The sequence below is a fragment of the Solanum verrucosum genome, unplaced genomic scaffold (genome assembly GCF_900185275.1).
Source record: "Solanum verrucosum unplaced genomic scaffold, falcon-dt-bn FXZP01000118.1, whole genome shotgun sequence".
Taxonomy (NCBI): Eukaryota; Viridiplantae; Streptophyta; class Magnoliopsida; order Solanales; family Solanaceae; genus Solanum; species Solanum verrucosum.
This window is the reverse complement of record NW_026020568.1, coordinates 388,048-460,136: the sequence shown is the minus strand read 5'-3', so window position 1 is coordinate 460,136 and position 72,089 is coordinate 388,048. Positions and strand designations below refer to the sequence as shown.

Genomic DNA, 72,089 nt, shown 5'->3' with positions numbered 1-72,089 from the left:
TTTTTTCACGTTTTGAATAAATTATTTCTTTTAATTTTATGTATATGGTTAATAATCGAATAACCGAATCAAACCGAACCGAAACCGATAACAACCAAACCGATAAATATATATTATATTAGGTTTGGTTTGGTTTTGATAATTTAAAAACCGATTAAGTTGGTTTGGTTTTGATTTTGACCAATAACCGACCCAAACCAACTCGTGAACACCCCTAAATTAATGTCACATAAAATAGAATATACTCAAATATACTTATTGAATATAATGCTGTAATAAAAGATTATTTAATTAATATATGAAGCTCAAAGGATCACGGAATTTATTATTTGTTGATAAACTCATTAAATTAGTTGAGTGTATAAGTGGTAATCTTTTTCTATGAGTTTTGAGTAATTTTTACTTCATGATAATATGCTCTTTTTGATTGACTTAGGTATAAGGTTTAGGACTAGAGCCGAACCTATATTCCGAATTCCGATCCTTGTTGAAAGTATGAGTACAGTAATTGTAGAGAATAGCAGAAGAAAAGTATAATCGGAAAATCTTTTACTAGTCCAAGATCATTAATTAAGATTGAAAGATTCAACTTTCGGAAGATTCAACTAAGGAAGATGAAGCTAAAAAGGATAACTTGTTTATGGAAGAAGACTCTTCAATTGTCTTTAGTTTTGGTTATTCTTGGGTTGTCTACAGATGACTAAGGTCATCATATTTATACTTGTGTAGGGATGATTCTAGATACTAAGGATCTAGACTATTCTAATCTTTTCTACAAATATCTTCCTTAAATATCTAATATTCTAGACTATTTAGATTTTTCTTTAAGTACAAATATCAAAGATATTACTCTACAAAATTCTAGAAAGTTCTACTAAATACCTAAAATATTCTAAATTTTATTTAACATTCTTTTGATGTTTTACTCCCATTACTTTTCACAAGTTGTTTTAAGGTAAAGTCTTTAATACTTCTTTGTTTATGACTGTATCGATCAATTCGATTTAGTTTTGAAGTTCATTAGTTTAATATATGATTTTCAATTTGTAGATATGCTAAACCATTATAGAATCATTAAGGTATTGACTTATCGATTATCAATTTATTGGTTAATGATCGTTATCAATTTAACCTTTAAAGATTTTGACACACAATTTTTTTTATTGAAAATAACTTTAAAATAAAATGACAAACCAAATGAACCACACACATGAGATTGAGGAAATAATAAACTTCTCTTCTTTCACTTTATCCAAAAGTTGGAAAATTCTTTTACATTTCTCTGTTTTATATATATACCCTTGCAAGCACCATGATATAAACCTTTACCTGACACAATTTTAAAGAATGGCATTGGGTCAATTGTCATGACAATTTTATTGGCTTTATTTGTTCTATACGTCCTCTGCACCCAATTAATGGATTTGGTTCCACAATTGAAGGTGACACCAGACTGTAATTTGGTGAAATTTCCAATCAATGTGTCATGGATGGGTCATGCAATTTTACAAATACAAAATTCTTGGATGGGACAGGCAATTTTTACCTTTTATATATTAAATGGAGAAACGAACTCAGAATTTAAAGATAGTGAAGACATCACTAGCAGATGCATGTTAGTTAAAGCGATGTCATGTGACATTGATATTACTTCATGGGAAAATATTGTTACACACACCTAGAATCGTATGTACATGAATAACTATAAATTAAAGGAGAAAAATTAACACAATTCACTAGGTGGTTTTGATCGTCGTGAACCTCTATCTACACGTTGAGATTACTAGTTCGAATCTTATCAAAATCACAAGAAGAATGAAGTGACGAATAATCAATGCCAGGTCACCTCGCTCGCCTTAGAAGGCCTAAGGCAAGCGTTTGGACTAGTGCTCTATATAAATGTTGCTAAAGACTCGGCTTTGGATGCAATCTTATTAACTCAATTGTTGCTACATATTTGATCAAAGAGATTTATTTTTCAAATTCAAAAAATTAAGAAAGTAAAAGTGAAATTTACTCTTTAATTTGAATGTGTTTCGTTGCTTCATATCGAATTTGGAAGCATGCACTTGACTCTGCTCATCTGTTTTTTTTATATTTCCTTTTTCTAATATTGACATACTATCTATCTTCAAATAATATATCAATCTCATGATAAGTGTATAATACCACACAATTAGTTGAGCTGTCCACTCAAACACCTGCAAATAATGTTGGTAGATATAAGTTGTTTTTACAAAGAAAGGAATAAACATGTATTGTTCAAAGAAGTTTGACATTTTAAAATCGGAAACTGCAGGGTTATATATATTTGTCTAATTAAATAATTCATGTGAGTAAGCTTAGAAGGGGTTCAAGAAGCCTAATTGATTACTTAATTTATTACTAGGATTTTATAAGTATTTGCTAGTACATAAAAATAAGAAGAAGTACTATTTGCTAGTACATAATTTGTATTTGACATGTGAACGTATCAAAAGTTAACACGTGACAGTCAAAGTCTAATCAGGTGCAACTCAGTAGCAATAACACCAGACATAGCCTTGAGTCACACCCGATAAGGTTGTTCATATCCATTGAAGTTCTGAAACAATGTTTGCAGGCATCTAGCTTCGGAATGATAAGACCAGAAATAAAGTTTTTTAGTAACCGTTTCTGATTCAGGATTCACTCATGTAGTTATACAAAGCGGATTCAACGTGCATTATGAGGAGCTATAAAGAAGAAAGAACGCTATCTACGTTTTATACTATAAATATACCTCTTTTTTCCTCACTTATAAAAGCATTTTACTTTCATCACAATCGATACACTATTCTCACAATTGTAACTTAAGCCCTGAATTTCATCACAATGGATACATTACCTTTCAATGATTTAAAGGCAAGTAAATGGTACCCAAAGATTTTAAATGAAATTACGTGCACTATCAACCGGTCATGCTGTGGGCCTTTGGAATATGAAAACACCACAATAAGCTAAGCAAACTAATTAAGTTATTAATTAGTTGTCCCTTCTGAAACATACATGCCTTAGATTTGACTATAATCCAAACACACTAGGAACATGTGATGGTTCATTTTATGTGGTTCAAGTTGTATATATTAAAGATATTTTCTACATGACAAGTGACAATAAACAATCCATGGCCATTCATGTGGGCTTTTCTTTTGGACTTTGATCTAGAACACTCCTCAGATCGAGCTTTAATTAATTTGAATTTTTTTGCAAAATAACAATATTTTAGCATTTAATAGTACTTTATAGCCACACTTTCAATATTTTAGTTTGTTATATTGTTGATTGATGTATATTTTTCATTTGTTTAACTTGAAAAAATTAAATTAGTTAATAATAGAATGGAGAAATTCAGGGGAGAATATTTCAAATATGGTAAAAATCACTGAAATTTCTCACCAGTTACATTTCAAATAAAAATCGACATGGCTTATCTCTCCCTTATTCCTCAAATTTCAAATATCTATTTTTAACACTCCATTGATAATACTCAATCTATGTCGAATTAAAGTCGATTGATTTAAGATTTTTGCTGGCAGTGAAGAAGAAGTTAGAATGAATACAAAATAAAAAAGAACTACAAAACTTGTTGGCATACAAAGTGAGATTGAAATACAAAAATCATATATTTGTTGGCATACATTTAGAATGAAAATAAAATAAAAAAAGAAATACAAAACTTCTTGGCATATAAAGTGAGATTGAAATACAAAGTTATATTAAAATACAAAGTGAACATAAAAATTATTAAACTTATTGACATATAATTAGAATGAATACAAAATAAAAAAGAAATACAAAAAATTGTTGGCATATAGAACTGGCTGCTATCAAAATTTATAGCAATATTTGGGGCTAACTTAGCAGCCATGCCATATGGTGCCATTGGTTTTGCATGAGAATTCACAGACCTTTTTTGCTTCACCACCCCACATGGTGCCATAGGCTTTGCAAGACTCTTCACTGTTTTGCCGGTCTCTCATATTAACAGCAATAGGTGGTTCCTTCGAAGGGTTTGGATTTCAATTAGTGTAAATTTTTTGAGTGATTGATAAAATTTATGGGAAAAACAAAAAGATGAATGTTGAAGAGAGATAATAGGGAGTCCGGTTAAAAAAGGAAAGGTGGAGGTGAATTTGTAGCGACAGAATTTGAGTAAAAAATGTGAGAGAGAATTGTGGGTAATGAAGTCAAACTTAGCCAAAAGTAGGCCTCAGTTGAGAAATAAAAGAAAAGAAAAGAAATTATACTAGGTTATACTTTATTTGCTATATAATTAACACATAGATATTTTTAATAATTATTTTAAATTATAGTTATTTTTAATAAATATGTTAGAAATTTTGACTAGTTAGCTAATTTTTCATAATTGAAATATGATAGTACGATCTATAATGATATTTCATTAATAAAGTAGTGGCTATAGGGTTCTTTTGTAATTGTATGGACAATGGAGTGTTCAAGAAACAGTGTAGTGGGAGATGTCTTGATAGACTCATGGCCACACACTTTAATCGATCGTCAAATCATTCCATTCAAATTTATTTTTTTAAAAGTTATTTAATTTGATTGAATATAGAAGAAATATGATTGATTGATACTGAATTCATTTGAACCTAATTCTTTTGATAAAGAACATGAATTTATGTATAAAAATATACTAAATATTAGGTCTAAAAAACCTGTCAAATAAAACGCATACCACGCCGAAATATCACAAGTACCACCTCGTCTTGGGCCATCGCACGAAAAACTATAACCGAAATCTTGTTTATTTGGCATTAACTTGGAACGACGTGCATCTAAAGCACTTTTTACTAAGATCAATGTAGTTGTATGTAAACCAAGGGCAATAGCATGATGAACCAAAAAGTCTCCAGGACCTATTGTTAAGAATAATGAATTATTATTTTCATTAACAACATTTAACCAACCCGGCAACCAGATGCTTCGACCCGCATTGAATGTTGGGCCAGCCGTTGAAGATAAAAGTACATCGAACCCATATGAAGTTTTACCAAGAGCGGATTGTATCCATTGAGCAAATATAGGTTCAATCAAGATTTGCTTCTCCGGAGTGCCAAAGACAAGCATGACATTCTTAATTAAGATGAATCCGATATCATAACATTCAACTCGTCCTAGATAGATAAAAAAAAATACACATAAATTTTATAAAATTATTTTCTTTTAAAAAATAACATAAAACAAAAAAATTGAAAAATATTCACTTTTTTCAGGAACTATATGTGGATCATTATATTACTTTTATGTTGGTTAATGTGGTATTGACGGATTATTGAACTTAATATTCAGCTAATTATCACGTTCTTAGTCTTTTCCTAAGTGTACGTGCGGTACTTGAAAATTTGGTCACGTTCTTGCACCACTTGCTTACGATTTTGTTATGCAATTCAGCCTAAAACTCTAACAATCGCTAAGAGAATGGAAGAAAGAGCATAAGAGAATTGTTAGGAAGAATTGTGTAGAGAACTTGTCTTGATTTTTGCTTTGATAATTTTACAAATGATTGCCTTTCTATTTATACTATCAACTTAGGGGCTAATATTTAAATCAAGTTTATATATATTTACAAATAAATCTCTTCTATAGAATACTCTACAATCCTAGATTCCAGAACCTCTATGTATGTAATTCTATAATCTTCCAAGGAAAATATCTATATTTCTCTAGAATCATCCACAAAGACAAGTCTTTTTCTTATGTAAACATGAATTCACATTGACAACTTTATACTATGTGACACTTATACAACACTTATGAAGCGTGATGATGTGACAGATCCTCACATACTATTTAGTGGATAAGGCTAAATACGGAGAAAATCATACTAACCTGAGTCACATGGAATTTATATAAAACTGAAATCCCTAAAGATTTATGCTAATCACTACGATAGTAACTAAGGGAGAAATCGACTTTTGTATATTTTGTTAGAAAAATATCGCTGGTATTGATAAATAGAAAAATACTGCTATTCTAGATCAAAATATGGTCTTATATACCTATATATAGAGGAAATTTCCCCTTTTAACTTATATAAGTGAAATTCCATAATAATACCATAATTTTTTTTTAAATTTAAGCAAAATTTTAAAAAATCAATATTTTTCAATTACAAGAATTGTAAAGGGCCTATTTGTGAATTTTTCTCTAGTATATTTTGCCTTTTGGTTTCACTTGGAGAAGATATCGATTATATATATAAAAAGACAAATTACAAGCATACATGACCGTTAGTAATTTTTACCATATAAGGATTTTTATCTTATTATATAAGAAATAAATAAACACACAGGTTACGATCAATATGTGTGCTTCTCGGAATTAAATTTAAGTGTGAGGATACTTTTGTTATTTAGCTTTATTTTATAATTTTTGGTATCTATTTTCTATATGTTTATATTAATTCATTTTTTAAAAGTTTGATTTAAAGTTTAACTTGTGTTTGGTCATACATTTCACAAAAAAAGTGTTTTGAATTTGAATGTACTTTTACTAGATATAATTTATATCACTAATTTCTAAAAATTAGCAAAATAATTGAATATGACTCCTTTTTAAATTTAAAATATACATATTCAAAATTTGCTTTAAAAGTACAATAAATCGTAATAATTGACAATTCAAAATACTTTAAAGATATATGAAAAAATTATGATGAAAGACATATTGTAAAAAGTATAACTAAACAAACTCTAACTTCATATAAAATGAAAAATATATGAGATAAAATAGGGCGTTGAATAGGAAAAATTGTATTTACAATTAGTTACTTTGCCTTTAATTCTATTATTATTGATGAAGTATTATTACAGTTTATAACTAAGCGTAAGTTATATATATGACTTAATGTTATTGGGTTTGTGCTTTCCATGGGCTATCGGTAACTAATCTCTCTAAGAAATGTGAATAACCAAGCTTCTCCTGGAGGGGTATTTTGGTAAGTTCATTGATCATAATAGTGTCAATATCTATAGTAATAACATCCCGGAAAAAAGAGAGTCAATTACCCTGTGAAATTGAGATATTATCTCGAACCAACAAGGTGTGAGTTCAAGTAATTAATCAAGAAGTTTAAGTCCGAGCACTTTGTGTAGAAGAAAATTCAGTTGACATTTTGGAGAGAATTGAGACAATATTGACTGTTGTTGAATATGTGGTATGGGGTCAGTAGTCCTAATTCCACCAAGTTGCTTGTAGGTCCTCCTCTTCTCCACTATCAACATTTTTTTTTATTATTATAACAACATATGGAGTAGTACTTAATTAATTGATGTGTGGGGTCTATTAATACAAAACAAAGTTTAATGATTTATTAATATAAAATAAAGTTTAATGATTTTGTTAGATAAATTGTTAAAGTTGAGTGAATTTTCGAGATATTAACTCGGACAAACAAACAAGTTTAATAATTTTGAGTTAAAATTCAAAGTTGAGTGACTTTCTAAGAAAAGAGAGCATAGTTGAGTGACTTTTGAGTTAATATTCAAAGTTGAGTGACTTTCTGAGAGAAGAGTGTATAGTTGAGTGACCATATGAGATATTAATTCATGATTTATTAATACAAAACAAAGTTTAATGATTTTATTAGATAAATTATTAAAGTTGAGTGAACTTTCGAGATATTAACTCAGACAAACAAACAAGTTCAATTGGAATACAGCTAATTATCCCTCAGCTCGTGCCCACTTATATCTCCAAATTTTTTGCACTAATTGAAACATGGGTTTGCACCACAGCTGCGACCCAACACCTTTCACAGGGTAGGGACCCCTAAACTGCTTATAATGCTTTCCACACTAGCTCAATCCATTTCCCTTCTTTCTTTCCCAACTTATTGTTGGGTTCTAAAGGGTGATTAGGGCGTCATACGGAAGTTTACAATTGCAATTAAGACGGTGATAAATTAGATGACAAATAAAAACATACTAAAGATATATTATTAATATGGTTTGGTCAAACGACCTACATATTATAAAACTAATATAATATTAAAAAAAACATAAATATGTTTAGGAGAAAATCTCCCCATAAACAAGACTCTTAACTGACTACATTGTGGATTCTCTTGTGTTTTTTATATGAGAAGAGGGGTGTTCAATTTATAGAGTTCCAAACTTTTCTTCCAAGGAAAGAATAACTCAACTATGGAAGAATATTATATTTTCCTTTCAGGAAAAGTAAAAACATTTATGGTAATGTTTTGTCTTTTCTTTTAGGAAAAATAAATCTTAAATTATGGTAAGAAAATCAGGGCAAAACCCTAACATTTATTACAAAATCCTGTAATACTCTAGATCCGTTTCAAAAAGAATAGTCTAGTTTAACTTGTTACGAAGTTTAAGAAAATAAAAAAAAATCTTTAATTTGTGATCCTAAATTAAAGTTATATCAAATATACCAAAATATCATTTAATCTTATGGCCTTAAATATGTCATATGAAATGTTGAAATTAAATTATTACTCTTTTCGAAACAAATTAAAAAGGAAAGGAGGGGAGAATATTAATTTACCACGACAGATAACTTTGCATATATATCAAACCTAATATGAATTTATATATGATTTCAGCCTTAAGCTTTTTACTATTAATATTATTACATATTTATACTTATGAATTTAAGTATAAGTATTATTTATTGTATTTTGAATTTGGTGGATTTCTACCTTCAAATTTATGTTTTGCGTCTAAAGTTTTGTTCTAGATGAATTCAGTGTCACAACGTTGCATTCGCATATGAATATAGTAATTAGTTGGTTGATATAGAGAGAACCTGTAATTATAAACAATTAAATCAGATCAAGTGTGTAATGTTTTTTTCTACATTGTGGGCTTTAAAATTTAAATTAAGTCAAAGGTTAAATTTGCACCTTAATTATGTGAAATGAAATATATTTATCCTCTATTAACTGTTGGGGTCAAATATACGAATCCGTAGTTAAAACAGTCAACTTTTTCTTCCAAAGTACATAAAAATGTTACTCAATTTTTAGTTTAACCAAAACGAAACTTCACTATACTGTTAGTGAAATGTAATTTTCCTTTTTTTTCCTGCAAAAATGCTGCTCTGTCAGCGAATATGTTAAAAAAATTACTATATTTTTTTTCTTCTGAAAATCGCTTCTCTCTCAACGAATTGTTAAAGTTTTATTTTCTTTCGATTACAGCTTCAATTTTTATTTTTAAATGATTGAAGCTTAGCACTCAGTGATGTCATGCATACCATGAAAGATTAGTTACTGATGTCATGCATACCATGAAAGATTAGTTTTCTTAAGGAAAAAGAGGCAATTATATCACTTCAACTTTCCGATTTAGAATGGATATACTCTCATTAAAAAAATATGGTGCATATATATATCGACGTTATCTAACAAATGATGTTCTTTTATTAATAAATCTATATTAACTAATTTAATTTGACCCCCTTATTTACGATATATTCCTCAACTTTGTCATTTAGAACTGATATACCCTCTTGTTATGAAAGTGACTCATATAAATCCTTACCGTTAAAGGAAAAGAGTATATATGATCCATTTGTGTAACAGTAGGGGTATATATGAGTCATTTTCATAACGACGAATATATCAATTCTAAATAGCAAAGTTGAGGTACATATCAGACCCTTTTCCCAATATACCATAGTGATGGCCAGTTTTGTAAATACAGGTCAAGATAGGACCAAACCTAACCACAATACCTTTTTCTTTTATCAATATATATATATATATATATATATGCATGTGAATTGTGATCATGCAAACACAAAGATATATAGTGCTTAATATTGGATAATTATAGTTATTTATTCTTCCACCTTACCCATTGTAACTCAATGGCATCAGCTTCCACACTTATTGTATTATTGTTCTTCCTTTCCATGCTACTCATAATGCCATTGACTTCACAAGAAAAAGACAATGAGAATTTTGATGAATGGATATCTTTGAATGTGAAACACTACAATAGTAGAAAGAGAGAAACAAGTTTGAAATGGATGCAAGAATCAATTAAACACAAAAAACAACATGTTCCTCCAGCTCCTGTTAGCAGCAGCTTAGATCCAAAACTTATATACGCAGAGATGAACAAAATGATAATCAGTGTGAGTCAAGATGGAAGTGGCAATTTCAACACTATCAAGGAAGCTCTTGCTAGCATTCCACTCTATAACAAGCGCAGGGTCATACTTGACATCAAACCCGGAGTTTATAGGTATGTACCTCATTATTATTACATATGACAGTATAAAAAATATTTACGCAATCAGATTAATTACTTACTCAACATATTAGGATAGTAGAGACACCTTATGCTAAGGCATGTCAATTCACATTCCTTCACTAAAAATCAATTACACTATAATGAGGTACATATGCTAAATAATTAAACCCGGATTAGTAATCTAAAAAGACTTTAACTTTTATATAATTTTACAATATATATATAATTAAAGTCGATTCCAAATAAGTGACTTTATGGCCACTAAAAGTATATTGATTGCGAAATAAAATCTCTTCCACGTGTATAAGATAAGGTATTTAACTACATTTAGTGGATAAAATCTTCACTATATATAAAAACTATATTTACTATCTTGAGTGCTTTATTTCTTTTTTGGGGGGAGGGGGTACTATAACGAGTACAACAAATGATGACTTGGATAAAAGTTTAGTATTACAAGTAGTAATATTATTGTGACGATAATAAGTGAAATTGTAGGGAAAAGATTAACATTCCAAGAAGTTTGCCGTTTGTGACATTTCGGGGCGATAGTACCAATCCTCCACGGATTACAGGAAATGACACAGCTTCAGCTACTGGAACCGGTGGTACGCCTTTAAAGACATTCCAAAGTGCTACTGTTTCCGTCGATGCCGATTATTTTATCGCCATAAATGTCATTTTTGAGGTAAATTTCTATATTAATCTTGTGATCTTGTCAAGTTGTTCATTAGATTAGACCAATATCCATACGATTAAAATACGAATGTAAGGAACATGCATGCACCAACAAATTCCCTGCGTATGACATAAGTCCGTGACAGTATTCTACTTAAGGTTCGTTTGTCACATGGAATTTTTTTACAAGTTCGTAGTTGAAGCCTTGAAGGCTAAATTCTACTGCCATACAAAATATTCCAACAGATAAAACAAAAAAGTGAAGTAACATAAGCATTAGCACATACTGTCACTAGCGTTTAAAAATAAATTACTCCTCCTATCTCAATTTAACCGTCTTAGTTTGTCTAAACATACATTTACCAGACTTTTCAATCTTATCATCTTAAATTAAAAATATGTATAATCCTTTAAATCTTGCAGTATTAAACCTATCAGGTGGAGGTAGATAACAAGTTAGTAACTGTTCAATTAAAATCAATACTTTTTATATGGATGTTAGGAATCTATATAATTTTAATTAAAATTACATTGAATTCAACGATAAGAACCTAAAAATTAAATATATCCTAATAGATAGCACTTTGGTTTTGCAGAATACAGCACCCCATGTGGTTGGAACGGCAGGAGAACAAGCAGTGGCATTAAGAATATCAGGGAACAAAGCAGCATTTTACAACTGCAGTTTCTACGGAAGCCAAGACACACTTTATGATCACAAGGGACTTCACTATTTCAACAATTGCTTCATTCAAGGCTCTGTTGATTTCATTTTTGGCTATGGTAGATCCCTATATGAGGTCAGTTGCATTTTAATTAACTTATGTAGACATCGTCCTTGTCTATTGTCTAAAACATGTCATGAAAAGTTACGTTTCTTTCATGTACCTTATGTGAACGTGAGATGCTTTGTGCACTGAGTTATCAGTTGTCCCAAATCTAATTACATTTTTATATATTATGTGGATAGAACTGCCAGTTGAACTCAGTGGCAAAGAAAGTAGCGTCCCTGACAGCCCAAAAACGTACAAATTCGTCGATATTAAGTGGATTCTCGTTCAAGAACAGCACTATAACAGGGACAGGATCAGTTTATTTAGGCAGAGCGTGGGGTGATTATTCTAGAGTGATTTTCTCTTACACTTACATGGATAACATTGTTCTTCCACTAGGATGGAATGATTGGGGAAAAACAATTAGAGACTCGTAAGTCTTTTGGTTTTTACTGATCTTTTATAGTTTCAAAATTGTTTTGGCAATGAAGTTGAAAAAATGGATGTAGGAGAGTGTATTATGGGGAGTACAGGTGCAGTGGACCAGGAGCCAACATGACAGGAAGAGTTCCGTGGGCACGAATACTCAACGATGAAGAGGCCATGCCTTTTATTGAGACCTATTATGTTGATGGCAATTCTTGGCTTATACATCCCTATTAGTTCCAACTCAAGAATCAACTTTATTGCTTATATGCACCCTTTCACGTCTTTCTTCTTGTTGTTGTTGTGAAGAATAACAAATTTATTAGGAGCATATGTACCACGTTTCATTGTAAAAGATGCACCCTATATATGTATCTAGGTTGCCTTAATCCTTTGTTGATGTTGCAAGCCAAAAGCAGAACAAGTTGTTACTTTCTTTGATTAATATGAATGAAGAATACTTTATAGTTCGATTATTTTCACCAAAATGTTAGCCCCAGGCTCAAAATTCAAATCCACTGCTATTTGCATAATATTTTTTCTTCAAAGATGAGACATATACAGTTGACATAATGTTTCGCGCTTCCAATTTAAATTGATCATATCATAAATATGGCCCTGCTTACATGTTTGCTGCAGGGGTTTATGGACTGAGTTGGATACTAGCATCCAACTTCATTTCTTGACAATGAAATTATATTCGACACTAAGATCAGACCAGGGATAAAGAAACAACTTACATAAACGCGTACTAGTACTATATACACTTGGAAATGCCCATGTTTCTAGGATTTCTTTATATGGGTCAAATACAACACTAAGATATAATGTTCCAGCTAGGAACATCCTCAGCTTCAACTATCCAGCCACAGTAATAGTAAGAGTAATAATCCTTGTTTGGAGTAACCAAATTCGTGTTACTATTATGATCGCCTGTTCGCAGCCCGTCGTCTTGTCCTTGAAGATAGATGTCCTCGCGAGATCTGATAAGCGCTTCCATCAGCAACACTAGTGATGCCATCCTATAAAATGCTAACCAAATATTGCTGCTGAGTGAAAAACAGAGAGAAAGAGGGGCAGAGTACCAAGAAAATGAATGTGCCACTATAAAATGTAAAATATGGCCTGCCATGTACCATATTCATGAGTTGGATCATCTGAACCTCAACTACTTATTTTGCAACACGAAAAGAATTTGGACAATCATGAAATTTTCTTTACCTACTTCCAATTAGATAAAACTTGTGACCAGTAGCGTAGCCACATATAGTAAAAGTTGATTAGTTAAACACTCTTGCTTTGAAATTTCATACTATAAATATATAATAAAATATACTTGTTCAAAAATCATACAAAGCTGTTGGAATTATTCAGGTATATAACGTGAGATATATGAGTCAATTGGAGTTGAACAACCCATCGCTAAACTTGACCAATTTCATTAACCATTTAAGGCGGCCTAAAGGTATAAAACAAGTTTCCATGAATAGCACAGTAAGCTACAAGGACGCGACGCCCAATTCCATTGGTAACGGTAGAGTCAAGTGTGTGCATTATTATTAGAGGATAGTTATTAAAAATGAGAGGAATTACGATCGTCTGGCCACTTATAAAATGAACAGAAGAAGATGATCTTTTAAGATATTTGTAAAAAAAAAGAAGCATATGCCCATCACTCCAACAATGACAATAAATGGTCCAACAAATTGTGTTAGTGATGTATTTATTTTAAGTCAGTTTGTGGACATTGTGCCTTGAGCACTGGTTGCAGAAACAGCACTGTGCCTTGTGGGCCAACAATTATATGTACAAGTCAAAATGTTTATGATGATAAAAGAAACATCTTCTGCAGCTTGTGGACAACAACAGGTTCCTACAAATACAATAAATTCAAAACTGTCTTCCAATCGGCTCGCGCGACTGAGTAGAGGTACCTGACAACCAAGAGGCTGAAACATTAGGCGATATGCTCTGCAAGACTAAGAATTTTAACATGCTTCTTTTTCCTCAACTCATGGGGCACTGGACCAAAAACTCTGGTTCCAATGGGTTCACCATGCTTGTTGATGAGTACCACAGCATTGTCATCAAACTTTACTTCGCTCCCATCACAGCGGCCTCTTGGCATAGCAGCACGAACAACAACACCATAATGCACTTCTCCTTTCTTCACCTTACCGCCTGGCTGAGCTTCCTTCACTGAGCAAACTATTGTGTCTCCTAATCTTGCTCCTTTCTTTCCCTTTAGTGCTTGGATGCATGCAACTCTCTTTGCACCTGAATTGTCTACCACTTTCAGACTCGTCCTCATTTGTATGAAAGTTCTTTGTTGCTGAAAGGACCAAAAACAAGTGAAAAAACTTTACAATCATGGTAACAAGAGACAATTCAAATACTACTCAATTAGCAGAGTCGACTCATAAGTTTCAAGACCTTTTTCATAGCAACTCAGCCATGTGATGTTGTTAAGTTGCTTCCTTTAATAAAAATTAAGCATTTGAAATTTTTGATCAGTAAGAAGGGCTTATCATAATGTGAGGTATGATTTATGAATGATGTAGCTTGCGATATCATATTATATAATATCATGCGTTGACAAAATGCACGCAACATCCAAATTTCATGCTCAATGACTGATTAAGATTGCAAACCGGAAAAAGATTAGGGTATTGAGGGTGAGACAATTAAACAGCATAGCAGACGAACCTGGAATAACAAATGATTGCACAACATCTCGTGTGTTGATCTCATTAAACCATCAGCATTGTTGCAAAGACCACTGAACAATGAACGACCCACTGCTGCAGTTTCATCATAAACAATTTTAAGCACAGGCCATGCATACAGACAAGGAAATAAGGAAGAGCTGATGATTAGGAAATGTGGATAGCATAGGAGGCAGTGGATTCAATGAGCTGGTACAGGGAGCATAGTATCCGGTTGCAGTTGCTAACGGGCTTCGTAATGCACATAAAACCATCAATATTGGATAACCAATTAACCATTTCTGCAAACTTGTCTAAGTGCAAAATTTGTTGGTGACTCTATGGCTGATAAAAATCACACTACGTCCTTTTTCCAAGTTGAATTATCATGTTCAACTTAAAAATGATTAAATAAGCTTATAGGTGTAGTAGTTTCACACTGCAACTTTGAGACCAAGTATTAGTAAATTTATTTTTCCTTTAAGAACATTAAAAAGAAACAAACAAGAAAAGCTGTATCAAGTAGAAAAAACGAGTCCATAAACATCATTTAGGACAATGAGGGTATACAACTTGGAATGGAGCAAATTGATTCAGCAGAAGTCTTATTCACACAAGAGAATAAATCTCCAATGATCCAGACTTAACATTATATGGGTAAAACCCTCCCTTTACAACTATAAATCTAAGTTCTACTTGCTATGCTGTAAAGAATGAAGATGACATTCACTGCTCAAAGATTTTGATACCAAACCCCACTGAATGAGTAGATTACTCGGTAATAGTGACGAATTCACTACTTAATCGTTTCTCCTTTTCCGATGGAAAAATTCCAGAGAAAGAAAAAGGGAAAACTCCCTCTTACCCAATTTATATGGTGGCCCTTTTTGCTTTTCGACATCCAAACTACGTAAACTTTGACCAACACTTTAAAATGTATTTTTTTTTGTAATGTTGACATGAGAAAAATTGCAATTTGTGGTACTTTTCGTATAGTTTGTGAATCTAAATTATAAACTATTGAGTTGATCTAATCCAATTAAAGATTAGTCTACTCTCAGGATACAGAAAGTGCCATAAAAATGGGGGGGGGAGAGGGGTAATACATTATATCACTAGAGACGAAACATGTAATTCCTGTTTATGAGCTGCTCTGTGCAAGAAATATAAAATGAGTTTGTTGTGTGGAGAATAACTAGAACATGTACATGGAAATCCTAATCTGAGCTCATTAGACTATCCACCAATGAGCAAAGATGTGTAAACTACCTCTCTGCGGATCAAAAAAAGGAGTATCTCGGCCTGTAACCCCTAAAACTTACTCTTATTTGTTTACACACTTCTTTTTTCATTAGTTTATCTGCATGAAACATCACCTTTTCCCATGAGGCAGGGGGAGGAGAGAATATCATTGGCATTTTAATATATTATCATTGAAAAGGAATGAGAGTCACAAGTTCCATCTCACACAAATGAATATCATGCCGCTCCATATTAGCAATCAAAGCAAGTAAAGCCCCTTACCACGAACCAACCGAGAAGAAGTAGAAGATGCAGCCATATTTGGAAAAGATTCTGTGATAGGAATGAGAAAGTCAGATACAATATAATCCACGAATAGACATAATACAAGCATTACCAAATTAGAACACCAGTTATACCAATAGGTGTAAACAATGTTCAAATAGATTTAGTGTAAGTAATAATCAAATTATGTGGAGTACAGTAGTAAGCCAGCAACATGTGGTGCAGTGATCGGTGAAAGAAAAACTCAAGCATCAAAAGCCTTGATAACTTGAAGATTTCCTCCTTTTTCTGTTGAATATGGTAACCCATCATCCCCCGCCCTCCCTAGGACCCCCTTACAGAGGAGATTAACAGTGGGCCTTTTTCACTTTGCTCCATTAGTGACTCAAACCCTCAATCTTGTGAAGGGCCCTTGCCAACAGGGTATTCCTCCTTTGTCTAATTTCCTTCAGAACTCTCATCACAGAATACATATTAAATTTGTTACAAATAAAACTTGTCAAATACACACAAAGACAAGCATCACAATCTATTGTCGATCCTTTTTTTTTGGATGTTGCAAAAGTTTTTTTTGAGAATTAATCAAAAGTATTGTCACCCATAATTCTGTGCATAAAGACTTGGTAATCTGGAAGCTGTGAATTGCATAATTCACTACTATGAACACATCATGACAGACTTACCTTCCAATAAGACTATTTTTAATCAGCGCTTACTCTACCCCTTACTTTCATCATTCCAGAGAAAGATCATTGAAAATTGAATCGTGAGCACCTCATGTCAGGAAACTAATGCTATCGGTGATCTCGCTGCAACAGTTACTAAATGGAAAACTAAGGATCGCTCTCAAAATTTCATCGAGAATCAATTCGAACTGCAACTAAATGAAGTGTTGTGCCCATTGTTTATTCAGAAAAGAAATTGCAGGCTTCCGGGATTCAGAATCCTAAATACACTATCAAGGAAGGATGCAACCTTCAGAAATTAGCTACATTCAAAAAATCTCCTATGTCATTACAGCAATCAGAGTTGACAGCCATTTCAACAGGCACAGAAGCCTCAAGGAAACACCTCTTTGTTCACTATGACATCCCAAATTCAAGGAATAACTAGAAGAACAAGTCATTCATGATTAAAGAATCAACTTGACGAACTTTTTTTCAAAAAAAAACGAAAAACACCAAAAAGACCAAAATATAAAAGAAAAAATTGATGTAAAAGAAATTGAATTGCAAGTTTGCAACCTTGGTTATAACTTTATACTCCCTCCTCGCTTCTCGAAAGTCAAACTACATGGATTTTGACCAACATTTAAAGATGTATTTTTCATCACCATATGAATATAAGAAGGATTACAACTTGTAGTATTTCTCGTATAGTTTTCGAACATCTAAATTTTAACATTTCAAATATTGAATTAATCTAATTGAATTCAACTCCAAAAATTAGTCAAATTGATTCACACGAAGTGAAATATGACAAGTACAAGTGAACAAAAGGAGTATATAGGAGGATACGGTTTCCTATGACTAGTTAGGAAAATAATTTTTAGAAGTAACTTGTATTTTTTACATTCTCTTAAGAAAAAAATTAGACAGAGAAGAAGCTAAAAGAAAAAACTATGAGGGGGAAAAGAGAGAAAAGAAAAACAATAAACACTAGTAAACCAGAGAGCATTGTATCCTCAAAAAAAGCAGAGAACAACCATCGACAATATCAGTTATCAATTCATCTTTCTACTATTTCCTATGCTAGTAAGTATGAATCTTCACATCAGCCTCTCAGCTTTCAAGAAAAGATCCAAATTTTATAACCATTGAGCTAAAAAGATTACATCATTATATACATTTTGGATTAAGTTTGGGGATTTTTTTTCTGGGTTTTAATTGTATTAATGGTACTACAAATTGGTGAGATGTTAGTACTTTTTGAGGCATTACTTCGTCCTAAACTAGTTTCAATCATTCTCTAAAGAAAGGCGAAACTTTTACTGTTTTAATCCCAAATCCAGCAACATCAGTTATCTGATTTTTATGCAATAATTTTACACAAAACCCTATTTTTATGCAACAATTCACTGAAAAAAAAACAGAAATAAAAGAATTGATTCATTCACTCGTCTATTTGGAGCAGAAATAGTAGTAAATAAACAAGAATAATGTATATTCCGAAATGGAGAGATTGAATTGATGGAGAAGAACTTACCAGAAGCTTGATATGAGAATGAAATCTCTGAGCAAACTCCAAGAATCGCAAAGATGGAGAAAAGAAGAGAGACAGTGAAGAATGAAGAAAAACGGAAAAGATTAGGGCTTAGATAGTGAGGGTATTGTTGGAATTAGGAAAATATAATAAGGGATAGGAAAGTAATCATCCCTCAAACTTAAATGATTTTTAAGCTGTGAAAAAATATCAAAACTGTCTTTATTATTATTATTATTATTATTAGAGAAAATGGTCAAAAGCCCTTGCAATCTATAGCCGAATTTTCAACTACACACTCATACTTTACGGAGGTTCTATTACCCCGTGAATTTTATAAAATTGAAATTATTACCTCTCTAAATGCTTACATGGCAAAGTGAGTGTATTTTACTCTCTTTGAGAGAGTGGGTAGCCAAAACAATATTAAAATTTTGTTTTAAATATGTTATTTCATAAATATTTGTATTTTTAATTATTATTTTAAAAAAAATTAATTTCTTTCTTCCCCATGGTAGCATATGTCAAATATCTCCACCCTTATCATCCCAAAATCGCTGCGCCATTACCGCCATCTTCAACGGTTTCATTATAAAAATTTTGAAAAAAACAATCAAATCCACCATCTCCAATCACCAAAAAATAATTTGAATCAAATTTGAAAAATCAATCTTGGTCAAATGCAATTGTACCCTAAAAAGGAAAAAAATATTTTTTACATGTAGATCTAAATCCCTCATGTGTTTTTTAGTTTGTTTTCTAGATTCTTGACAAGCAATTACCTTCTCTTGATTATAAAAACTCCATCATATAGACTTATAAAATTATGAAAATACCCACAAACATTAATTAGACTCATAGTGGTCTTGGTGGTGGTGTGAATGTTCTCTTTTTTCGAGCTTTATTCTTTGAAAGAAATGACAGGACCTCTTTAAGTAGGTGGAGGAGCTAATGGTGAAGGCGGATAAATAACAAAGACATAGATGGAGATGGTGGTGGCAGCGAAATTTTCAGACTATGCCGACGGCGGCGACATATCCCTCTGGAGAAGACAAAAGAGACCCCCCAATTTAACCCCCAATATTTTCTCCCAATCAAAGTTCTCAAAAAATAATTAGGGCTAAAAAATGAATGAAGAAGAAAGGTTGAAGAAAAAAGAGAAAAAAATGTCTTTTAAAAAACGATCTACAGGTGAAAACACGTGTCAAGCGCGTGTATTTCACCACAAGACACATATCTGGGTATGACGTTCTAAGGGGCTACTTACTTCATTTTAAAATAATTCAGGGGGGTAATAAGACCCCGTGAAGTATGAATGTGTAGTTAGAAATCCAGCTATAGGTTGGGGAGCATTTTGGCCATTTTCTCTTATTATTATTATTATTAATAATAACAATAATAATCTTAATCTTAATCTTAATCTTAATCATAATCTTAATCTTAATCTTAATCTAAATCTATCTATATATAATAGGAGAAAAAAGGATACATGTCAGTACTACAAATTTTCAAAATTTTAAATTATAAATAATTAAATATTATATAACTAATTAAATATTCTAAATTCAAAATTTGAAATAAAAATACACATGTCAAATAAAGATCAATTGGTTATTTAACTCCTCTTCAATAACGTTAAATAGATTATTATTTTTTGAAATATAATCTAGGACATATTTACTATTTTAAAAAAATTAATTTATACACTTTTTAAAAATAAAAAATAAAACGGCAGTTATATAAATAGTGACAAAAGTCCTCAATTTACATAAACACTAACTCTGACAAAAGTCATCAATTTACATACAAAATTACTATTGTAAAACAAATTAATTTATACACTTTAAAAAAACGACAGTTATATAAACATTGACAAAAGTCATCAAAGGTCTAGATTTTATTTTTTAAAAGTTCAATTTAAAAATTTGTAAAGACTGTTTTTTTAAAACCATTTAATCTAGGAATTTTTAATAGTAGGAGTCTTCATATTTGATGAATATACACATCAATATATATATATATATAGGCTGTTGTATAAATATATCAGTATTACAGAAGTAAAAAATTAGAGCAGTTTCATAACTACTCAACAACCGTCCACTTTACAAGGAAACTTCAACTACATGATAAACTGCATCTTTAAATGCGTGTATTATATATAGAACTTCATTCACATCAATATATATATTTTTATGTTTTAAGTACGTCTCACTTTTTTTTCCAGATACAAGGAACCCAAAAACAAACAAAGAGCATTATTATAGTTAAAACTTATAACACCAAACAAGCTAAGCTAAGTTCCAACACATTACTAATTACACTCTAAGAGTAATACCTACCAGCAGCAGCAAATGCAACAGTACAACACACTAACAGACTGCATCCAAAGGATGAGGATGTATATATATCTATCAACTGAATATGAATCTTCATAGGCCATAGCAATAGCAAATAATGAATCCTTATGTTTGGTATTACATCAATAGAATTCACAAGTTATACATATACCAACACTGCAACACATCCTAATTTACCAAATGATTTGTATGTGGAACAAATTACAACAGCTAGGCCGGCCTCAATGTTGTAACATGAGATGACAATTCGGATTTGAAGACCGAAGGGAATCTGAAAACAGTCCTAGGATAGACAAGTTTTACACTTTTAATAGTACCATGATCTGTATATTCTCTGGAAGACATTGTTTTTATATGATAGGGCTACTTAGGTTCTTTCATGTTTTGCTTTCTCATACTTTTAAAGTAACTACATAAATGTGCATTTGAAAATATCACAGCAAAATGAAACAAATTGGAGACTTTTTCCAATCTTCAATATTATATATTATACTTGGGCATAAACTCCCTTTTAAAAGTCTCAATCTTGAATATTATATATTATACGTGGGCATAAACTCCCTTTTAAAAGTCTCAATCTTGAATATTATATATTATACTTGGGCATAAACTCCCTTTTAAAATAATATATATATACCCAATCTTGAATATTATATATTATACTTGGGTATAAACTCCCTTTTATTATATATACTAGATAATGTTGCCCATGCTATGCACGGACCCAATAATATAAATGGTATGTTTTGGGGCTAATAACGGAGTTTTTGAAGCGATTATTTGCGTGGATAAAGGAATAATTTTTTTTATCACAAACATGTACTTTCTTTGACGCTATTCAAGGCACAATAAGACTACCCACATACAACATTTTTGAAATATTTTATGTTGTCAATTATCATGATTTATAGTATTTTTACGATAGATTCACTTAAAGAATGAGTGGAATTTTTTGTATTTTTTTCAAAACATATATTTTATGTTGTCAATTATCATGATTTATAGTATTTTTACGCATTTTTTAAATATAAAAAACCCAAAAAAAATAAGACAAATAAATTAAAATGGACCCAATAAATGTTATTTTTGTTGTCTCAATTTATGTCACACAAAAAAAATTTGGAGAGTCATCCAAATTTTGATTTTTTAAAAAAAAATGTGTTTTAAGTTATTAATTATTGTGATTTATAATATTTTTATGTAACTTTCAAATAACCAACATTACTAGTCACTTTGTCCTAATTTATGTGATATGAATAAAAATACAAAATTAACCCTTTTAAAATGTCTTTCAGATATTTTAAGTTGTTAATTATTATTATTTATAATATTTTTTTGGTAATTTTAAAATGATATGTGTTATTTTTTCTGTCCCAATATATGTGAACCTGATAGAATTTTGAGAGTGAACCTATTTAATTATATAGCTTTTAAATATATTAAATTGGTGAGTATTGTAAATTTTAATGCTTTTTTAAGTCATTTGTAAATGATATATGTTGCTTCCTTTGTCCCATTTTATATAGTATAAATAAAATTACCGAAACCAACTGAATTTTTAATATATTTTTAAAATATTTTAAATTATTAATTATTGCGATTTATAATATTAAAAAAAATTAGAAAATGTACAAAACTTTGTATCAGCCTAAAAAATGAGAACGATAATTCGAAGCCTACAGAAAGTAATATGGTTGTACGTAATTTTTAAATACTTAATATATATTACTCCGCTTGTCTCAATGTATGTAGCATAGATAAAATTTCAAGAGTCAATCAAATGTTGTTAATTGTTAAGATTTATAATATATTTTACGTAGTTTTCAATAATTTCACATTAAACAATACATATTACTACTTTTGTCTCATTTTATGTGACATTGATAGATTAATTTTAAGAATCAGTTAATTTATTTTTTTTCTGTTTTTTAATAAATATTTTAAGTTGTCAATTATCACGATTTATTGTATTTTATACATAATTTTTAACGATAGATTAATTTCAAGAATCAATCGAATTTATTTATATGTGTTTATTTTTGAAATATTTTATGTTGTCAATTATCATGATTTATTGTATTTTTACAATAGATAAACTTCAAGAATCAGTGGAATTTTTTGTATCTTTTTCAAAACATATTTTATGTTGTCAATTATCATGATTTATAGTATTTTTACGCAATTTTTAAATATAAAAAAAACTAAAAAAATAAGACAAATAAATTAAAATGGACCCAATATATGTTATTTTTGTTGTCTCAATTTATGTGACACAAATGAAATTTGGAGAAACATTGAATATTATATATTATACTTGGGCATAAACTCCCTAACGCACGGGCCCAATAACTATTTTTTTTTGTCCTAATGTATGTGACACAGATAAAATATAGTGAGTTATTTAAATTTAATATTATTTTAAAATATTTTAAGTTGTTAATAATGTAATTTATAATATTTTTACATAATTTGTAAATACTTAATATATATTACTCCGCTTGTCTCAATGTATGTAACATAGATAAAATTTCAAGAGTTAATCAAATGTTGTTAATTGTTAAGATTTACAATACATTTTACGTAGTTTTCAATAATTTCACATTAAATAATACATATTACTACTTTTGTCTCATTTTATGTGACATTGATAGATTAATTTTAAGAATCAGTCAATTTCTTTTTTTGTGTTTTTTTAATAAATACTTTAAGTTGTCAATTATCACGATTTATTGTATTTTATACATAAATTTTAACGATAGATTAATTTCAAGAATCAATCAAAAAAATTTATATGTATTTTTTAAAAAAAATATTTTATGTTGTCAATTATCATGATTTATAGTATTTTTACAATTGATTAACTTCAAGAATCGGTGCAATTAAACTTAAACAAAGAATCCTTTGACTTTTAATGCCGAAACCTTGAAAGCAAGGAAGGGCCTCTTTCCATCCATAGAATCTCTTCCTTATGCTAGCACTTTCAGCTATCTTTCTTAACCTGCTTCTATCAAAGCAGCTTGTAAACTCCGACCATCGTCTCAGTGAAGTAGCCCATAGGTATGGGATACGAACGATTAAGAGTTCTAGCTTAAAAAAAAAGGTACGTACTAACTGAGAGTGGAATCTATCCTGACTTTCAAGTAGCGCTTGATAATTTTTTGTATCTTTTTCAAAACATATTTTATGTTATCAATTATCATGATTTATAGTATTTTTACGCAATTTTTAAATATAAAAAAAATTAAGACAAATAAATTAAAATGGACGCAATATATGTTATTTTTGTTGTCTCAATTTATGTGACACAAATGAAATTTGCATTTTTTTTTAAAAATGTTTTAAGTTATTAATTATTGTGATTTATAATATTTTTATGTAACTTTCAAATAACCTACACTGCTGGTCACTGTGTCCTAATTTATGTGATATGAATAAAATTACAAAATTAACCCTTTTAAAATGTCTTTCAGATATTTTAAGTTGTTAATTATTATTATTTATAATACTTCTTTGATAATTTTAAAATGATATATGTTATTTTTTTTGTCCCAATATATGTGATCCGGATAGAATTTTGAGAGTCAACCTATTTTATTATATATCTTTTAAATATTAAATATTTTAAGTCATTTGAGTTTATGTATATATTATATTATATTATATAAACTCTCTTTTATTATATAGTAAAAAAATAAATATATACTATATATATTATATAGTAGAAAAAATGATTTATTATAGTATATTATTATATATATATTATTAGTATGTGTCCCATCATAAACTCCCTCTTATATACTAGTAGAATATATATATAGTTCCTAGATTCTTTCTGGTTAATCCTTTTAATCCTACTACTATTAAGCCCATGTGCATTAATGTTAGTCTGTTATGTATAATTCCTTGTAAGGATTCTGGGTTTATTAAATTTATAGTAGTTATTTCTTTTCCTATGGCTGAAATTTGTTCTTCTCTATAATGTCTATATAGCTGATTATTTCTTTCAAAATATCCTGTATCATATAATATCTTTGGGTTTAGTAGATTCAACTGATTCTGTTGGAATATTCTTAGGTCTTTATCTATATCTATAGATTTTCTAATAGAAATAATATCTAGATTAGAATATAAATTTATTACACAGTTAAGATCAAGACAGGAATAATATATGAAAAAACATCCTTTTGCTAATCAACTACGACTAGGATATTGGTATTTATACAGAAAAATACAAATAAAATCAGAATTGTTAAAATTAAAACAAGCAATAAGTATATATTTACAAGTACTAGAGACAAGAGACTTAGCTGATAGACTTTGTAATCACAGAGGTTTATACTCAGTAAATAGACAAACACTAGTCAACCCAGAATTGTTAAGCGCTCTAAGGTGGGAATTACATAGCATCGATAGTGATATCCAATACACAAATAGTAGAATACAATATCAAAGGAAAAGTATTAATAAAATAGATATTCCGTTAGGATAAAATAGCAAGAATAGATTCATTAAAGCAAGTCAAGAATAGATTCATTAAAGCAATTAGAATACCTAGACTTAAGAATTTACCCTGAAAAGAAATACAGAATATTAAAAGAAAATTCAGTAATAAGGTGCAATTTTAGTCAAGGAGAACACCTGTTACATTTAGAAGATAAGCAATACAATACTATGAAAATAGTATCAAAATTACAAAAAATACAGAAAATACAGAAAATGGTATAAAAAATACAGCAAATGCAAACAGACTTTAATAAATATTGAGAAAATACAGACAGATTTTAGCCAAAAATACAGAACTTAAATATAGCAGAATAACAGAAATTCAGATTTTTGTAAATCCTACTCAGTACTCCCTCTTACTCGTGTCTGGTCATGTTTAACTTATATGTATCCTGTTTTTCCCTTTTTTTTTCTTTTTTTTTAAGTTACTACCCCGTTCATCTCTTCCTTTTAACCTGTATTCTTAAAAACTTCTTCATTAACCCCACCCCGGAAACGACCAATAAGACGTCCTGTGAATGTTGCGGACTTTTTTAAGGCCTTAGAAACATCCTAGAAATTTATAGGTTAATCCATCGTTGTTATTAAGAAGTTAAAAATCTAACCATATACTAAGGGTAGTTTTACAAACATATTTACATACTTAACATTAATTTAAAGCAAACAAACATAATTTACATATATTTTTAGGGAAAATACAGGAACCATAAAGACTTACATGATTTAGACGGAGAGAGGTTTCCCTTTCGGGAACCCCGACTGACTCTTACACACTTAAAACAAACTTTTTTACAAGCTGGATATTACAAGAGGGATTTTTAGGAGTTTTTGGATTGAGTAAGGGAGATGGTTTTTCTGAACAATAAATACACATTTTTTACACAATATTTCCACTTTGGACAACAATATCTTCGTATGTGCAATTTCTTAAAAACAAAAAGTCGGACCCATTATTGATGTATTGAAGGATACTTTGGTAATTTCCTATGATGAATTTGTTTTGTTTGTTTCTTTTAAATTTATTTTACTATACTAAATAATTGTATAAAATATTATGAATCACGATAATTAATTACTTAAATATTTAAAAGATATAAAAATATATAAAAGATCTGATTGACTCTTCAAATTTTACCGGTGACACATAAATTGGGACAAATGAAATAATATATATTATTTGAAAATTTCTTAGAAAGTACTATAAATTACAGTAATTAACATTTAACAGCTAGAAATATTTCAAAGACAAAAAAAATTGATTGAATCTCAAAAAAAATTTAGTACTACATAAATTGAGAAAGAAGAAATGACCTCTATTATTTGAAAATGACGTAAAAGTATTACAAATCATACAATAAGAATTAACAATTTAAAATGTTAAAAGACTTTAATGCTTTATACTTAATCTATTTCCACTTTGGACAAAAATATTCTCCCAATATGCATATATTTTTAAACAAAAAGTGGGACCCATTATTGATGTATTCAAGGATGCTTTGGTAATTTTCCTATTATAAATTCGTTTTGTTTGTTGTTTAATTTTTTTAAAATAATTGTATAAAATATTATAATCACAATAATTATTTACTTAAATATTCAAAATATATAAAAATATGTAAAAGATCTTATTAACTCTTCAAATTTTATCGGTGACACATAAATTGGACAAATGAAATAATATATATTATTTGAAAATTACTTAGAAAGTACAATAATTTACAATAATTAACAATAGAATATTTTAAAGACAAAAAAAATTGATTGAATCTCGAAATTTTATTAGTACCACATAAATTGAGAAAGAAGAAATAATCTTTATTATTTCAAAATTGCATAAAAGATATTACAAATCATACAACAATAATTAGCAATTTAGAATGTTAAAAGACATAAAAAAAATTTACCACAGTTAACAATAATTAAAAATTTAAACTATTTTAAATTAATATTAAAGTTTGATTAACTCTTTAATTTTGTCTTTGTCACATAAATTGAAACAAAAAATTATACATATTGGGCTCGTGCTAGCACATGTTCCGATGTCTAGTATATATATATGTCACAAATGGAAAAGTCCCAATCAAGGAACATAAACTCCCTTTTAAAACTCTCAATCTTGAATATTATATATTATACTTGGGCATAAACTCCCTTTTAAAAAATCTTGAATATTATATATTATACTTGGGCATAAACTCCGTTTTAAAAGTCTTAATCTTGAATATTATATATTATATTTGGCATAAACTCCCTTTTAAAATTATATATATATATATATGTGTGTGTGTGTGTGTGTGTGTGTCACAAATGGAAAAAGTCTCAATCAAGGAACATAAACTCCATTTTAAAAGTATCAATTTTGAATATTATATATTATACTTGAGCATAAACTCCCTTTTTAAAAATTATATATATATATATATATATATATATATATATATATATATGTCACAAATGGAAAAGTCCCAATCAAGGAAACAACATATATCATTTACAAATGACTTAAAAAGCATTAAAAATTACAATAATTATTCTATTCTACTTTCTATTCTATTCTACTATATAATAAAAGGGAGTTTATTCTCAAGTATAATATATAATATTCAAGATTGGGACTTTTCCCAATCTTGAATATTATATATTATACTTGGGCATAAACTCCCTTTTAAAAGTCTCAATCTTGAATATTATATATTATACTTGGGCATAAACTCCCTTTTATTATATATATATGTGTGTGTCACAAATGGAAAAGTCCCAATCAAGGAACATAAACTCTCTTTTAAAAGTCTCAATCTTGAATATTAAATATTATACTTGGCATAAACTCCCTTTTAAACTAATATATATATATCACAAATGGAAAAGTCTCAATCAAGGAACATAAACTCCCTTTTAAAAGTCTCAATTTTGAATATTACATATTATACTTGGGCATAAACTCCCTTTATAAAAATAATATATATATATATATATATATATATACAAATGGAAAAGTCCCAATCAAGGAAGCAACATATATGATTTACAAATGACTTAAAAAGCATTAAAAAATACAATAATTATTCTACTATTTAATAAAAGGGAGTTTATGCCCAAATATAATATATAATATTCAAGATTGGGACTTTTCCCAATCTTGAATATTATATATTATACTTGGGCATAAACTCTCTTTTAAAAGTCTCAATCTTGAATATTATATATTATACTTGAGCATAAACTCCCTTTTAAAATAATATATATATACTCAATCTTGAATATTATATATTATACTTGGGGATAAACTCCCTTTTATTATATAGTAGAATATATATATATATATATATATATATATATATATATATATATATATATATATATATATATATATATATGTCACAAATGGAAAAGTCCCAATCAAGGAACATAACTATCTAAATTTAACGCAAATACTCACTTTTAATTTTTAATATAAATCAATACGAATAAAAAAACCCATCTTCAAAAAGACTCGACTGACTTAGTTAATAACACAACTAAAAAAAGACTCTTGTTCATTGCTAATAACACTACTAAACAATGTTAAAACTCGACTGACTTTGTTAGGTTGTCAGTGATTTTAAAGAAAGAAAACCAACACAATTTCGTCGGTTATTTTTCACACAAAAATACATAACACTCTTAAAAAGAAATTATTATTTTTAAAAAGAATTATTTTTTGTTAATTTTTAATTTTTTAACTAAAATTAAATGACACATGTCGATTTAAAATAAGAAGTTGCAATTGAAAAATATATATATAAAAATAAATAAATCATAAAAATAGTATTTCGTGTTAAAATAGAACATAAAAAATGGAGTTCAAGGGCTAAAATGGAACAAGGCTAAGATAAAGTGTCAAAATGAAAAATGTGGACAATCTTGAATATTATATATTATACTTGGGCATAAACTTTTAAAATTATATATATATATATATGTCACAAATGGAAAAGTCCCAATCAAGGAACATAAACCCCCTTTTAAAAGTCTCAATCTTGAATATTATATATTATACTTGGGCACACTACAAGAAAATGCATACATAGCTTCAAAATACATCGTAGCTAAATATCAAAAAGACCGTGGCTAAACACTTTAGCCATAACTTTTGTTTCCGTAGCATTCGTAGCAAGATGTAGCGTGGCTAATAGTTAGCTACAGACTTTACATGATCTGTGGCTAAGGACTAACACTTATAGCTACAAAAATAATGATGTTGTAGCTGTAATGATATAGAAAATTTGCTACAAAATATATACCTATAGCAAATCATTTAAATTTTTTGCCACGACAAATAAATTATGTAGCATCTTTTATATGGTAGCCACAATATATTTTGTTGTGGCAAAACACTTGATTTGTTTGCTATGAATAATCTTACTTCGTGGCTATATTATATTTTAGTCTCGTGGCAATAATATTTGTATTTAGCTACGAGTTAGAAAACTTATAGCTATGAATTAAAGTATTTGCCACAACTTTTTTTATACATGGCTAAGAATTCAACTTTTTCGACAAAATACACAATTATCTAGCTATTTTTGTTTATTTTTCTATAAACGTTAAAAGATGAAAATGTATAGGTATAATTTTTTATAATCTATATATAGATTTAGCCACAACTATAAAATTCCATTGCTACAAATGAAGGATATCGCCATAAGAATTATTAATCACAAAAATTTCGACTATAGGATCAAAATTACAAAATTTAAATTCCAAAATAGATTTCAAGTTTCACATAATTACATATTTCAATTTTAGAACATTTACAATACATAATTCTTCTATAAGAGCTATTACGATAGTAGTATCTTGCTTAAGGCTCTAAGTGGCATCGTCTTCTCCTTTTTCTCATGCCATTATCTCCAAGTTGTTCTAATAATTCTACAAATTTACCTGCAAAATTTCGATAAAGTAAATTAATAGTATCAAAAGGAAAAAATAATTACATTATATATAGAATTTAAGGAGTACATATAATCATACATTTTACCTAAAAACATTATTTTTACTAAAATTTCCTTTAACATCTTCTATGACCAATTTTTGAGGATTTTTGACTTGGCCAATTTGCATATTTTTCTTGTTTGACAACAATGGTAAAACTAAAAGATATTTCTCAAGTATCATATAGTCCAAAATCTGTTAAGAGATATAAAGAAAATAATAAACCATTTAGCAACAACGATTTAGAAATTGGCATCGTTGATATCAAAAGTTACACCCTTTTTCCCTTATAAAATAAATCTACGGAGTTCATTACAGAATTCCTCATTAGCTTTCTAATTTTACTTTACTTTTGTAATGCAATACTTCTATATCACTACAATTGTAGCCTATAAAAATATTAGACCACAAATTTCATTTTTTGTTTCTTAAACATCAAATCAAGTACTCAAACTACACCATATAAATTGGACATCAGATGTAATATATAAACATATGTTTGAACTAATTTGCCCATTAGATACAAACCTAACACCCTTCAATCTTCACCCCTAAATATCCTTCACATTCACATCCAAGTTTTACTTTTATTAGATAATCAAAAGCTTCTAACCCATACTACATACTGAATTTGCATTGCAAGTGCTACAAGAAACTTTTGCTAATAGAATATTCATAGTGATATTAAAACTGAAATGTATAATACGCATTATACTCATAGCGTTTTTAAATATAAGTTAAAGAAACAATAAAAATTCAGTACCTTTGTTTTCTGAATTTGAGATAAAGGAATCTGATGCTCCTCTCTTCATGAATGGATTTTGGATCTGTTTAGAGAATTTAGGGTTTTGGCTTTCCAATTCTTTTTGTCATTTTTATTTTTGCTCTCTAATAGGAAAAGAAGGCTGTAATTAGGCCCCAAAAATAGAGGGAAACAATTTGGAGGGATATTTTTCATGAATTCTTTTAAATTTGTTTTCCCTCCTCGTTATTTCATAAAAAATAAGCTTTGGTTTTAATTTTCTTTAGGTAAAACCGTAAAACTATTATATTACTATATTCGATATACAATCACATTTACTCATTTTATTTATAACTTATTTAATTATTATATATGACTCCCTCTGTTCACTTTTACTTGTCATAGTTTGACTTGACAATATATTAAGAAAATAATTAGTGATATAGGTATTTTACCAAACTATCCCCTATTAAATGATGTCTTGAAAAATAATTTAGAAAATAATTATTTAATATTGAGGGTAAAATATGAAAAAATAATAATATATTTATTCCCTTTTATGATATGTCAAAGGTGACAAGTAAAAGTTAAAATATATTTTAGAAATAAGTGATAAGTAAAAGTGAACAAATGGAGTATTATTTAAAACTAATTTTTATTAGATATAAATAATGGTATACATACACTAAAATATTAACTATATTCAATTATTAAATTCTTAGGTCAACTAGTTATAATTATATTTATAAAAATTATTAATTAATTTAAACTAATAGTATATCACAAAGGTATCATAAATATAGATTAAGTTTGAGTAAACTTAAAATTATCAAAATACATATAATCGAATATAATAACCTATTTATTTAAATTATAATTGAAACTCACAAGTAAGATTCTTTAAAATTGAATTGAGATGAATGATGATCAACTATAATTAAATTAGAACGATAATTGTATTATTTCAGAATATTATACGCGAGTCAAATCATAATTCTCAGAACACTTGACCAGGATGAAACTTAAGTGTGACTTATTGAAGTTTTGCTTAAATTTGATATAATTAATTAATTAAAGTAAATATAATCATATATTTATTTAATTTATATTTGAAACTTACAATTAAGCCATTGTAAAATTGAATTGAATCGAATAATATGATTAACAAAACTAATTACAAAGAAAAATTCTCAAAAAAAATAGTAATTTTTGAGGCACTTGATCAAGATGGAGCTTTAGCGAGACTTAGTGAAGTACCTTTTCTTAAGTTTGATAAATTAATTAATAAAATTGTTAGATATCATTACCTATTTATTAAAATTATGCCCATAAAATCAAATCGAATTATTAATACCTTTATTTACACTAGATTGATGGATAATGTTCTCATGAAACATGTTTGAGTCAAATAACAATTCTAAAATCACTTGATCAGGATGAAGCTTGAGTAGACTTGTTAAAGTTTTGTTTAAATATTCTATAATTAGTTAATCAAAGTTAATATAATCACTTATTTATTTAAATTAAATCAAATATAAAATTAAATTGTATTGAATGATTGACACAACTAATCACAATAGATCGATAAATGTATTACTTCAATGAAACACATTTGAGACAAATAATAATTATGGAAGCACTTGATCAGGAAGAAGTTTAAGGCGAGACTTCGAGAAATTTTGTTTTTAAATTTGATATGACTAATTAATTAAAATCAATTAAAATATAATTAACTATTCATTTGAACTATATTTGAAACTTACAAATAAGACTGTGTAAAATTGAATTGAATGATTAATAACTCCAGTTATATTTAGATGCAAGAAAGGTATATTTTAACGTTGCTAAAGATTATTATTGTTGCAACAATTTTAACCCGTGATAAAAAATAATTATAAGCTACAAATTTTAACACAATGATATATTTGTGGCTATATCATCTCATCATCATGACAAATAATTATAGCTATTCAACCAACCATTGTCATGCTTTTTAGTACGCAAAACAAATATTTACTTAGACATAATATTTTGTTTTAATTAAACTTTTATGGATAAAATAATTATCATTGATACCAAAAAAATTCAACATGTGACCCAAAAAAATTAGCTACGAAATTTTATTAAAGCAGTAAATCTATAGCTATATCATTAACTTTAGCCACATTTTTTAACAACTTGAAGCAAAAATATTTATTTAGCTATAATAATTTATTTTAAATAATTTATTGTGGCTAAAAGGTTATTATTGCTATGATAAATTTCAACTCATGGCAAAAATTAATCATTAGCTACAAAATTTTACTATAGCAAAATACTTGTGGCTATATCAGTTAACTATTGCCACAAATTTTTATACCTTGAAGCAAAAATATTTCTTTAGCTACATCATTTTGTTTCAAATAATTTATTGTGGCTAAAAAGTTGCTATTGCTACAATAACTTTTATTGTGTGGCAAAATTTTTTAACCAGCTATAAAATTGAATTGTAGCAATAAAGTTGTAGCTATTCATATAATTATTGCCACAATTATTAGCAATTGTAACAAAAATGAGGATTTAACTTCGCCAAATTAATTTTTGTGGCTAAGAAAATTTACTAATTTTTAAATAGCTATAAAACTAAAATTTTTGTAGCTATTACTAAATAATAGCTACGATTTTCGAATTTGTAGCTTAAATTTTGTAGCTAAAAATAGATTGTGTTGTAGTGGCATAAACTCCCTTTTAAAATAATATATATATGTCACAAATGGAAAAGTCTCAATCAAGGAAGCAACATATATCATTTACAAATGACTTAAAAAGCATTAAAAATTACAATAATTACCAATTTAAAATATTTAAAAGCTATATAATAAAATAGGTTGACTCTCAGAATTCTATCAGGCTCACATATATTGGGACATAAAAAATAACACACATCATTTTTAAATTACCAAAAAAGTATTATAAATAATAATAATTAACAACTTAAAATACATGAAAGACATTTTAAAAGGGTTAATTTTGTAATTTTATCCATATCACATAAATTAGGACAAAGTGACCAGTAATGTACGTTATTTGAAAGTTACATAAAAATATTACAAATCACAATAATTAATAACTTAAAACATTTTAAAAAAAATATGAAAATTTGGATGACTCTCCAAATTTCATTAGTGTCACATAAATTGAGACAACAAAAATAACATATATTGGGTCCATTTTAATTTATTTGTCTTATTTTTTTTAGTTTTTTTTATATTTAAAAATTGCGTAAAAATACTATAAATCATGATAATTGACAACATAAAATATGTTTTGAAAAAAATACAAAAAATTCCACTCATTCTTTAAGTGAATCTATCGTAAAAATACTATAAATCATGATAATTGACAACATAAAATATTTCAAAAATGTTGTATGTGGGTAGTCTTATTATGCCTTAAATAGCGTCAAAGAAAGTACAGGTTTGTGATAAAAAAAAACTTATTCCTTTATCCACACAAACAATCGCTTCAAAAACTCGTTATTAGCCCCAAAACATACCATTTATATTATTGGACCCGTGCTACATTATCTATATATATATGTAAGAATTAAATAGCAGATCTTATTCTAATAATAAATAAGAGTGGTTTCCTTATTCGTGTCTGCTTGTTTTCAAGACAATGGTCCAGCAATTTGCTTTTTATAATTAGTTTATGTGAAATAAATTTGGAGTCTATGGTATGGGTTAATTTAGTCTTAATAAAACTTCAATGTTGTCCTTGTGAGCCTAGATTCAACTTTTGAGTGATTTTGGGGTCTAGGCTAGATGTATAGTAATATGAGTGTCTACGAACTTATTTACTTATGAATAATGCATATTTGATAGATTGAAAATATTCAGAAGCTTTACGAAAGGAAAAGGCAAAATCTTGAGGATCGTGATACGTGTTCGACATTCAAGGTATGTTAAGACTTTCTAGACTTCTTTGAGGGTCATTTTCTAATTAAAGATTAAAAATAGAATAGACAATGGGTAAGGACAAAAGATGGGGGTCTCGTACCAACGGTGTGATAGGCATTGGTACGAGTACCGGTGTTATTAAAGGGAAAGCTTATTACTATAATATGACTAGATTATAGTACGAGAATGCCAAAGCATATGGGCATTAGCTGATGTATTTAGTGACTTGATTTCTTTTGTGTGGTTGTGTTTCTTTATTGAACCCGTATAATTGTGACAATTGAGGTGATTATATGTCATAGCGACATTTGACTTATTGAGATGTTGCATCATTCCCTTTTTATTGATATCATATTGTGTACATGCATTGACATGAGATTAAGGGTGAGTAAAGGTCTAACACGTGGAGATCATTCGTGTTGAGATCGATTTATGATTATAATTTGGGCACGTGGAGATCGTCCGTGCAAGGGAAAAGTTATGATTATAATTTGGGCGCATGGAGATCATCTGTGCGAAAATTATTTTTATTTTATGATAGTGCGTTGAGATCGTCCGCACATACACGTGGAGATCGTCTGTGTCAATATATGGACCTCGCGAGTCCCCCATGGGTCATGAACTCTCGATGTATTTCCGAGGAGTATCATGTAATTACTTACTAAAACAATATACAAGCTAAAAATCAAATATAATTAGTAGAATTGAAAAAAAAAAAACTAAAATTAAACCCTAACCTTATAACAAGAAAGAGAGGCAGTTGGGGAATTCTTTTGGGTGGCGGTAGAGGGTGGGCCAGCAACAGGGCGAGTGAGGTGGTGGCGGCAACATGCAGTGGTGCGGCACATGTGGGATTCTTAGAGAGAAGGGAGAGAAGAAAAAGAAAAGAGAGGAGGAATTTGGGGGAAAACTCGTTTCTGGTGCAACATAATTAAATAAAAAGCGACAGACAAAACGATACTGTCAGTTGCTTTTTTAAAGTGTTTGACTAGATATTTTCACCAAAAAGCGACGGACTAAGAGATGTTGTCCGTCGCTTTTTCAAAAATAATAATTAATAAAATAAAATAAATTAAGAGCGACAGACAACGTGGTTATTGTTTAATTTATAAATAATTATTTTTAATAAAAAGCAACGGACGGAGTCTCTATATATATTAAATAAATATTTATTAATTATATATATATTTGGCTAAAAAATCCTCGAAAAAAGTGACGGACTAAGAGATGTCGTCCGTCACTTTTTGTAAAATAATTTTAAAAATAATTATTTTTATTAAAAAGCGACGGACAGTGTGGCAAATGGCATCGCTTTTTGGAGCAACGCCTTCCGTCGATTTTTAACAGTGTGTATGGCTAATGTATTTGAAAAGTTTTCATAAGCAAATTGTGTTTGACTAATATTTTTTAAAAAGTGATTTTGAGAGTCAAATTATTGTCTTTTGGCAAGTGTCAATGTACTTTTAATATTAAAATTATCTTATTGATAGAAACTATTTTAAATATCTATTATTAAAGTTTTAATCAAACTTATTTTTATTAAATTAAAATGTACATATTCAAATTTTCAATCAATATTATACCTTTTTGGGAGGGCTAAAATATATAATTGTTATTATTATTTTTATTATTATTATTATTACTATTATTATTATTATTATTATTATTATTATTATTATTCAATCAATATTATACCTTTTTGGGAGGGATGAAATATATAATTTTTATTTTTGTATAATATAACAAAAGTATTGTTGTTACATTTTTTTTCTAATTCTGCAAAATAATGCTTAAAATAATATATAAAATATAAAATAATAATATCTAAACGTAAAATAATATGTTAAATTTATCATATAAAAATAAAAAATAATTTTTTTAAATGAAACTTTACCAAACTATGAGATATGCTAATTAATAAATGGGAATGTATTAGTAAAATATGTATATACGGACTAGATATTTTAGTCTTGAAATAGAATAGAATCGTTAATATAAAAATGTATATAGAGCCAAGACACTACTAGAAATTCGCTGTTTACCGATTACAAAATTAGTCGGAATGTAGTCGCAAAATGGGGTTTGCCGATGACCTTCCGACTACTTTATAGTAGTCGGTATCTTGAAGGTCGGAAATTCTTTACCGACTACGGTAGTCGGCGTTTTCCGACTACAGTAGTCGGAAATTATAAAACAAGAATCGACCATAAAGTACCTAAATGGCCGACTACTGTAGTCGGAAACTATTAAAATAATCATTTAATAATTAAACAATGCCGACTACAGTAATCGTAATAGTTGAACAATTAAATAATTAATTAATATATATTCCGACTACTGTGGTCGGCATATAATTTATTTGTTAATCATTTATACGTGATTAATTTATTTACTATTTAGGTAATCTGCCGATTACTGTAGTTGGCAATTTTAATTTTCTAAAAAAATTTATATGATATTGCATACTATTGTAGTCGAAAAAACTACATTTTACGACTGAAAAGTGTTGTTTCTTTGGTAGACCACCTGCTAAATTAATACTATCATCCATCCACAAAAACTCAACAATAAAATCGAACATCAAATACATTCCTAAACATTCAAATTGCATTCAATTCAATTCAATTGAGTCTAAAAGCTCAAGCATCATCAAAATCAAATCTAATAAGTATTAAGTTGTTATTCAAAAAGGAAGTAAATAGTTCAAAACACGTCTAAATCTCATAGAAAATGTCTAAACAACTATAAAACAAACTACTCTTCATCAGAGTCGGTCCCTTCACTTTCATCAGATTCAGCCATATGTTTCTCCATGAATTTCTGCACTTTAGCAAAGTTAGCTTCAGATGATTGAAGTCATTCTGTAAGCTCTGAAATTTGTCTTCGCATTGCTTCCATTTCTTCCGAAGATTGAGAAGTAGAAGCACCAGACAACAATGATGATGGATGAAACGAGGAAGGTTGTGCTCCAAGCCCGTAAACTCTACCTTTCTTAACACCTCCTGCCACATTTGTCCATATTGATGTAATATCACTAGATGATGTGGAATCCGCATCTGAAGTAGGATGTGCCTGACGCCATTCATCCAAGCCTCTCTGAAATCCAACCTGAAATATATGTATATATAAATCACTAATCTTATTTCTTTCAGACATAATACACAATTAAGTAAAAAGAGACGACCATCACAAAGGAGGACAAGAATTAAACATCTTTCCCTTCAATAAAGCAAAAGTTTCATAGGCATTTCTCTGGTTACAGCTTGCAGCCTCTGAACAAATTATTTCAGCATCTGGCTGAAATCGTGCTAAAAATTTTCGACCACGTTAGAGGTGCCTTGTAGTAGTATGAAATTAATAAAAGGCCTAAAGCTACTTTCAATGTTCATGGTGTATACCTTACTACATCTCAAGCATCTCTAAAGACACCACTATTACAAACATCATATCCCGCACTTTTGTTAATACAACCTTTTATTACCTCATTTCTAGTAAAAGTTTCAAGTAGTTACACCTATTGATATATAGATAACTGATTTCCATATTTTAAGAACACTTCTTCAGCCTTTTGTTTTTGTCCAACTTCCCTTTCCCCTAATAATTGAGAAAAATGCCTTACAAATATAGTAGCGATCTGTTCAGATTAAATCTGCATCTGGATGTTCTCATCTTGAAAATGAAAGTGCTTTGATAACAAATTGTGAAAGTAAAACTGTGATATTTAAAGTACAACTTGTGAGATTTCACTGAGTATGTTGTTGTTGTTATAAGATAGAGAGGTGCTAAACATTGTTAAGTCCTAACTTCTAACAAAGTACAAATTTTATCAGACTGTAAACAACCATATCACACAACTTTAGTATGCACAATGTTTCAACTTGGAAGTGAAGTCTAAACACTAACTAATGAACAAATTTTGCAAGTCAAATGTAGACAAGAATCAGGATAAGCTTATGCTTTAACAGCAAAAGAAAGTTTACCTGTGAAGCTTATGCCTTAACAACTACTTGTTTCTCCAAAATAAATTATTACTCGCCCAAAGAAAACAGATACTACTGATTTAGTTTGATAGACAGAGCCAGACCTGTTGTTTAACACAACACTCTCTCACTAAAGCAGAATGAAGATATCAAGTTTTTCAGTTTTAATGTTCAACTATAAGGAAGCTAAAATGAGTCTAATGCAATAGAGATTAGCACAAATCATTCTTAAGCTAAAATGAGTCTAATCACTTTAAGCCTCAACAACCTGATGATAATTGGTCTGTAGTTCCACAAGATCAAAGCTAATAGAGAAACTTAACCATTTCTTTTTGTCACAATAAACTAGACAAGGCTGCATAATGAGTCCAACAAGAATAGCGAAGAAACTGACAATCATGACCTTAAATGAACATAGTGTTATAACCACAAGAAGAAAAAATCTAAAGCTTACGCAGCCATATCATGATAAAACAGAAGCACTTCTAATATAGGAATGCTCAATCAGAAAAAATAATCAAACAAGTCAATCTTCTTCATTAGATTCATAATCACTATCAAATTCTTCCTCATCACTTATTTCATTTTCTTCAAGTAATTCCTCATCGCTTGTTTCATATTCATCAGTTTGGGATTCCTCCTCGTTAGCTCTGGATGTTCCTTCCCCATAATTATTCAAATCTGATTGAAGGATGGTAGCATCAAATTCTTCATAGATGCCTTCACTATGCTGCAATTCACCTGCTAATTCGTCATCCACCATTGCTTCAACACTTGATATATCATTTTGATACGCTACATCCAATGCATCCTCAACCTCCACTCTCCCCACGGGCTTTGTTTTTATAACTACACGCCACGAAGATTTATTCTTGCACAAAGGATAAGGAACGTAATACACTTGTTTCACATTTTGTGCAATGATAAATGGATCATAGAAACGATATTGCCTCGTGTGATTAATTTCAATTATTTTGTATTGAGGATGCACCTTTGTACCACTAGAATCAGGATCATACCACTTGCACCGAAAGATCACTAGCTTTTTCTTTGGCCAACCAACAACATACTCAAGTTCTATAATCTCTTGAAGCACACCATAATAATCAATATCCCCCTCACCTTTCACCCACACCCCACTATTATTGGTTTTCTTGCCTTTGGACCATTCTTCTGTATGAAATTTGTACCCATTGATGAAGTACTTAGACATTATTCTAACTCTATGATCAGGTCCCCAAGAAATATCAAGTAAAAATTGGACATTTACGACATCCACGACATTAACTGGATTATGAACCTATATTGAATTAAAGAAAATTTAAAATTCTAAAAATACATATAATTAATCAGAAAATACTTAGTAGTATTAGGTAACACTTACATGTTCTTTGAACCAGTCTGAAAACCTAGAATAAACAACATCATTCCCATATGTACCAACAAAATAACTGTCCGACAAAATAACAACTTAAATTAGTTAAAGGGATGATGAATTTTTTTTAGAAGTAGGTAATATATACATATGTACCTATGATAAGGTTGGACCTCAGGACAATTCAATAATACATGCGTTGTAGCTGACTTTAGCTCCATCTCAGTTAACTTTCGCTTTGGAGTATATTTTGGACCTCCTTTTCCTGGATAATTAAATATGGAAAAGGGTGGTGCCAAATGATCGATAATTCCTCCATCATCATGTCGATTGGGTCTATTTCTCAAACATGGCACATCACTTTCAAAATAATATGAATCAAAATTAGACATTTCTCTGGCACGATATGCTTCACGCATCGCTCCCTCTATTCTCCATCTATTTTTTATGGTCCTTTTACTTTTGCCAATAATCCTGTAAAGTGTGACTTTTAGACGATTTTTTAAAAAAAAACTCAAACAAAAAGAAAAATAATTTAAAGTTCTTACCTCTCAAAAGGATACATCCATCTACCTTGAACAGGACCTCCAAGTCGTGCCTCATGCACAAGATGAATAGGGAGATGTTCCATTACATTGAAAAAGCCAGGAGGAAATATTTTTGCCAACTTGTTTAAAGCTAGGCAAATGTTACTCTCCATGTAATTTAGGTTCTCCACCCTCAATGTGCTAGAGCACAACTCTTTGAAAAAAACGCTTATTTCTGTGATGGGTTTCCATATTTTATCATGTAAGGACTTGAATGATATAGGCATCAAAGATTCCATAAAAATGTGACAATCATGGCTTTTCATAGACATCAACTTTCCTTCTTTCATATCAACACATCTAGATAAGTTTGAAGCATATCCATCAGGCATCTTCAAATTCTTGACCCAATCACAAATCTCTCTCTTCTCATCCAAAGTGAATGTGTAACTTGCCTTGGGCTTCTGAATCTTGTTGTTAAGGTATGTCAAGTACAACTCACTTCGCCTGCAATATTCTCTTCTCATCCAAAGTGAATGTGTAACTTGCCTTGGGCTTCTGAATCTTGTTGTTAAGGTATGTCAAGTACAACTCACTTCGCCTGCAATATTCTTTTAAGTCCATCCTAGCCTTCAAATTATCTTTTGTCTTGTTATTGATATCCATCACAGTATTGAATATGTTGTCAAAAAAGTTTTTTTCAATATGCATGACATCCAAATTATGGCGAAGAAGGTTATGCTTCCAATAAGGTAACTCCCAAAATATGCTCTGTTTTGTCCAATTATGTGTAACACCATAACCAGGTATCTTAGATGATGGAGAGTCTGTTACCTTAGGTAAATCCCTAACTCTATGCCACATTTCCTCAGGCGATAAAGTTGCCGGTGGATCTTCAAAATCAGTTTGGTTCTTCATAAATGCACTAGTATTTCTCCTAAATTCATGATCTTTTGGCAAGAATCGACGGTGACAATCAAACCATGAGTTCTTACCTCCATGTTTTAATCTGAATGTTTTTGTGTCTTCCATACAACATGGGCAAGCTAACTTACCAGCAGTTGACCACCCAGACAACATTCCATAAGCAGGAAAATCATTTATAGTCCACATCAGAGCAGCACGCATTATGAAGTTTTGTTTATGGAATACATCATATGTTTCCACACCTTGATTCCACAATAATTTTAACTCATCGATCAAAGGCTGCATGTATATGTCAATCAAATTTTTTGGATTGTTTGGACCTGGAATAATGCAAGTTAGGAACAAATATGGAGTTGTCATACATAACTCAGGGGGGAGATTATATGGCGTAACAAATACTGGCCAACATGAATATGGTGCCGCAGAGACCGCAAATGGAGTGAATCCATCACTACATAATCCCAACCTAATGTTTCTAGGTTCACTAGCAAAGTCAGGAAACACTCTATCAAAATGCTTTCATGCTTCTCCATCTGATGGATGACATAGAACACCAGGTGGCCTTTTATGTTCGTAATGCCATCTCATATGAGGAGCAGAGCTCATTGATGCGTATAACCTCTTTAACCTAGGTATAAGGGGTAAGTAATGCATTGACTTCACCGGAACCTTCTTCTTTTTGACTTTTGTGACTTCCTTATAACGAGCTTGATTACAAAATTTGCAATTTTCTAAAGTTGCATCATCTTTATAAAATAACATACAACCTTTTTCACAACAATCAATCCTTTCTGATGAAAGCCCTAACTTAGAACCCATCTTCTTTGTCGTGTAGAAATCTTTAGGCAAGTCAATTTTACTCGGATTAAGCTCATTCATAAGCCTAATGATAGAATCCATTCCCGCTTGAGAAATTGAATAATCTGACTTTATACTTAGCAATCTAACAGCAACAGACAACTTTGAATGCATTGAACCTTCATATAATGGTCGACTAGCTTCAGTTAACTCTCCATAGAAGCGCTTAGCTTCATCATTTGGTTCTGATTGAACCCCTGGGAACATCCCAAAAGCATCCCTCAACATTTCATTGAATCGAGAATTTTCAACATTATTATTCTCTACAGGATTATCCACACCATCAAAAGCATTCTGAAAATCAACACTAGCTACATTGGCGTCATTCTCTCCATGAACAGTCCATACATAATAATTATCCATAAATCCATTCTTCAAAATATGAAATTCAACTTTATCTGGTTTCAATAACTTGATACACTTGCATTTGGCACAAGGACACCTAATTGTGCCTTCTATAAGAAAATCATTTCTAGTTTTCGCCTTTGCAATAAATTCCTTAACCCCGTTTATAAATTCCACCCTCAATCCCGCACGATTAGGATGAGTTCTATCATACATCCATTTACGATGTGCAAATTCCATTTACACATATTTAATAAGTTGAGAATTTAACTAAACAAACTAGCAATCCAGTTTTGTAGAGAAAATTAAGCATATATTAACTCTAATTTGTTGATCGTTCCTGGAGAAAAATTACATACTAAAGAGTAGGAGAGTTACAGTACTTCAACCAAATTGATACCTTAAAGAGGAAGAGACTTTACAGTACCTTAACTTTACAGAACATCTATATGTTTTCTCCCATGTTCATACTAAAACTCTTTCAATGTAATGCATCATAAACAAGATGTACTTTCTTTCATTCATGTCAAAACAAAAACAACCAAATTGACACCACCCAGCAGCAGTACATGACAGAGATGTATTGCTTTCACATATGTATTATAAACAAGCATGATCATACATAACAAGAATTTACTACATATATATATATATATATATAGATGTATCTTTTCATAAATATATTCAACCTCATAATCCTATGAGTTGTACACTTTGATTATTCAAAGTCATTTCTTCTCCACCACAACTCCAATTTTTCTTGAATCTCACTGAGAAACTTGCTCAGTTTTCTATGCTCAAAATATAATAGTCACTAAAACTAAAAACCACAAACAGAACTCATTTCCCCCATATCCCATGTAATATACAAAATACTTACACTCAAAGTTAGGACTTAGGAGACAAATATGCCACCTCTTTCTGTCTTCTTTTCATGTTTCTGCTTCAAGTGCCTTTTTCTCACTACTACTCTTCTTCCTTTTAAAAAAAATTGAATATTAATTTACTCTGCATGTACTAATGTTTTACTCCTATGATCAAAACATGAATATATGGTGAGCAGTTGCACTAGAACTATTGCTCTTTTACACTTTTTCTTATTCATGTGTTACAAGTAATAAACTAATGTCTGCAATTATATTTTGATTTCAAATAAGAAAAAACAAGAAGAAAATAGAGAACATGAAATATACTCTATATGCTAATCACCTTTATATCTAATTTCTTTTTCAATTCCATGACAAAATTGATATGATTATAATTAATTATTGTACAATCGCTGACCAATCAGATGCAGCTTGTAAACGAGCTTTGAATTTGTCAAGCAATTCATCGCTTGCCTTGAGTTGAACAAAATTAAACATGTTTTGAACCCGGAAACTTAAACCAAAGTAACTCTCAAATATTGGCTCTTGTATGCTGAATCTACAACCTATGTAATATATAACTCAAACTGAAACTTTAGGGAACTAATAAATATATCTAAGCTCGAGGATATATTTTAACGCAAAGAGAAACCATAACAAATACAAGAAAATGCCTAATTGAGGAAGACATTCATATGTTGCAACTACTAAATCTATTTTTGAAACAATTTTCTAATTCAAACAACCCGATTGAAACCCTACTACACAGTAATAGTCTTTACAGTACCTCAACCAAATATAAACCCTAAAGAAGAAGAGTTTACAGTACCTCAACCAAATTGAAACCCGAAAAAGGAGAAGAGTTTACAGTACCTCAACCAAATTGAAACCCGAAAAAGGAGAAGAGTTTACAGTACCTCAACCAAATTGAAACCCGAAAAAGGAGAAGAGTTTACATTACCTCTTTCAAACGATTCTGGAAATGATTTGCTTTTAGATTCTGGAAACGATTTGTCCTCAACCAAAGTGAAAAGAATCGATGGAGAAAGAGTTTACAGAGTAATTTTAGAGAGACAGTCAGTGAAAAAATAGGTTAGAATACTATTACTTTACCTTTAGAGTAGTTTTCTCTTTTTAAATTAATGTTTTCTTTTATAATTAATGTTAGTGAAAAAACGGAACACTAGTCAATTTTCTCTTAATTAAACAATTTTACAATATATGGGTCAGAATTTACTAACTAAAAAAATATTTTTAAAGTAAATGTTGATGCCTAGGATCGAAGTAGGGACCTTCACTATTACTTTACTGTTATCGAAAAATTAAATTAATATTTAATTAAAAAATATAGTAAAATTGCCGACTACAGTAGTCGCCAATTAAATTTTTTTTAAAATTATTTTAACAAAGTACCGACTACTGTAATCGGAACACTAGTCAATTCTTTTGTTGACTTTATTTCATAAAACTTACGACTTCAGTAGTCGAAATCATTATCGGTAAAATTTTAAAACAATTAAAATAATATAAATTTTAATGTACCGATTAAAGTAGTCGGAAAATTTTCTAGATTTCCGATTACATATTTGTAGTCGGGATTTGTAGTCGGTAAATAGCTTATTTCTAGTAGTGAGAAAACCATTTAAAGAAAAGTGATGACTAGGAAAATACTAAATTAATAATAATAATAATAATAATTTACTAACCTATTTTATGATAAAGATTTTCTTGCTAAGATTATATTTTTGAAATGTTTTTATGATTAATGGATTTTTTATAATTTTGAATTCTAATCAAATCTAATGAAAATCATTATATATATAATGCTATTTAAAATTGGCGGAATGGTCTGGTGAACCCTTATACTTGTATCAATTTGTATTCTGAATCCTTCTACTTACATTTGTCATCTGGACCCTTAAACTCAATTAAAATGAGACTTTTAAGCCCCTCCAACCATGTGTGTAGTTCACTCTCCTTTATAAAATTGACATGTCATATCCACATCAGATATATTAATGTCACATCATAATTATTTCATAACTATTTTTTAAAATTATTAACCAAAATTATTTAATAAAATGTAAAATAATAACATTTTAATTTATTATTGGCATTTCTAATTCTCCCTATTTCACGACCAAAAGAAAGCCATCGCCGGCGGCGTCGCCATTTTTGCCGGCGAAATCACATATACTTTCTCCCTCACCCTTCTTCTTCTCCGCCGCACACCATCACTATTTTTCTTTCCTCCTCCAACCTCCACAGTAACAACAACCTAAACCACCGCACAACCAGATCTGGCCAAACTTTTCGTAATCCTCACACCCCAAATTGGTTACAAATACAATTTCACACCAACCTATGCCGTGAAACTCGTCGAAATCTACCCATTATAGTTTCTCCCCTTCCCATTGTTTCATGGCCCAAACCATCGCCGCCGTTGCCATTGTTGCCGGCGAAACCACTCATATTCCTTCCTTTACCTGCCTTCATCTCCGCCACACGTCACGACCATTTTCCTTTCCTTCTCCAACCTCACAAAACCAACAACCTAAGCCAACACACTAGATCTAGTCGAAAAATAGATTGTGGAAAAAAAGAAAAAAAGGGTTGGGCAAGGGATGAATATGGCTGAAAATGAGGTGTAATGGGTGAAGAAGAAGGAGTTTTTTAATTAATGGTTTAAAATATTATTTTTTTTATAATTTTAAATATATTTTAAGTAAAAATGCTCCTCACTCGCCTTAATAGGCGTGTAGTTACACATTTTTGCCAACTCAGACATCTTACTGCCACATAAGCCTGGTCAACGGTCATAGGGGTTTGTTAAATTGTATTTTATTGAGTTTAAGGGTCCAGATGACAAAAGTGTAAGTAGAAGGGTTCAAAATACAAATTGATACAAGTATAAGGGTCCACCAGACCATTCCGCCTTTAAAATATCCCCAAATTTAACCTTGTAAAAGTACCCCATACCAATTATAAAACCCTTCTTTTGTTCCTTAATTTTTCATCCCTCACTTGTATTCTCCATTTCTCTCTCTATACATGTCCTCCACTTAGGAGATCACATTTTCAGCTTTGTTTATGTCATCCAAAAAAAATTCCAATCCAACAATAACTAGTTTGTTGTAGAAATTACAGTTGCGTCCATCCAATCTGGCCTTACTCTTTAACTTAGCCACTTAGAATGTTGAAATACAAAGCCATGATAACTAACTAGTCATCTTCGTGACTCTATTGAAGACAACAAGCAATTGATCAGCTATGTTGGATTATGGTTCTTCGATAGCAGATATCAATATATGATGGAAAAATTACTGAAATACACGTCTTATGTTTTCCTTATTTCCAATATCCCCTTCTATTTCTAAAAACCTCTAAAATTCCTTATTTCTTTAATGTATCCAAGCCAGTATTTAATGTATCCGAGCTACATATTATGTATCTGGTTTATTTTATAATGTATCCGAGCTACATATTATGTATCCGATTTATGTTATAATATATCCGAGATACTCTTTAATGTATCCGAGCTACATATTATGTATCCGGTTTGTGTTACTTTTTAAGGGATTAATGTAATTACAAACTAAAGAGGGATATATTGTAATTTCATATTAAAACTATGTGATTTCTAAAATTTACCCGTATATGATTGTCTATATGTTATAGGAAAATCATAATCCAACAAAGCTCAACTACTTGGTGTTTTCCATAGTGTTTCGAAGAAGAATATAATTGATTATCATGGCTTTACACTTCAGAAGAATGTTTATTTCTTTTTCTGTCAATTCTTTAATTTTAATTTTCCGCATGATATGTTTAATATCACAATATTCAAAAAAAAAATCTCTACTTTTATAATTACATCCCCCTTTTTTTTTAGCTTGATACTTTTGTAGAAGGCTTTTCTCAACAAAACCTTGGTGGCATTATTACTACATAACATTAAATTTAATTTGACGTACTATCATTAGATTATAATAAACTTTCATAACTTGTATTAATTTACAGTTACATAAAAGAAGAATCTCAAATAATGTGTTTCTTAAAATGTAAGAGTTTCTATAACTCAATCTAGACAAAACCAATGAATTGATCATGTTATAATTAAATTATGAATCAAAATAATTTTAAATATCAAATCTTATAAGGTAAGAGAAGTTAATATGGAGATAACCAATTACAAGAAGTTAATATTGATGACTAATTATGTGCAAACAAATGAGGCCAAGATTATGTTTTTAGTAGGTTTGATTTAACTTTGACTTGTGAACAAATATAAAGTAAATCAATATTTATGGAATGTTATTTACAAGATTTCAATAGACAACAAGGAATTAATGAAATTGAGACATTAACATATTAACGTATATAGAGATGAGAAAATCACTTGAAGGTATTTAAATGTTAACTAGGAAAAAAATTTGAATTAATAATAATATATTTGCCTATTTTATGATAATGATTTTGTAACTAAGATTATGATTTTGGTAGGTTTGATTTAATTTTGGCTTCTGATCAAATCTATATACTCATTAAGATTAACGTCTACATCAAAATGATTAAAATGTTGTTTCTAGATCTTAATATTAAACAAGTAAGATTGTTGTTTTATAAGCATCTAAATATGTATAAGTTATTTATACGAAAAAATGCATATATACCCATTAACTTTGCGCTTTAGAGAAGATATATCATCATTAAAAAATGATTTATTTATATCCTCGTCATTTTAAAAAAGGTGCATATACCACTGTCGTGTTAAAATTAATAGTACATATATACCATTTTTGTAAAGAGATTGAATGAAAAGTGATTTTACGGTTTGGTTTGTATACCCCTAGTTGTCATAGATGCATGAATAGGTCCCCGATGCTGAAAGGAACCACTCCCTCTTTGTGATCCCCTGCCTCCAGATGAGGCACCATGAAACTGACCTAATGTACGGACCCTCTTAGATATATATATATATATATATATATATATATCATCAAAAAAATTAATTTAAATTTTCCACATGATATGTTTAATACCACAATACTCAAAAGTTTTCTCTTTTTTTAGCTTGATACTTTTGTGTGTGTATATATATATAATATCATCGAAAAGGTGATAAAGCTAGCTAAAGTGGAATTCTGTATTATACTGCACTTAATAATTAGAATGTGCTTTCAAATTTTTAATGTTTGATAGGTAAAAAAAATTAGAAAATATTTTTGCTAGAAAAACAAGTTGAAGAAAATGATTTTCCTAATGAAAGTAGGGAAAACAAGTTCTGTCCACATAATTTTTGTCATTTATGTCCTCCAACACATCTCATCTTCACCTCGATCCCCTTTAGTCTCCTCTCCCACCACCCCACACCTACCTCTCATCATATTTTTCTAGTTTATACATAAATATTTTAATTTAACTACCGAACACTTTAAAAAAAGTAGATAAAAAATCAACTTATTTTTCTAAATATATTTCATTTATACCAAACACACAATCTTGCACCATATTTCCTATGTACTACTCATTTAAGGTGTGACATAACAGCCAGGATATACAGAATGTGACTGTCAATATCAAAGAGACCCCTGACAATTGACATATAGACAAGATCCCAAATTTCAGCTTAAAATTTTTTTATGCAATGTGGTTACAATTTTAACCAAGACTGTGTCACAAGAGCTACATCTATATGATAACTTTCAAAGCTACTGATTTTATTTTCTCTTATTAATTAGTTGTCTTAGGATCCAAAGTAAAGACAAAATTATCTTTCTATAATATGTTACGATTCAAGATTTATCAAGGTATAAATGTGAACACATGGCGCTTCGAATTTGCCACCATTTATCATAATAGAGCGGACCACCAACGGAACAAGCTCATTAAACAAAAAACTAACTTAACTTTTATACACTTTATAACGTGAACAAAAGATTTACAATATGAATACACCTAAAAAAGATTTATAACTATGTAATGAAATTAAACTACACATCATAAACCTCCTAGTCCCTCTAAACAGATTTTTTCACTCACATTTAAAGTAGACGACGATACTAATTAAGTTATACTCTTTAAGAGAGCAAATAGATCGAGTTAATAAATAATAAGTCGGTCATGATTGGGTATGATTCTTGAAATAGTCAAGACGACTATCAGCCAGACGTAATGAATACACAATTTGTTTGAAGTCCCCCCACTTGAAAGGCCTATAAATATTACTAGTAATAACATTGTTGATTTGAGGAGGAGCACTTATCCAAGCGTCAAGCGGAGGAGCTGCAAAGTACATCATGGACATTCTACTTTTCCATGAATTTATTGACACCACTCTATGTCTTACACTTGTAAATCTACCATTCGTCAACGCCTGCACCATTCGTTTAATTATTAGTCGAAAAATATTACAAATTCAAATGATTACATATAGATATTTATTTGTACGAACCTGAAAGGAGTCTCCTACAAAAACGAAGAACTCATTAGGATCAGGAGGAACAGGTATCCAAAATCCATCATGAGTATAAATTTGAAGGCCACTAACGTCATTTGATCGAAGGATTGTTAGTATTTGTGGGTCAGTGTGTTCTCCAAACCCAACTTTTGATTTTGATGGATTTGATGATAGGTCCCAATGATTATTGTTTAATTCATCTTCATCATTATTAGGTGCAATAAATGGTGGATAGTGATTGACTCTGAAGCAAGAGTCGTTGTGTGAATTACTTATGAGCTTGCTGAAAATTGAATTGTCTTCAATCCATAAACCTTCAGCCACCAATTCAAGAATATCGCAAGATAGCTTCCTAACTCCACTTAGGTAATCATTTGTCACCGAGCTACAATCACATCAGAGACAAATTCAATATTTAACTTTAATTAATACATTCAACATTTCATATTGAACTCATTAAATGTAGAATGATACACTTTATTGAAATTCGTTAAATTATTAAGCAAACAAATAGAGATTAGTTTGCACTTTATACTCTATTTTTTTTCCTCTTCTATAATTTCTTATGCAACCATATTCTAAAAATGAATCCGTACTGAAAGTCTTAAGTGATCTGCCGACCAAATAAGACTACATCTACTAATTAAATTGCATATTAATTAAAGATAGTGAAAATAATTAAAACATTAAAATAGAATCAAATAAAATAGACTTCTGACTTTTTCTTGTTTTTGGTACATGGTCCTAGCTAGGCCTATAAGACATAAATGAAAATTGGTTGGTACATTACTATTATTTTATTATCATTGACTTATCCCTTAGCCGGTAGTTTCTACTAATTTAATACTATATGTAACTCTTGTCAACGCATAAAAAAATATATATTTTTAGATAATCAAATATATTGTGCAACTGTTTGGTGATATATACATTACATACACCTAAAATTTCAGAAATATAGTTTATGGTTGGTCATGCTATTATCTGAAAAGTTTTTCTCATCCAAATTGACCTAAAAAAGGTTTTAAGGGGTCCACGCACGTGTAAACATATATTTGACTTGTGAAACTATTTAGAAAACTCAAATATGACCTCTCGTTGGTCAACAGACAGCAGCTAGCAAGTAGTATTAGGCAAGTCAGATATTTTAATACTAGACAACTTTCTTTTCTTCTGAAAACGAGGTGCCATCCTTATATATAATTATAAATAAATCTATTACTAATTCATTACTATATATAATTCGTTACTAATTCATAGCTATATATACTCAATTAGCATATTAATTTTTTATTGTTTAGCTATGAAATTCTGTCGATCATAATTTCTTTTCTTTTTTTCGGTAAAAAAGAAAAAAAAAACTTTTTTTACTAGATTTCTTATCTCCCTTACACGTAATTGATGATGTAATGAGACCAAATTGTATAATAATGTATTACGTGAATATGGGAATTAGAACAATAGGGATGCGACAGTAAATTCATTAATGCGTTACAGATATTATATAATTGCTAATCTTATATATAATATACCCCACTTGATTTTGTTTAAGTGGGGTACTAATCAGAAGAATAAATTGAACTTTGTTTCCATGACCTGACTATATCCATATTTGATATTAAAGTTTTATAAAATCAAATCAGAAATGCGAGTTATCTTAAGGGAAAAATAAAAATCAAACGCAAGTTGTAAAATGAAGTGACTAGCTGGCATTCACAAAGTAATAGAGCTAATTATTATATATGCATTAATAGACTAGCTAGGGAAGTCTCATTTCACCCGGCCAGCATAATTTCAGGAATAAATTAATTAGTGGACCTACTAGTACTAGCTAATGAATTAATGAACAAACAAACATAGTTATAAATTATAATATATACTTTTATTTATATGTACTTCCTCCTCAGCTAATAACTACTTTTGTAAGGCCAAATACGGACTGCACATTTCTAACTAACTAGCTAAAGTGCTATAAATAGCACCAACATACTATCCGACGCATATTAAATATTTTTAACATTTCTATTTACCTATTGTCCTTACTAAAAATATATATTTTTAATATGCATAAATAACATTATTCTTCTTATTTTACCCTTTGAGAGTTATTAGCTTTGAAAGTATATATTTAATTAATATAAGAAAACTAAATAATTAATTCATGTTTACACCCCACAGGTCAAGTTAATTAATCAAAATAAACAAATTCACATTCATTTATTGAAAAATTTGACTTCAAAATAACACTAAATAAAGGTAAAATGGTAAAGTTATCTAATTTTTTAAAGAGACGTGAAACTTAAAATTATGACAATTTACTAAATAGGAACATAGGGAAGTATATCATTTGATTTCTCTCTTCCAATCTATGTGATATGTTATATTTCTATTATTCTTCTCAACTTATATATCAATCAAATAATATCACAAGGCGATGTTACCTGAAAGTAGAAGGGTCATTAGAGAAGCTTTTGGCTCGTTGAGTAAGAGAAAGAGGATTTGCTTCCAAGAGAATATATTCAAGATCACCTTTATCTCCATTGAAGCCAATGTTCTTGCTACCATAACCAAAGGGAGCCGCGGGACCAGCGCGTCCCTTCTCTGAGACGGGACGCGAAAAGAAGTCCGCGGCTTCCCTTTCCATTCTCGCAATTACCTTCTTTGGAACACCATGGTTTACTACTTTAAAGAAACCGTAATCTTCACATGCTTTCACAATCATTTCGGACGCAATGGACTTGTCATCCGACAAGTCAATTATCGGAACCCCAAACGCCGCGGTTTTTTTCTTATTGTTACCGCGGCGTAAAAGGGGAGTTGGAGTTGCTACTACCATAATAGAAGAATATGTGATTGATTGATTGATAATATTGTGAAATTATGAATTGGAATAAGTGAGTTTTTATAATTATACAGAGGAGAGTTGAGTTTGCTACTATATTGCTTCTAAGTTTCTCCTGTCGATGATGTCTATAAATAGATTGGAAAGATAGAAACGAGGGAATTGGAAGTTAGGAGTGGGACCCACAAAACGAAGAAAAAGTAAAAATATTTTTTTTTCAAAAAAAATATATAGCAAACAAGAAAGGGTGTGGTGGGGGTCAGGGGGACTGGGGCAGAGAAGAGTGGGGGTGTTGCCACGACCTTTGACAATCTTGTTTACTATTACTGCTATTCAATTATTTTTAAAAAATAAGGTCGACCCCAACAAAATTTAGGCTTATTTGCAAGTGTTTGGTATGGTTTCAGAGTCAAGTGTTGTATTTCAAGGTCAGATTTAGCCCTTTTTGTAAAAAAAAAATTGTAGGAATATAACTTATAGTATCACCTAAGGATAATTTAATAACAAAAAAAAAGTAGGCATGAATTCGAAATAGCAAGGAAGAGTTTCTAAACTTGTATATTTGTATAGTAAAATCATCTTATAAAAAAGTAAAATGAAAATTTTAATTAAATTATTTTTAAATATAAAAATAAATGGGATAAATTTTGAATCTCTTTAGTAGGTTAGGGCTAGTGCCAATCTTTAACACGTGAAAATATGGTTTTGAAGGAAGAGCTCGATGCAAATGAGGAATTTGTGCTATTTGGTGGGGGACGGGATACTATAAATTTCGAGGTCAAAGATTTTTTAACGCAAAAGAGATAATCTCTCGAATCGGAACAAAATGTATACTTATTAATTTACGGATAATAATGTCTTTATGTTCAATCATTTCATGACTTTATTCAAAGCACGAAGTATAATGATAACAAAATTGTTACTAATTGACCTCATATCTAAATTGATCTTCGACCACACAAGTCTACTCGAGTATTATTTAGGATAGTCTTTTTTCTAAGGCATAGACTAGATTTTTACTATTATTAGCCAAAAAAACAATAACCCTATAAGTTAGTACTATAAGCTAGCCCTTGAATGGAAGTACAGAGTATCTTATCTTTCTGCAATCTTGATTTAAGAGCTTTATGCATGCATGCTCATTCTTTCTTTCCATTCCAAGTTGTTGTATTGTTAATTGTTTTTACTTCTTGCTTTATTTGTTTTCATAACTCGGATCTAGTCGAAAATGAAAGGAAACTCAATATATCACTTTTTTTTTAAAAAACAAATTAAACTAAAAAAAAACGAACAAAGTTACTTCATGTTTTTTTTCCTTCATCACAAATTCGATGCATTTTGTTGTTTAACTAAAAAAAAATATTCATCATTCATATCAAATTTCGATGATTGAGAATGAAGAAACTTTTAACTAGTATGAATCATATTAATCAGATCAGTAAATTTCGAATATGAATTATTAAACCAAATCTCTTATGTTTTCTTTATTGTAGATCTATCAATATAGGGGAGACAAGGTGATCCATAGGTAGGGAAGTGGGGAAGGAAGAAATATGAAGGGCGGCAGATGTGGGCATTAGGTGAAGTGACCATATTAAAAATGTGTGACCATAGGCCATTTGTTCCAACCTCTTTTAATTGGATTTTTGTGTTTCAACACGTTATATAACTTATAGTAACTAATTAATTGACGCGTAATTCATTCTTCTTCTTTTTTTTCCCCCACCATATATATCGACATGAAACAAATTGTCTACGCGGACTTTGACTCTATATTGTCCTTCTTTATATATATTGTCGACTAACATTGTTTCATGACCTATTTATTGCAAAATATAGAAGAAAAAAATTAGTTTTCAAAATCCAATGAATATTAATTTTTGATCTTGGATTGTTTGGGTGAAGGAATTTAAATGAATCCTTTTGTGAAAACGATATTTATGAATTTGAGGTAATGATTAATAATCTCGGTTACTACAGTACAATGAATGTCAATAGCTTACTAGATTACCCGGGTGAAAATGATACATGTTTAATTAGAGGTTAAGAGCTTAGAAGAAATTGCAGATACTATCAGAGAAAACAATGTTAATGATGAAGTTCAAGACGATACAATACATATGGAACAAGTTATGCATAAGGAAACACTTATCACGTCTAGCACTCTCCGCAATTTTTTGTTCCTGTTCAAGAAGACAACACCGGATTGTTTGAATGCACTAAGAAAAATAAGAAATAAGCTTCAAGTAGATTTAAATTTTAACAAAAAAAATAGAATCATATTTCACTAAATTGTCTTAAATATTTTTTTGTAATTTTAAAGAATTATTAATTTATAATATTAATGGGACCATAAATTTATATAAGGGTCTTATGAAAATATATTATTTTATCAAAATCGGTGATTTTTTTCATTAATCCAAGTGGAAAGTGTTTTACTATTTTATCCTTAATCAGATATTTTGAAGAAATAAGTGACTCTTTAATGATATGAAACTCCATTTATTAAAACAAGGGTAATTTGGGAGAAAAAAGTTAATTCTTTTCTATTATGTAAAATATTATTTATTTTGAAACAAAATGAAAAGAATATATCATTTATTTTAAAACAGATATATTTACTTTCTATAGTAATTGATTTGACATATTATATGCTATAATATATCACTCTTTGGAAGTATCTTCTCACATATTTAGAAAACCAACAAGGACAGAAATAATCAAATCAAAGGGATGAAAAACTATTTAACAGATTCGATTCGATTCGATTTAATCAACTCTTAAAGCTTGTCCAATCGCCCTCTTATTACTGGAAAATGAAGTAAGTACTCTTAGAAAATGTGAATATGGTGAAAACATGTCTATCCGTAAACAAAAATATTTTTAATTTTGTTTCATGTTTGGTCACTATTAGAAATAAAAGTTTTTTCCATTGTGAATTAGTGAAAAGTTCTACTATATAATTATGATTTTCTCACTCATTTTCTATCAAACTATCTGACTGAAAAAAAATAATATTATCACCGATATAGTGGAAAATTTCATTACTATTTTTTATTTTCTCACCGATTCAATCAAAATATCATTGAAAAATAGCTACTCAATGGGAAAATAGTACTAATTTTTTATATGTGGATTGATCAATATTTTAGAAAATATTTTTTTTTTTTAGGAAAATAATTAAGCTCCTTACAAAAAAAAAAGAAAAAAGAATGAGTTCCTTTAACGAAAGAAGGGAAAACAAGCTCTACTAATGACAGTTCACGCCCTCCAACACTCTTTATCCCCATGCCCCATTGCCTACCTCCCTGTCTTTATTTCCTGTAATATTTATATAAATTAGATATAACTACCTTTTAAGGTAATATTTCTTGTTTATCTACTGAACACAAGAATATATATTTATGGACTTTAATTTCTGTGGGTATTAATTCTTGCTGAATAGTTTTGACATTAGGGGATGTTTGTTGAAACGTGGAAGTAACTACTCTTAATTAGTCTTAATGTTGTATTAGGTTAATCAAATTAAAAGAATTTCTACGTACTTTACAATTTTAATATTTTACACCACTGTTGAATTGTCATGACAAGTTTGTTTGCGTTGATATTTAGACTTTGAATCTAATATACATCACAACAAAAATAACTTTTAGCAGCAATAAATATGCACATTATCAAAGATAATTGTCATTAAATCCAACGTCGCTACAGAATTTAAAAACATTTACAAGAAACTAACTACTTATTGTCATTATATACTTTCACTTTTTCTTTCCTAAAAAGGAATACGAATCAATTACTTATGTTATCATCTGCATTATATTTAGTACTATTTTTATGGAGTGAAGTCTAAAAAAATAGAATATATACCAACCTTATCTCGAATCTACGTGTTAGTTGGATAGATTTGCAATAAGTTCCTAAAGGATGTGTGTGGTACTCTTGAATCATTCGTTAAAAATTCGTCAAATCAAATTTCCTTGCGTAAGTATTTTTCCCCAGAAAAACAGCTGTAAAGCTTTAATTAGTAGTCACGGACTTGTATTTTACATTATTTTATACAAGTGTTTTTCAACGTTTCATACTACCTTTTGAAAAAAGATGTACTATTTGAGAAGTAGTCAAAATATAAATATGAAATTACCGAGGTCTCTGTGTAATCCCAACGCTTAGTCTTTGTATTTACTATAATATGGCACCTACTTCACTTTTGTTCACGACTAATTCACCGAGCAAGACCAATAAAGGTTGTGGTGGAATGGTAAATATAGTTCTTTATCCTTAATCGAATGTCTCGAGTTGAAGTTTCTTTTAGTATAAAGAGTCCGCCTTTGTTAGAGAGCGTTTTACTTCTAATGTAGACTTTTCCATGCGACTCTGGACTTAATCGGGCAACAATGTGGTACCGGACACGGAGTGAAAATTAAAAAAAAAGGAAAAAAAATCACCAAGCACAAAAAGAAGTAATTAAGCTAATACTCTTTGACGTCACATCCTGTGTATTTGATGTGCGGGAGTCTAACTATTTTGGATTCGCAGTGCATGCATAGGACCCTATTGGGTATTAGGGGAGGGGGAATGCGCCCTAGCTATCAAAGTTTTTTTTTCACAGTTAGAGCTCAAATTCGAGATTTCTGATTAAAGGAAGGAGTAACCTCATCTAAGGCACTAAATTCAAAGATGATTTAGCTAATACTTTTTGATTGGTTGTCTCCTTGTAATCAACCTAAATAATTAAAAAATTCTAGATTTTTACTTTTATGAAAACAAAGAAAATTCCTAGTGGGTTATGAAAAGGTTGACGTTAATTAAACATCCTTGTCGAGGATGAACGAATTTATATAATGGAAAAATTCTTTTGGCCAGAATTTAGTCAGAATGGTAAAATAACATATTTCATACTATATTATTTTATCTCTTTGAATTTTTTACCCTTTTAATTTTAATACCTTAAATTTAAAAAATGGAAAAAATATCAATTTATTTTAAAATAAAAAAGATATTATACTTTTTAAATTTCTGACCAAATTCTGACCAAATTTTCTGGTCATTTAGCATTGTCCTTATATAATTTGTTCAATATAATTTGTTCAACTAAATTTAATTTGTTTCCTAGTTAATGGTCAAAATAGACAAACTCAACAAGGAATATGCCTCTATTGGTCATTCTCATCCATATTGGTTTAATTTGACTTTGTTCTACACTTTAAGAGGCAAAAAGAGTCTAATTAACTGACCATGTACTTTTTATTTGCAGGCCTATCACTACGTAACCACATGCTGTTTCCTCTTTATGTTGTGTTATTAATATTTTTAATGGAGTATCAAAAGTATTACTTAGTGAGGCTACTTCTCAAGAAAAAATTAAGTAACAACATATATTGGTCTCTTATGTGTTGGGTACGTTTAAAGTAGTTCTTTTAGGAGTGTTTCACGGCTAGAAATTGATCCGATAGATAAAATTTCATAAAAAAATGTATAAAATTTATATTAAATTTATTTAGTTACGAATTATTTTAATTTTTTTTTATCTAAAAGTGTTTTAGCTATGAATTAGTTAGGGAGTATCAACACAGTCTATATCTAATTTCATGTAAAACAGTTCTTTAAAAGGGTGTTTGACCATGCTTATAATTTATAAGTCTTTTCTTTTTGAGTTATTAATGTGTTTGATAAATATTTCTTTCGTTTTATATTACTTGACTCTTGTGGACTTGATACATATATATCTTTAAAAAAAAATTAGAGGTGTATTTTATTGAATAAACTTTATTAACAATATTTTGGAACTCTAAATTGACTATTAGTACTATTTTATGTAGTTATTTAATACCAATAATAATATGGAAAGTAAATAATAAAATTATCTTAATTTACGGTAATGAACAAATAAATTGAAACATTTGTATAGAGGTCAAGTAAAATGACACAGAGAATACTAAAAGCATTTATAAATCAAGTATCACTTGACCAAACCTCTCTTATAATTTTTTTCCTAATATCTTTTGTAATTTTCAAAATATTCTTCCCAAAAAAATTGAATTATTTTTATTCTATTTTCATTATTCATCTTTATTACGTAAAAATACTTTTTGAATTTACCATTTTTGGAAGTAACTTTGAGGATATTTTGGTCATTTTAATAGAAAAGGCTTAACAATGTTCTTCTTCAAACGCATTAACATGAATTATTTTTATTTGCTTTAGCATTTCTATCTAAATACGTAATTATTTGTTTACAAAATGTATTCCAACACCTAATAGTGTTTTTTTAGTGCTTGATACTTATCATCTACTCTTAATCAGCTAATTTATATGGGCTCTACTAAGTTGAGCAATTTTGGTATTTTATATTTTCTACAAGTGACACATTTCATTTTCATCAAAGTTTTGTTGGTTAGATTTTACAAATATAAAAGATCAAGATTGTTCATAAGATATAGTATTTAAAACCCGTAATTTGAATCAAGTACCAAACATGAGGGGTCATTTTTAACATATCACTTGAGAACTTAATTATGCCCTGTGGAAAGTAATGTAGAAACAAGTAACATGAAAAAAAGTAGCATTGTTTAAAAAAGATTCATCATCACAATCACTTTTAATGCTAATTAGCATTGTTTAAAAAAGAAACAATATATAAACCAAATTAATCTATTTATAGAGAGACATACCAATAATAGACTCATAGTGAAGATACCTTACACACCTAAAAGATGATAAATGAGTGGCTTAAATTAGAATAATGTTGTAAATTATTTTTTGATTTATATCCTTAAATATATTTTTTTAAAGAAAATGTTATATCCTTTAACAATTCACTTAATACAAAGGATTAAGTACAACTAACAAGTTCCATGGGGAGGGATCACCTTTATGGTACCGAGTTCATAAAATTCAATATTCTCTATATGGACTGTGGAGTATAAAAGTCCTTTTCTCTTAAAAGACAATACTAACCTGTATCACGAGTTCACGACCATCACCATTAAAAAAACTCATAAAATTTAAATTTATTTTGAATCCGCAAAATAGTAAAGGGGGGCAAGAAATTTATATTGTTTGTACTTTATACGCATGCACGCTGGCTAGAAAAGATGTGAAGAGTTGTTGAGGTGGACGCAATATTGCGGCCAAATTAAAGAAGAGACCAAACCACAAACCGCCATGTTATGTTTTGACTTCACCTATCACGTCAGACATTTTTTTTTTTTCAAACTAAATCTGCTGGCTGATTAAATAATTTCAATTTTGATTCTACCACTCAAACTTGTCCACTTACTGTCATCAACTAAGAGCAAGAGGGGCATATGACATTGACCATTACCCCAAACAAATTATATACTTTTTTCCCATATGTTGTTTTATGCCGTGTTTAGTATTTGTATTTATATCAATTGATTTGGATTTACATTGCGTAAGGCGTAAGGCTCCATTCGAGGGTAAGCTCTTTCTATTTTAGCTCAAATTTATTTCTAATTCACAAAGAAATAACTTCATCCGATGCTACATTGATGCATAAAAACATGTCCATCTTTAAATATGGAAACCGAAAACTTACATCTTGAAAAACGAAGTAAGAACAAATTATATTCTTTTTTTTTTTGTATATCGTTCACATGTTTTTTTTTGTTTTCATTCGTTGTCTGGTGTTTGCTATTCACATTAGAGTACATATGTTCGACTGATTTGAGTTTACATCGTGTAAAATTTCATTTGGGGTAAGCGCTTCTTATCATGAATTTTTTTCATATCCAGAACAAGAATTCAAAATCTCTTATTAAGAAAAAAACAGTTCCAGGAATTTTTTTCATACCCAAAGCAAGAATCCAAAACCTCTTATTAAGAAAGAAACAATTCCATTTATTGCACCATATCTTTCAATGATCGTTGAAATGTTTTGTATCTATAGTGATAGTGTGTGTGTATATTCCGTAAAGACATAATAATTGCAATAGTATTTTTCACTTATTGATTTGAAAGTTATAAAGTATCTATGAGCTATCACGAGAAACAAAGACATGTGCGAGCCGCTCTTGCTTACCGCCCAAGAGAACAAAATAAATCACACAAAAGAGTTTGAAAGGGAAAGCAAATTATATATATTTAGAAGGAAAAAAGGAGAGAAAAAGGAATAATTCATCTAGACAAGTACGGTACAAGCATCATATAAAAATCAACCACCATATAACGTAGTGCCACGAATGAGATTACTTCTCCTTAATCACAAGTTTTGATTTTAAATTTTATGTATGAAAAATGCTTGGTAGGAACTATTATATCTGAATGAGTCCTATCCGACACGAATTCAAATTAATCAAGCTTCATATCGAATATGGAATAAAAAATTAAAAAAAATCATATAAAAATAAATTTTTGTCATTATTGTGTTGATTCCTTATTTTAAGGAATGAACATGGAAGCATATTTGCCGGCCTTTTCTTCTTATTCTCCCCCATAGTCCGTAATTTTGTAGAATAAAAGCTGCAGAAATATTAGTTAAATAAAATAAAGGGAAGAAGGGGCAAAAGGAGAAGAATTTGGTAGTTGATGATTAGTTTGGCCAGTAAGGAAGTTGGTCCTCTAACTTCTTTGCCGGCCAATCATCATTCATACCCTTACACTAACAATTTTGCAAACCTAGAATTACCAAATATAATAATAATAATAATAATAATAATAATAATAATAATAATAATAATAATTAAAAGAAATGTCTTCTTATGTGAGTGTAGACATTGAAAATTTATGGAATTCTGCCAGACATATTCAATTCTAGTTGGAAGTATAGCTTGACCTGGTTTGAGGGGCGGTACTCCATTTTGGCTATACGTACATTTTCACATATAAACTATCTAAGACTTATTATTTTAGATGTCTCTGCACAATAATTATGATGGAGAACTCTACAAGATGTATTTGATTCCAGTTAGAATTTTCAGAGGTTGCTTAAATCGTAAATCCTAATGTATGCCTATATAAAAGATATTATATAAGATGATTCTCAAATATTTCACAAATTCATGGAATATTTATAAAGAGATCAAATTCAAATAATTCTAGTTCGAGAAATAAGCAGATAAATTTTATGAGAGTAAGGAAGGAACAAATTTATATCCATATTAATTTATCAATAAAATATTCTTGTTTTCTTCCGATTTTATCTGTGATTGATTTATTTTGCATCATTTTAAAAGTGAGATTTCCTCCTTACTAGTAATGATGATGATAATAGTTATTCAAATACCTAGCAAATAATTTGAAAATCATATATTCAAGGTTCAATGATTTCAAAAAAAATTAACTAGTACAAGAAGTTTATATAACTCAACCATCTAATCAGAAAAGAACACACATGAACCAAAAATAACGTCGAAGAGAATTTCAACACCATTGCAGTTCAACACGAGAAAGATATCCGTACTTGCACGTAATAATAATAAACTATATTGTCTTTATATATATATATATATTTATATAAAATATTTTCTATTTAATTGTATTCGTGTGAATGATAAATATATCTATGCTACAAAACCTACCAAATTATTGCTATGTCATGTAATTAAAATTACCAACATTTTGGGTAAATATATGACTAAGAGTGGGTATAGTTTGGATTTTGGACCAACTCGAAATTCAATTTTTTAAAATATTTGGTTTGGATTTCTGAAGTATGGATTGAAAATTCACATTTTATTTTAAAATTTATGTATATCAATTTTAGTACTATGTACTTTTGATATCCAAAAACATAAAAAGTTTTATACTTAATATTCATTCCTATTCATATCATATATATCAAATACTAGTGTCTAATTTTTCAAATGTCCAATAGATTACTTACGATCCTACCTAATCATATCTTCTATTTGAATAACATGAAAATTTAAGATTTCTTGATCAATTACAAAATAAAATAGAAGAAATGGTCTTTTTGGATCTCTTGTGTGTAAGAAATGAGCTATCTTGTTAAAAAGACGAAGCTAAAAAACTTTTATAAGTGTCCTAAATAATCAATTATCCTAAATAACATTATATTATTTCATTGATTAACATTAACTAATTTCTTGTCATCTCTAATACTATGTATTTCCGGTGACTGTTAATCTAGATAAAAATGAAAAATATTTCATGAGTAAGTAAAGTTTAATACATGGCATGAGCGATAGAGTGACCTCTGCTCTTATTAATGGTAGAAAATTATACATTATAATGTGAATTGAGGTTATTAATACTCAAAACTCAAACCGAAAACTCGAAATGTTCCAACGAACTTAAATCCAATCCCTTGAACAAACGAGCTGTTGGCTCAAGCCCATTCCAGTTTGGGGAAAAAATGCGGCCCATCCCATTACAGTGAATAGTTGGAACAAGTGAAGGCCCAATTAACTGGGCCAGGGGAAGTTCGTCGACCGACCCGGATATTTGCCCGGTCCTCTCCAAAAAGCATATCTGTTCTTCGATTTCGCGCTCAAAGAGGGGAACAGATCGTTGTTCTTCTTTTTTTTCCTTGAATTCATATTCCCATTCCCTTGGAAACTAGTTTTCTGCTATGTTCTTCAATTCTTCACACTCAAAAACCCTAATTTGTTGAAGTTTTTGTACTAATTTATCATACAGAAAACCCTAATTTTGCCGAAACAATTCCATATGGATGCGAAGGACATCTTAGGATTGCCTAAAAATGGACCTTTAATGTCCCAAGAAAAGAAGTCGAGGCCTCAGAAAGAGTCTCAAAGGAAACCTGATGGCATTTCGCGAGAAGTAAGTTTGTTATTCCTCTCATTTTCCTCATACTGTGCATTGTACGGCTCGAGAGTTGCTGATTTCCTTTTTTGGGGTTTTCAGGTTTATGCACTTACAGGTGGTATTGCACCTCTTATGCCTTCTATTGATATCAATCAGCTGAAAAGGCGAGCTCTTTCGGAGTCCGAAAAGGTTCTTTTGCTTAATTCTGTTTCTTGTATGTTTTTTTCAAAGCTAATTCTTTTGCTGTTGGCCAGAATTGTAAGTTGTAGCTCCGGCATTGTTAAATAGTTAAATGTTATAAGGAATGCTCTGAATACCGAACCTGAATAGAGCTGGATCAGTACAAGAGTTGCTCACCTTAATTAAGTTAGGATTGAGACTTAATTGGAGGATTTTGAATACTAGGTGGAGATGAGATTGAGGTATCTTACTTTGCAGAAAAGTAACCAGAAATCCATGATTGTTGGATTGACAATACCTTTGCTTCTCCCTGCCCACTTCTTTTTAAGCATTTGATTTTTGCTTCGACAATATCTCTAAGTAATTCTCATATCTGGTGTCATAAAAAAAACTCGTTGTAGTTTGTTTTGAAGTGGTTGAGTCATGGCATGATTGCTTTCATCGATGGAGCTTTGTCTCTGTTGAAATTCCTTGCTAATGCGTTATGGTATGTACTCAGAGTAGCATGAAAGTAGCTATAAACTCAAGAATATGTGGATGTTGAAGCAAGAACAGAAGAAAGTAGGACCAAAATGGAAAGCAATTTTATTCAATAGCTTTTGAATCTTTCTCCTCTGCATATATAGCATAGTAGAAGAGCTTCCTATCTTCTCTCCAGAATGGACTAGCGACATGACAATAATCAATCCATCATAATTTCTAACTTGTTATAATTGCTTTTGGAACTAAGTTGATTTGCAGTTCCAGCTAATTGCAAATCCTCACAACTTATTTTCAATAGTAGGTCATCTGGATGTCTTCTTTGTTTAATACCCTAACAAAGTTTTGTTTCGCTAGTGGATGTTTCTTAATAGTGCTTCTTCTTGATGTTAAGAGAAGCTAATAAATTCTTCTTATTTTCTATTCAGATTACGTGGCAATGGCTTCCGTTCACAAGTTCTGCTAGAAAAGATAACTTACAGCTTTATCATTGGGTATGTGCCCCTACTGATCTAGAATCTGCTTAAAGTAACTGACAAACCATCAACCCATGAAACTCATTTGGCTTTAATAAATCCCAGGTCAGAGTTGTTAATGGTGTTCCACCTACAGGTGACTATTCGTTTGCCAAGTATAATAAGGTATATCAAGGATTCTTCTTGTTCCTGAGGGTTCTTCTATATATGGTATTAAATCTGCTCTGTCTGATGGCTGCAGTCGGTGGATGTGATCGAGTATACTGATGAGGAGTATGAGAAGTTCTTGTCCAATCCTGTAAGTATCAAAATAGTATCTGAAGTTATATGTGTTATCACTACTTGGGAAGAGGCAGTATCAAGAAACATCAGCCTTATCTTTTTTTGAGTTGAACTTAAAACTCTGTTAGAATCTTGTAATAGCACCCTCACTGTAGTCATTTATTGAATGACTGTTCATATCTGTAATGGTTTATTGAATGACTGTTAATATCATGTTATGTAATTACCCAATTGCGACATTTATTTTGTAGCTTTTGCAGAAATATTTTCAATTGCTTGACGTGATATGAAGTATCTTGCTACCAATATTCATATTTTATCTTTGTTGATATCTTCAGCAACTTACAAATTATCATTTTTATATTTGTTGAGAACTGGTCTTGGATTGTGCTTGTAATCTCCATGCATTCTCCCTTGTCAGGACAGATGCTTATGTCATTGGACGGAATTAGTTATTGTCTCTTCAATTCCTTATATCTTTGTTAACTCACTTACTTATTCTCACATGTTAGGCATGGACCAAGGAAGAGACGGATCAATTATTTGACCTGTGCAAGAGGTTTGATCTCCGTTTCGTTATCATAGCTGATAGGTTCCCTTCAAATCGTACAGTTGAGGAACTGAAGGACCGTTATTACAGTGGTATTCTAAAATGCTCGTTGTTTATCAATTGCTTAAACTAATTTAGCTTTTACGCTTTATATGATTAGTAACTCCAAATATCGTTTTATTTTCATGATGGTTTTGGACCTCGTCGTATGTAGTGTCTCGTGCTATTAGAATTGCTAGGGCACCATCTCCTGCCGATGTTGCTGGACATCCCCTTGTTAAGGTCAGTTAACAGTTGTGGTTTTCTCAACTGAGGACTATTTTTCTTTCTGATTTACTTCTTTGGAGCAATACCACCTCCTTACCCCACTTTCTTCTCCAAGTTTATGTCCTTTAACTGGTGTTTTGTCCTACAAATTTCAGTTTCTTGTGGTATTTCTAACTTTTTTCTTACAACACCATAGGAGCCTTACAATGCCTCTCAAGAGGTTGAGCGAAAACGTGCACTGTCCATGGTGCTCTCACAAACAAAGCATCAGGAGCGTAGGGATGCAGAGGTTTGTGCATACTGTTACTTATTGTCCCTAGTTTCCCTTTCTAAATGAATGCCCTCCTTGATGAAATTTAGACATCATCCCATCTTTAACTGTATGTCGTAGTTCTTAAATGGAGCCTCTTGATAACGCATGTGCATAATTATATGTATTTGTTTGTTTTGTTCTTTCTAAATCAGTAACCTGCCCTTCGAACCTTGGTCTTAGGTTCTTGCTGAAGCAAAAAGAATATCCGAGTCGCGAAAAGCTGCTAAGGTAAGAGTTCTAGGGCTACTTTTACCTGGAACATTCTTCCAGGAAAGATATAGTTATTGGATGTCCGTCACCCTGTTTATCATTTTGAAAACCAGCACTAACCAGGTTATTGCATGTTCTCAGGCCGCTGAAGAAACAGAGCTTCCCGACGTGTCTGATGCTGCTCCTGAAGGTGCTGAAAAGGCTGGTATTGATGTAATATCAACCTCCCCAAATGCTCAATTACCGTCTGGGATTGCTGCACCTCCAGTGTCAGAGACTGCTTCCACTTTGGCTTCTCTTCGCATGGTATGTTTGAGAATAAGATTTCTACTATCCACTTTCTGTCATTCTTTCCTGCTTATATTAAAAAACATCGAAGTTCCTTTAACTTGGACGATCCAGTCAAACCTCCCTTGATCTTTATAGGTCATGTTGTAGTTTGCAGTGTATGTAATTTGTGTTATAGTCTATAGAATGTCAAAGGGGAGATGTGAGGTGACTAGGATTTTAGACACCTGCAGGAACCTATTTTAGTAAGTATTGGGTCCATTTGTTATAGAAAGTTGTATTCCTTTAGGGAAAAAAAAACTGATCTTCAGAAGGCCCAAGAAGTTCCTTATTGACTCAAACTAATTTTGTGGAGAAAGTAAAAATACTTAAAATCATATCCGCATAATATCAAATATCAATCTACTCACTAACTGAAAACTTTCAGCTGCGCGTGTATTTGAGAACATATGGACTAGAGCAAATGGTGCAAGCTGCGAGCTCTTCAGCTGGACTTCGGACAATCAAACGGGTTGAACAAACTTTACAAGACCTTGGGGTTTGTTTCTTCTCTATAATTCATTTATTTTGTTGTTGTATATATACTTTGGAACCAGTGTGGCGTTTATCCTGGCCAGATTTTTAACATATCATCAGAGGTGCAATCTCAGTTGTCTAATGATCAGGACTTGTGTTGTTGGGGTGCCATTTTACAAGTGGATCAAGTTCTATTACATCGTGAAATCTCAGTTATCTAATTATCCAGACTTGTGCTGTCAAATTACAATTTTACGTGTGGCACAAGTTTTACATTTTCTCACACCAATTTTGATGTTCCTAGGCACTTCTCTTTTCTTTCTTGTCCCTCCTGGTTTAATTGCCTTATAGAATGATGAATATTTCCTCACTAATTTGACTGGGAAGGCTATGCTTTTTTCCCATCTGTAGGTTAATTTGAAGCCAAAGGTCCCAACAAAACTTGTCTGTGCGGAGCATCTTGAACTAAGGAAAGAGATACTAACCCTGTTAAATCTTCAAAAGCAGGTATTTGCCATTTTATTTTATTAGTGTATGCTTTCAACAATTTTCTTGGTCATGAGTTCAGTTTGGCTATAGAGTTTAGACTAAAGAACATTTTGAGATAACATTTTACGACTGTTTGAATATCATTTAAAAATGTCGTCTTTGTGTTGCCTTATGTTTTGTTTCATAATGAAGCATCTCTGGTTAAATATCATTGTCTAGCGTAGGCAAACCCTGGAGTTGTGTACTCAAGTGAAGATTGGCTGAGTCTTAGAATTCTGGGTCCTCAGTTGCTCACACAGAATAGTTTGCCGCATATATCAAATGATTAACAACAACACATCTCAATCCCAAACAAGTTTAGATCGGCTTAATGAATTCTCACTTTCATTCAAGCTCAATTCATATCATCATCATAATAAATAAAATTAATGTTAAAAATAAGTTAATATATTGTAGTAATAATAATAATAGAAGTTCTTTAACAAGTCAAAAACCTATCCTCAACTAGCTATCAAACAACTACTTAGCAGCAATTCAAAACCATTCAACTTCTATTAATTCGCTGGCGAAGAAGTAAACTATCTAGGAGAAAGAAACACAAGTATATGTCAACAACTAAAACACACCCACTGTAGTCTCACAAATTGGAGTTTGGGGAGGGTCAAGTACACGGAACCTTACCCCTACCTCAGAGGTAGAGAGTTTGTCTTCAATAGACCCTCGGTTCAAGGAAAAACAATCCAAAGCAATCTAGAAAAAGAAGTAACAAAATGACAAGAAACATCAGATAATAACTAAAACAGAACTACAATGAAACAATACGATAATCGAGGTACAATGAATCAACAAATAGTAACAAAAATCGAAGGACAAGAAACTACAAGTGTAATTCTATGACTACTAATATGGACGGACAACAAGACAATGCATTGCTACCTACTACTCTTTTATCCTAATATGTGACCTCTACACCCTCTTATCTAAGGTCATATCCTCAGTAAGATGAAACTTTGTCATGTCCTGTCTAATCACCTCTTCCCAATACTTCTTCAGTCTACCTTTACCTCTCCTAAAATCATTCATACCCAACCTCTCACACACCACCGCACTGGGGCATCTGTGCATCTCCTATCACATGCCCAAACCATCTCAATTTTTCTTCATGCATCTTGTCCTCCACTGAAGACACTCCTACCTTGTCCCAGATATCCTCATTCTTAATCTTATATCTCCTAGTATCCCCCCACATCCATCGCAACATCGTCATTTCCACAACTTTCTTCTTCTGAATGCGAGAGTTCTTGATTGGCCAGAACTCCGCTCCATACAACATAGTTGATCTAAATAACACTCTGTAGAACTTGCCTTTTAAGTTTTAGTGGCAATTTCGTATCACACAAGACTTTAGATGTGAGCCACTTCATCCACCTTGCACCAATACGGTGAATAACATCCTCGTCAATTCCATTTCCTTGGATAATAAACTCAAGGTATTTGAAATTTTCTCTGTGATTTGTGTATCAAGTCTCACTTTCACGGTAGCTTCATGCATTATGAACTTGCACTCAAATGCTTTGTCTTGGTTGTGCTCAACCTGAATTCTTTAGACTCTATGGTTTGTCTCCAAACCTCCAATTTAGCATTAACTCCGCCGCGAGTCTCGTCCATGAGAACTATGTTATCCTACATAACCTACACCATGGCACCTCACCTTGAATTTTTCGTGTTAATTTATCCATCACCAAGGCAAATAAAAATGGGATATTTGACACAAGTGTATGTTAGATATCCCAAAAAGAGTTTGAAGTTTATCTGACCAATTTGTCTCTTATGCTTTTGCAGTATATTATTTTCCATCATTTCTGATTAGATGGACTTCCATTTTCATCTCTCTCTCTTTCTCTCTCTCACACACACACATTTTGGTTCAAAACCATTTCCCCCCTTCTGTGTATGTATTGTTTTCATACGTGTTTGGAGCTGCCTCATTTGTAAGGTTAGAGCTTCAATGACGACAGTTTTCACTTCTTTCTTATCAGAAAAGGCCAATGGCCCAATTTTGATAATGCTTGTCTTGAAAATCAGGTACAATACAAGGAGGCAGAAGGCTCATCTTATCGGGAAGGTTCATATTCTGAAACACCTGGTACACCTCCTAAGGTGAGGATGCTGCTTATAACTCTGTAACGAACCTCTTTCCTTTTTCTAAAAAACTATATTTGTTTTAAGTAGTTTTTGGTGTTCCATGAGATGAATTAGATAAAAATATTTCTTTTTTGTTTGTGAGTAATGGAGTTGATATCTGCTTGTTGACAGCGTGCGCAACGTGCTACGGACCAAGATAGAACATTCATTCCCGATTCTACAAGTTTTGGAGGTAAGCATATGACAGAAGTACTTGGGCTGTCGTCTGTTAAAGGTTTACTCCATTATGATCAAACTGTTCTCTCTGTTTCATTCAAACTCAAACATCATCTTTTGTGCCAATAATTTTCATGTTCTATAGGGGAAAGAGCTGGTAAAAAGGACCAGAAACGCAAGGTATGTGTCGGTAGTATTTTTAATGAATCTTCAAATTAATCCAAACAGTTCTAAGAGTCTTACCATGTTGATTTGGGGATCCAGGGGCCTGGACGATTATCAGAAGTTCCATCTTCACCAGCACAGTCAAAACGGCCTCGCAAGTTAAAAACTTCAGATGGATGAATTGGAGGGTTAGTGCATTGTCCATCTCAATGCCTGCCTTTATTTGGAGTAGTGCTTGAAAATTTAGCCATAGGATAGTACCAAATAGCTTAAATATTTTGCTTGCTTGGTAGTAAATTTTCTTAATCTCATCTACATCTGTCTTTCCTCTGCTGTGTACTCAGGACTAAAGCTACAAGGAGCTGTATAATAAGCTGCTTGAATCAACTCTTTGTCATGTGTTCTGCGCCTTTTTGAATTTGCTCCAGCATGAAAACATGATCCAGCCTTCCAAAATTTCAAACGTGGCTGTCTCATTTGAGTGGCACAAAAATGTTAGATGCCCCTCTAATGCCTATGGAGATCAGGTCCTCCTTTGCATCAGAGTACAGTCCCCGCAGTCTGTATATACATCTGTCTCTTATAGTTGTGATTAGCATGTTAACCTCACCTTTCTACCGTGTCTCTTTGGCATGTCACTAAATTATTGAGCCGTTGTTGGCTGTTTCTGTATTAACACATCAAAGTAGTTGTGCTTTAGTCGCGTTTAAATTGCTTAACCAGGATGGACTGATATGAGTTGACACTGCATAGAAGCTGAAACGGAAAGTGTAGTGATTGAGAACCATAATGTATTTGATGCTGCTGCTTCTCTTTCCGGATTATCTTCTTTTCATATATAGATATGGTTCTTGTATCTGATGGATGTAAAACTACATAGTAGTGTAGTTACATAGATGTATTAATTTATGCACTCAAATGTCCAGGGACATGTATTAGTTGTGTTTTGTTTTTATTTCATTTGTTCTACAGGTTACCAAATGCTCTTGAATGGAGATGATCTATACATTGTATGGAGTCAGCATGCAAACTGAAAGAGAATATATCTAAGAGAATAAAATACAGCTTTAGCTTAGTTATCTTACTGATTAAATTGAGGCTAAGCTTCATGATATTAATCTCCATTGACATATCTTTAAATTTTTTCCAGATGAAGTAGTTTTGAATTATTAGATGATAATCCTTTCTACATGTTAAGAATTTTATGAAGTTAAATTTAGTAATTTTGTTTCTTTGTAATCTATATATGAAGTGATATTTTTGGTATGAAGTGGATTCTACCAACCTATACTTCAAAAGTTTAAACATTTTTTTTATAAAATTAGTGAAGGTTTAATTGTGACTATCAAATAAAAAATACCTTTTTAAAGCTCTAACGTAAATTACTTGTTTAATGGGTACGTGACACTATTGAAAATCTCTTCATTTTTGTTCGATGATATTATCTTCACTTTTACTTTTTACAATAAATGAACTTTAAGTTA

The 72,089-nt window shown here is 30.4% G+C and overlaps 5 protein-coding genes across 5 annotated transcripts; 2 read left to right on the top strand and 3 right to left on the bottom strand.

Annotated features, from left to right (window-relative positions):
- The first annotated feature begins 9,827 nt into the window (after positions 1-9,827).
- Positions 9,828-12,393, top strand: LOC125810550 (probable pectinesterase 53). The gene is made up of 5 exons (XM_049490024.1): positions 9,828-10,262; positions 10,770-10,959; positions 11,546-11,749; positions 11,920-12,155; positions 12,232-12,393. The coding sequence occupies exons 1-5, from the start codon at positions 9,883-9,885 to the stop codon at positions 12,383-12,385; spliced, it is 1,164 nt and encodes a 387-aa protein (XP_049345981.1). The 5' UTR covers positions 9,828-9,882; the 3' UTR covers positions 12,386-12,393.
- Positions 12,394-13,845: 1,452 nt separating this feature from the next.
- Positions 13,846-16,489, bottom strand: LOC125810481 (50S ribosomal protein HLP, mitochondrial). Its single transcript, XM_049489951.1, has 3 exons — positions 16,378-16,489; positions 14,855-14,949; positions 13,846-14,480 (listed from the first exon to the last, which is right to left on the bottom strand). Exons 1-3 carry the CDS (start codon positions 16,487-16,489, stop codon positions 14,106-14,108), a joined length of 582 nt encoding a protein of 193 aa, XP_049345908.1. The 3' UTR covers positions 13,846-14,105.
- Positions 16,490-42,424: 25,935 nt separating this feature from the next.
- On the bottom strand, positions 42,425-43,348 carry LOC125810439 (uncharacterized). Its single transcript, XM_049489924.1, has one exon. It carries the CDS (start codon positions 43,346-43,348, stop codon positions 42,425-42,427), a length of 924 nt encoding a protein of 307 aa, XP_049345881.1.
- A 6,514-nt stretch (positions 43,349-49,862) lies between these two features.
- LOC125810551 (gibberellin 2-beta-dioxygenase 2-like) lies at positions 49,863-53,368 on the bottom strand. The gene is made up of 3 exons (XM_049490026.1): positions 52,876-53,368; positions 50,429-50,819; positions 49,863-50,350 (listed from the first exon to the last, which is right to left on the bottom strand). Exons 1-3 carry the CDS (start codon positions 53,268-53,270, stop codon positions 50,096-50,098), a joined length of 1,041 nt encoding a protein of 346 aa, XP_049345983.1. The 5' UTR covers positions 53,271-53,368; the 3' UTR covers positions 49,863-50,095.
- Positions 53,369-63,757: 10,389 nt separating this feature from the next.
- Positions 63,758-71,426, top strand: LOC125810588 (SWR1-complex protein 4). Its single transcript, XM_049490062.1, has 17 exons — positions 63,758-64,043; positions 64,128-64,217; positions 65,117-65,182; positions 65,270-65,329; positions 65,406-65,462; positions 65,959-66,088; positions 66,211-66,278; positions 66,460-66,552; positions 66,757-66,804; positions 66,928-67,092; positions 67,502-67,612; positions 68,002-68,097; positions 70,165-70,239; positions 70,396-70,456; positions 70,586-70,620; positions 70,705-70,793; positions 70,950-71,426. Exons 1-16 carry the CDS (start codon positions 63,930-63,932, stop codon positions 70,783-70,785), a joined length of 1,350 nt encoding a protein of 449 aa, XP_049346019.1. The 5' UTR covers positions 63,758-63,929; the 3' UTR covers positions 70,786-70,793; positions 70,950-71,426.
- The last annotated feature ends 663 nt before the right edge of the window (positions 71,427-72,089 follow it).

What these genes read in the sequence shown, in the direction of transcription:
- LOC125810550 (XM_049490024.1), top strand. Translation starts at nt 9,883, where the DNA reads ATGGCATCAGCTTCCACACTTATTGTATTATTGTTCTTCCTTTCCATG. An exon ending in ATCAAACCCGGAGTTTATAG is followed by an intron (nt 10,263 to 10,769) that starts GTATGTACCTCA and finishes GTGAAATTGTAG; the next exon opens with GGAAAAGATTAACATTCCAA. An exon ending in ATGGTAGATCCCTATATGAG is followed by an intron (nt 11,750 to 11,919) that starts GTCAGTTGCATT and finishes TTATGTGGATAG; the next exon opens with AACTGCCAGTTGAACTCAGT.
- LOC125810481 (XM_049489951.1), bottom strand. Translation starts at nt 16,489, where the DNA reads ATGCTTGTATTATGTCTATTCGTGGATTATATTGTATCTGACTTTCTC. An exon ending in TTCTTCTCGGTTGGTTCGTG is followed by an intron (nt 14,950 to 16,377) that starts GTAAGGGGCTTT and finishes ATGAAACTGCAG; the next exon opens with CAGTGGGTCGTTCATTGTTC. An exon ending in GCAATCATTTGTTATTCCAG is followed by an intron (nt 14,481 to 14,854) that starts GTTCGTCTGCTA and finishes TGGTCCTTTCAG; the next exon opens with CAACAAAGAACTTTCATACA.
- LOC125810439 (XM_049489924.1), bottom strand. Translation starts at nt 43,348, where the DNA reads ATGGAATTTGCACATCGTAAATGGATGTATGATAGAACTCATCCTAAT.
- LOC125810551 (XM_049490026.1), bottom strand. Translation starts at nt 53,270, where the DNA reads ATGGTAGTAGCAACTCCAACTCCCCTTTTACGCCGCGGTAACAATAAG. An exon ending in AATGACCCTTCTACTTTCAG is followed by an intron (nt 50,820 to 52,875) that starts GTAACATCGCCT and finishes ATGTGATTGTAG; the next exon opens with CTCGGTGACAAATGATTACC. An exon ending in TTGTAGGAGACTCCTTTCAG is followed by an intron (nt 50,351 to 50,428) that starts GTTCGTACAAAT and finishes CGAATGGTGCAG; the next exon opens with GCGTTGACGAATGGTAGATT.
- LOC125810588 (XM_049490062.1), top strand. Translation starts at nt 63,930, where the DNA reads ATGGATGCGAAGGACATCTTAGGATTGCCTAAAAATGGACCTTTAATG. An exon ending in CTGATGGCATTTCGCGAGAA is followed by an intron (nt 64,044 to 64,127) that starts GTAAGTTTGTTA and finishes TGGGGTTTTCAG; the next exon opens with GTTTATGCACTTACAGGTGG. An exon ending in GAAGGACCGTTATTACAGTG is followed by an intron (nt 66,089 to 66,210) that starts GTATTCTAAAAT and finishes CGTCGTATGTAG; the next exon opens with TGTCTCGTGCTATTAGAATT.